Below are 72,089 nucleotides of genomic sequence, written 5' to 3'. Positions count from 1 at the left end.
TCGAGGCTCTCAAGTGAGCCGCGTTTAATCATCTGATTCTGTTCAGCTCTTCATTGCCGCCGTAGCAGTACTGCGCCATCCCGAACGCCGCGCACGCTTTGGTTTGATGGGGCTCTCCGCTGTAGCAGTATAGCACCGCTGTAGCTGTACCGGCGGTAAGGCGCGGTGAGGCTCCGGCCCGGTGGAGCTCCGATCGAGGCCCGGTGGAGCTCCGATCAAGGAGTGGAGAGACTCCGGTGCTGTGGGGCTCCGGCGGTGAGACGCGGTAAGAGCCCTACTCATAAAAGAGACTCAAGTTTGGAGCTGAGCAGTTAGTCGAAAAGAGAGCTCGAGAGATACGTCTGTGTTACAGGGAAAACCTCTTAGGTCGCCTCCTATTTTTTTAAGCTTATTTATAGAGAAAAAAAGCAGAAAAATTACTAACCTACAGTCATATACATGAGTAATATTTTAGATATTTTACCCTTACATTTCATATGGTGACTAAGATATTATAACAGCTATACTAATATAGCATTATATCGTCTAAATATCCCTAAACCGATACGTCCCCCCATCAGCCATCAGCTTCTTCCATCTTAAAGCGCTGTCCCTGAAAATGTGGCTGAACTCGATGGAGGAGGTTTCAACCGCTCTCTGTACGTGCTGCCAAACTTAGCAGTGTACAGACAAAAAACTCGGAAAAACTCATCAGATACAATAGAGTAAGTATTCGAATGATTGGTGTTTAATGCTTCATCTAGAAGGCTCAAAGTAACTTGCAGACCATCAAATTTAATTCGAGGATCTAAAATAAAAGCAAAACAGTAGAGATGTGGAATAGTTTCAAAATATTTCAGAAAGTGGCGTTCCATAGCCTTTGCAGTGTTACAGAAATCAGGGTCCATCCTATGGGCTTCAAATGTTTTCGCGATATCACAGAGCTGATGCAAAGCCAGAGGAGAAGTATGGTAGTAAACACCAGACAACAATTTAGTGGACTCATAGAAAACTTCCAAAAATTCATAGAATCGTTCAGCAAGCGACCAATCTTTCTCCGAAAGAAATTCAAAGTTCATACAAGCATTCACAAAGGAAGTTAGAAGATCTTTGTAGGGTAACACCTCTTTCAACATGATGTACGTGGAATCCCACCTTACCTTGCTGTCGGGGGCGAATTTCCTCGGCTTCTTACCTTAGTCCTGCAGTAGCTACCAAACTCTGCAGGACATACATTCGATATAGAAATGTAAACAATGGCAGAACAAATATTACCCGAAGGTACGTGTTGCCATCTCTGCCATAGCCGCTTGCACGATGATGTTTATGACGTCGCATATGCACCTCTGGTGAAGAACATACCCACCAAAGTGCGACTCAAGCACTGGGTTCAGTATCTCCTTCGCGTTCATGTTCACTAAAATACTGTCAAGAGTAATAGCAGCAATACGGTTTTCCAAATTATAATTCTTAACCACATCAAGTATATGTTGCGCAATCACCTCCCCGGTGTGTGCACCCCTGATCAATTTGAAACCAAGCACTCTCTTGTTCAAGGCGTAGTCATCATCTAAATAATGTGCGGCTACGCAAAGGAAATCGGTATTATGATACGAGGTCGACCAAACATCAGATGTGAGTGCAAAGGAGAAGCTAAGCTTCGAGAAATTCTCTTTGAGCTCAGCTACTTGTTTGAGGTAACAAGCTAGGATATCGTCTCTAGCGGTGTCACTGGACACTTTTTCGTACTGAGGGCAGAAACCCCACTGGACCATGGTTTGAAAAGATCTAGTTTCACCTAACCTGATCGGGAGATCCTCGGAAACTATGAATTTGGTAAGCTCATCTCTTGCTGTCATTGGGTCGTAGCCCCAAGAACTCACCGATCCGATGGAGTCGTAGCTGGATTCGTACGTCCAGCATCTTGACTTGGACTTCCTTGCTTTTTTGCTGCCGGTGTAGGAGCTCGGGCCGGCGGCGGAGACGGCCTCCGGATAGTGGTGCTCCTCCTCCTCTTGCCCGGCGGCGGCGTGAGGATCCATTTGGCTTTTTGGCCTCCAGTGAACAGGAGAAGTCTTTGATAGAGGAACAGAGCAGAACAGAGAGGATGGCAATGGCGTTTGCAAGGCGGCGTGCTGGTGGTGTGAGGTCCCGATCGACGGTGAGGGGGAGGGCCTACATAGCACGACGAGGAGGCAGGGCCGACCGTTGAGCGGCGCGCTGCACGAGGAGAGTGTGTGCCAACCGTTGCTGCGATCCTGCTCCGTGCCGTGCCGTCCGTGCTGTCCCGTGCGGCATCCAGAACTGTGCTGCAGCCGTTGTTTTTCCCTCCGGCGTCCGCGTCTACGTTGTCGCGGCTCTGTTTAGTTGTCCGCCTCCTCTTGTTCCGCGCCGCCGTCGAGCATAGCATCTCCGCCTCTGCTCCGCCCGTCGACTGAGGTTTCGCTGCAGAGGGTGCTGCGTGCGAGGCCGTCCCCATCGCCTTACGCTGCAGTGCAGGCCCCGCAGGGCCGCTCGAGGGCAACGGGCCGTTTGTTGTCCTGGGCCTAGAGGATGGGCCCCTTGCCGCGCTGATCCCGTCACGTGCTGGAGTTTTTTATTTTTATATTTTTTTATTAAATATTTAAATAAATAGACTCCTGGTGGTAAGATTTGTAGAAATAGACGTTTACTGCTCTCTGAAAAGGCTCTCTGGGAGGGCGGGTAGGCTCAGATTTGGTGAAATTTATTTGTTTTTAATTTTACATTTGTATAGTTCAATCTGAAAAATAGTGCATATTCGTTCAGTGAAAAATATTTGAAATTGATATGTTGCAAATTTTGGATCAAAATAGTCAAAAAGTGGTCAATACGGTATCATGGAGTAGTGATATTTTAGAAATTGTGGATCGTTGTAAATTTGTCGATATTTGTTTATGTATTTGATGTAAAATTGTATCAATAATTTTTTAGTGACGTATTATTGGGAGGATACAAAATCTAATTTTGTGAACAAATTATAGATGTGAAGCACTCTTAGCATATTACCCGGCACGGAGGTTACAAACGGCGACAAATATTACATGGGACATACGGTGGTAAACTTACATGAGACCCTAACCACGAAGACAAAAAATGGTGGCATGTATGGTACGCATAAAGACCTACCTAATAGCTTGCCGCTGCTAATCCTAACATGCCTTAAGGAGTGAAAACATGCTGAGTTACATTAGATGCTCTCTACTGAGTGCACCTAGGATATTTGCCCTTTCTCAGGGCATCGGGGCTAGCCGCCTTAGCGCAACGGGCCCTCTCCCGCTTTCTTGCCCTCTCAGCTTCGCGGGCTTGAGCCGCGGTATGGTCCTGCGCTGCCTTCCTCATGCGCTCTTCTTCCTGCCGCTTCAACCGTAGTTCCTCCTATTGTTGCTCGTACTCCTGGCGTGCGTAAGCTTTCCTACTCCACTGCATACTCATGTCGACCCATCGCTTATGGTCTTTATTTTGCTCAATGTCAAGTCATTCAATGAAGTCACAGATAGGTGGAGGAGACTGAACAAATAAAACAAGATGAGAGATTTCAACATTGGTGGTTCGACCCCTTGGGGGATGAAAATCCCCTAATATTTCTTGGGTGGGCTTGGTGGAACTCAGGAAGACATTACAGTTGAGAGAGCTGAGAAATGAGTGGTGTATCCATGGATGAAGGTGGGGTTATTTATGGTATTTATGGTGGCGGAGGGTAGGTGAATGGAGTGAGTATATGGGCTTGGCAGGGAGCTGGAGCATTGGATTCCCTATTCAAGAATGGAAAAGTTGTGGTATTGATGCTGAGCATAGATTCCATGTGTCAAGATACATGTGTTGTCATTTAATTTATGGTTAAAGCTCTCCCGTGTGGTCACTTCTTGTCTACAGCCTGCACCAGGACAGAGGTGTTGTCATTTTATGGTTAAAGTTGAGTCATGCGGTCACTTCGTGTGTAAAGATTACGTCAGGACAGAGGTGTTGTCATTTCATGGTTAAAGCTGAGTTGTGTGGTCACTTCGTGTCTAAAGCTAGACTCCCGACAGAGGTTTCGAGTCGTCACTTCGTGTATAAGTAGCTTTGTAAGAAATGCTTTTCTAGGTCAGTCGTGAACGGTTCATACAAAGCCGTGGACGATAGAAAGTAGCGTGTGGTCATGTTGGATTAAGAAATGCAACTAGTGTGCGGTCACGTTGGAATAAGAAATGCAGTTATGGCATGGTAAGTAGATCATAGAGAGTAGACACGTCCGAATATGTAAGAATTATTCGCTAATCGAAGATACAATATGAAACAGACATGTAAGTTACAAAAGCAAAGGTACAATCCTACTACTGTCTCCCTCGCTATCGTCGGCCGGTCCCACCATCATGGTCCCGGAGCCGCTACCGCTGGTTCGCCCTCACGTGCCCCCTAGAGTAGGTCAAGGCGTCGGGTGATCCAACCTGCCTGGTAGGCTTAGTAGGGATCAAAGGTGTCGAGGTCTCCTCCTGGGTGTGCTGTGTCCGAAGTGGAGCACTGGGCAGCTGGGACTGCGCGACGACATCGTAGTCTGGTATGCCCCCGAAGAAGTCCCTCATGAGGTTGAACGGGGGGTCTGGCCCAGGCTCATCCTCCTGACTCGGGTATGACGATTGCGAAGGTTCCGCCGTCGTCCATGTGTATTGACTGGAGGGGCCTACGAACAGATGAATTTATTAGATACGGAAAATGTGCAAATGAAAGTATTTGTATAAAATACAGTATTGTACCAGTGTGGTATGTAGGTGCAGCAGTAGATGGCCAGGTGTGCATGCTGTAGTAGGGGGCGAACGGTGGAGGTGTGACCGGTCGAGGTGCAGCTGAAGACGGCCCGGCCTCATCACCGTAGTAACCTGCGGTAAATATTAGATATACTATTGAATATATTGAATACGACAATGTAGTGTCGTCCATTACCTGAGAGGCCTGCAAGCGGTGAGGGTGTCGGCACTAGGCTTGGTCTAGGTGACAGTGTCGAGACGTGTGTAGGTGCACCTAATATTTGTTTGAAATTAATGCATTAGTAACAAAAGAATATCTCTAAATATCGTGTGTATGAAATATCCGTACCTATTGTGTCTGGGCATGTAGGGGCGTGGTCCAGGTGGCCGTATGGGTGCCGGTCTCGGTGGACGGTGTTGCACATCAGACCACCTGGATGACTCTGCATGGACCTCACTCGACCTGGCAGGAGCACCGGCGACGTCTGTGGTGGATCGGCAAGAGGTAAGTTTTAGGGTCCGCGCGGTCTTGTCAAAAACTCGCTTGACAAACCCCGCTACATCCGCCGCACTGAGCTGCACCCCTTGCCTAAGGCGGTCCATGGTTCCAGCCACATCGCTATGGATATCATAAATGATATCGGCCTGTGGTAACAAACAAGTTATGAGAATTTCAATTTATAGTCATTCTTATGGGATTTTATGATAAATAGATGAGATGTTAATTACACATACCACTAATGCAGCGTCCTCGTCTCAATGGCCAGGGTAGGCCTCCGTAGTCGACACGACGTGGTCCCAGACAGTATCTGGGGTGTAGGTGACCCATGTACGTGTACGTGGCACGTACCACCGCAGGTACTCCTCGAAGCTCGGCTCGTCGAAAGGACGAGCCTCCTCCACGACATCCTCAATGGCATGGGACCGTGCTAAGATGTACGGCGCCAAGCGATCTGCCCAGAGGTTGCCACCTGGCTGTCTCTTTCATGTATACCTGCAAGTCAACCACATTAAATAGACTATCAATGAGACGAATGGTATGGATTATTTACTTGATTTTAGTTACCTATGGATGTGTCCTGGAACCGTGCGAATGTTGACGAGGGGGAAAGCTTGGAAGCGTCTGAATTGCCTCATGACGTGGTGGGGTGAATACTCCTCGACGTAGATGTCGAAGACGAGTGGCTTCTTTGTAAGCCAGTACTCCTCGTCGCGGCTACACAACGGAGATAGACTGAAAGGCGCACGGGCTTGGATGAACAAGTAGCTGTAGGGGGTCCAGACCACGTCGTCTGGATGAAGACGGTCGAACTGCGACCTAAAAAGCTCGTACTTGCTATGGGCCTTCTCATGCGCCCAGTGCGGCTATGGAGAAACATAGTAAGAATCCAGAACAAAAACATGTGACAAGTAAAGCATCAAAATATTGTGTATGTACCCAGCGTCGACACCACAGCGAGGCCATGGTGGGCCCGTCCTCCTCGGGCTCGTTGTACCATTCCTCAGGGTACGGGGACTGGTCCACAATTGGTCGGCCTATTGCGAACCACTCGTAAGACCACAGCTACAGCAGTAGTGAGCACCCAACAAATGTGGCTAGTGGCTCTTTCTTCGTGCATGCATCGCACAACGCCCGATACGTCGCAACAAGGACAGCAGAGGCCCAGCTCAACTCTGGGACATCATCGGGCTCCGCATCCTCTATCCACCTCGCGTATGGAACAAGGGTCCTCGACACCAGGTGGCCTTAGCCGCTGGTGAACATAACCCAGCTAAACAACCAAAGCAGGTAGGCCTCCAAGTGCCTCAAGACTGAGTACAAGCCGGCCTCCGGGTGCATGTATGCAGGCGACAAGTAATGTAAATGATGATGAGTAAAATATCTGAAAAATTGTAAAGTAATTGGGAAGGTAAATTGGAAGGTATCTGGAACTGTAGGATCCACTTCTTCGTGGGCCGTCACGGATCCAACAGGAACTCGGGTATGTAGGCGGGTGCATCGTAAGTCCGCTGAACATGGGAGAACCGCTGATGCATGACGTTCATCCAGTCTGCATCCATATCGACGACTCCAACGGCAACTCTGGCGCAAGGTAAGCCTAACAGGTAGGCTACATCGTGCAACATCAGAGCCATCTCGCCGCGGGGGATGTTGAAAGTATGGGTCTCAGGCCTCCATCGGTCAACCAGTGCAGCGATCAGCGAGCGGTCGAAATAGAATCGTCTCGCCGCTGCCTCAAGGTTCTCTGTCGCTCGGGCCTCCACCAAATGACACAGCAGTAGGAGTCCAGATGCTACCAACCCACACCATTGGGAATAGAACGTGAATGTGGGGCATGCAATAAATAAATAAATTAGCATATACGTAGCTAATTAGCAACATACCGGTGCTTCCAACGATCATCTATCGTAAGTACCTCCCCAGGGGCACGTGGTCGGAAAACCCCTAATTCCGTCTGTGAATGGCAGACAAGAAGCTGCGGTGCTTCTTGTCCACTGCAGGGTCAAGAAGCCCAGGGGTCGGTGGGTGTGCCATATCTGCATTGAAACCAAATATACATGAATATATTACAACATGTAGACAATAAGAATATATATTGAAACCAAATGTACATTGCAACTACATGTACATGAATAATATATATAGTCTGTTACATGAAAATATACACATAGTTACGTGAACAGCATATAACATACACGTACGAAAGGTTACATGAATATATTGCAACATGTAGGTACACAATCAGGTACAAATGTAAGGTCCAAATGCAACGTAGGTACCAAAGGCTAATACCTTACAAATATAACAGCGAGATACGCTAAATACATTCACACCTATCCGCGGTCATGCTCCCACCTACACAACAGGTACATTTTTCGGACAGTACTTGTATGTGTGACCTGTTTCATTGCACTTGCTGCATTGCTTCACCCTTGGACCCACCTCGGATTCATCCATATCGTTTCAAATCCGGTGAATTTTTGACGTCCCAGGGTGTTCTTCATCCTTTTGAAGTCTAGCACATAGATTCGTGAGGGACCTAGATTACTTGTAAATATATCAACAATGTCGTAGCCATACAACTCATGGTTCCATATGTTTAGTATCTGATCCTTCATAAAATACTTAGAAACATATTGCCTGGAAAGCACATTGTGCTCCGCACATGCAGCTATGACGTGTGTACACGGCCTATGTAGCAATTGTAGCTTCTGGCACGTACAGATGCATGTTCCAATCCTAAGCACGCACTTTTGCACATGCCGCTCACGTCTGCCACCCCTACGACCCTTATCAGGACACAGGACAGTAAACCTGTGCTCCGCAGTTCCCTCCTGATTGGCGCGGTGCATATGTGCCTTCTTTGTGGCCTTCTCCATGTACTCACATAGCATCGATCTATACAGCATGCAATTATCTTCCATTGCCTTCGAAGCAGCTGCGTAGCGATCAATAAAATATCTACAAGTCCCATGCATAATACCTTCTATAATTCCAACAAGTGGGAGGGACCTCATACCCCGCATGACCCAGTTATAGACCTCAGCAAGATTAGTTGTCATTATCCCATACCTTGCCCCACCACTGTCGTACATCAAAGCCCATTTTTCTTTTGGCTCATATTGCATATCCAGCAAAACCTGCAATAACCCCGCATGTCTATCATGAATCAAACAAACATTTGGCCGGTCCAGAACAATAGCATGCTTCACCCGCTCAAGGAACCAATACCAGTTGTCCCCATTCTCACTCTCCATGAAGGCAAACCCCAGTGGCAGGACATGGTTGTTCCCGTCAACCCCAATTGCAGACAATATCTGTCCTGTATACTTCCCAGTGAGGAACGTCCCGTCCAAGCAAATGATAGGTCGACAGTGCCTAAATGCTTTGATGGTTGCCGCAAATGCAAAGAAAGCATGCTGCAATACTCGCTTCCCGCTATACTTCACATCAGTCGAGGGGTAATACTTGATATCATAGTAACTTCCAGGGTTTCTTGCACATATTGTGGCTAATTGACGTGGTAGATTGTGATATGAATCTTCATATGTCCCAAATCTTATCTCAATAGCCTTCTGTTTTGCCCTCCATGCCTTGGAGTAGTTTATTGTATACTGGAACAATTTCTTAATAGCACGGATTATTGATCATGGCTCATACTTTAGGTTGTCCACAATCTCCCCATACATAACATTGGCAACAAAAGCAGATGACAGGTTTCAGTGGGAGAACTCTATTTCCTCAATGTGACAATTATGCTCCTTGACTATTGAGCACTCCCAGTAGTCAACCCATTTCCCCCTGAATGCGTGTGCCCGCTAAGGACCATCAGGCACCAAACACTTGACGTTGTACTCCCTTTTACTCGACTTCACAACCATGAACTGCCTCCAAAGAGACAGCGAACAAAATTTAACTGATCAATAACAGACTCTTACTAGGGTACATAGCAGCCTGGGACACCTCGTTCTCATGATATTCTCACGGTGTCCGAAGAGCCTTACTAACCACTAGCTTCAAAAACTCCTGATTCCTCCACTCTATAGGCACATGAGCATTTCCCTCCTCGTCGGATGAATCCTCATCGGCAATGGCTTCCTCCAGCTCTTGATCCTCTATCTCCATATCTTCAATTATGCTAGGGATGTACTCCCCCTCATCGGTTACACCCCTCGGTTGCATCTCACGCATATCCCCAACATCTTGCTTGTCCTTGACATTTGCTGGGTCTGATTCATTTACCACTGTCTGACTTGTTCCCGCTACTGGTTCCGCAGAGTTTATCTCTGTTGGATCCTTCTGGTACGCCTCAGCTAACAAAACCAGAGGGAGATCACGGTCACATGATATATCTACATACTGCCTCCAAGTAGATGTCGTATTGATCGGGATGAGCTCCCCAAAGTAGCCCTGATTAGCACGGTTTAGCATAGCTCTCAGCTTAAGATCATATTGCTGGGGATCCAGTTAAAAATGGCGCATCAGCTACTTGCACACGCCCACTATGATCCTCCCATTGGCTCTACTAAGTCCCTTAACGACATGCCGAAACCCAAAGAGATCTACACCGCTAGGATCATAACTAATTTAACCTTCACCATAATATATCTGAAAATATAATTTATCTGACATCCCTGGAAACATCCGAAAATATATCCAATGTTAATACCGGAAAACTATATTTCTGATTATCCAAACTCTAACAAAATTACCGACACCGATTATCGCCTAACAATAGGTTTCTTTAATATTGCCCCTAAGCAAACGAACCAAATTAAACTAATTAACCCTCCATCTATTTAATAAAGTTTCTAATTAGCTATAATTATTACTTACATCATTATTCTATAAAATCTAGATATTCGAAACTACCATATTATAAATACTACTATGCATCTGATGGCTATCCTACCATATCGTAATTAATATTTACAATATACTACAAAATACAGCATTTTCTACATTTCTAAACCCTAGGTCGTATCTAATATAACTATTGTTATACCGTTAAACCCTAGATCTAGTGGTACTTTAATTACTAATAAAAACATAAGTATAAAAAAATTACCGAAAAACGCAATCCAAAATCCGCAGATCGAAAACAGTAGGGCTTCGCCGCGCTGCCTCCCTTTCCTGTCCTCTCATCTCATCTCATCTACTCTTCCTTTCTCTTTTTCCATATTAAAATAAGTATTTTTTCTCATTTTTGCGGTTTATATAGAGGAGAGGGGGGCAGGGTGGCCACGGGAAATGCAAGGAACGGGCCTCCACTTCATGTATATCTAGGGATCCTATATGTTCATAAATTTCCATAAAAAATCATGTTCACAAATCCGAGAAAATTCTCGTATCTTTCAAGGTGATTCCTAAAGAGCACTCAGCTAATTATTTTTGTGATTTCAGTCAATTTTTTCGCCCGTTGGATTTGCACAAAGATTTTGTGCTTTTGTATTGTAGCCTGCCCTAGGCAAGTTTACTTCGTGGGCATGTTGGGCTTCTTTGTGTTTTTTATGTTGGCTTGTCTGTTTCTTTCTTTTGTTTTCTTCTCTTGCTGCTTTTGAGTTGGAGTTTCGTGTTGATTTCAACTCAAATGTTGGAAATCAAAACAATTTTTTAGTCATTTGAAATATCAGTTTTTTAACATAACATGTGTTCATTAAGCTGTAACTTAGTGCAACTTTTTCTTTCTTCTTATTTTCATTTTTTCTGCTTTGAGTTGATGGGTTGCAGACGTGTTAAAGAGGCAAACTAGTTTCATATTGCTATCATATGGCAAGTTTGAAACAATTATGACTTTTTTTAGTAATTTGAAATCTCAGTTTGATAAATTACATTTCATATATAGTAAATTTATAATTAAGTTTGCAATGTAATTCTTTGTTCATTAAACTATAATTTTTTGTATTTTTATAGAAGTAAGTTAATGTAATTATTTTTTCCTTTTCTCTTTTTATTTTTTTGTTGCTTTGAGTTGTGGGTGGGAGACCCGTTAAAGGATGCAAACTACTTTTGTGTTGCTTTCAGATGTCAGGTTGGAAACAAATATGTACTTTTTAGTATTTTTAAATATCAATTTCATAAGTTACGTTTCATATATATACTAAATTTATAATTAATTTTACAATGTAGTTCTCTGTTTAACTAAACATCAACTTTTTGATATGTTGATAAAAGTAATTTAGTGCGGGTTTTTCCTTTCTTTTCATTGCTTTCAGTTTGTGGGCTATACAATTTTTTAGAGTTTTTACATAAAATTATGGCTTTTGCAAATACTACGGTATCAAATACTTTTGATTCTTTGGCTACATGGGATTGTTGGTTTGGAAACTGTGGTATCCCTAAAACTGTAGTGTTTTTGGCGGTCATAAAATTTGACTGGATTTTTCTCAAAACTGTTATTTACTTTGCTAGCTCTTGGAAAACTGTGGTTTTTAAATATTATGGTTTGTAAATGCTACAACATCCAAACATGCCCTAAGGGAGATAAAGGAGCTTCGTGTTGCTTTTAGATAGTAGGATCGAAACCAATATGAATTGTTTTACTAATTTCAAATCTCAGTTTTATAAATCACATTTCATCTATAATAAAATGTACAATTATTTTACAAGGTAATTCTTTGTTCATTAACCTGTAACTTTTTTGTGACCAAACAAAAAGAAAGAAAAAATCATACAAAGTTACATTTACCAAAATACCAAAAAGTTAAATGTTAATGAACAAAGAATTACCGTGTAAAATAATTATAAAATTTATCATAGAAGAAATGTAGTTTATGAACAATAACACAGTCAAAATTTTATTTTTTGTTTGATATCTAAAATTGATTGCTATTTGCCAAAACAGTTGATCCAGAAGAAAATAGCTGATTATTAGGTAGACACTCCTATCTTTTAATTGAATGTGTTACAAAAGTGGGCTTGTAAAAACTCACGGCCCATAGCTTGCGTGCGGACTCCGAGTTAAACCTGTTCAAATGTCAGACTGGGCCGGGTTTCGGGCCGGGCTTTGAAAAACCTGACAGGAAAACTGCAAGCCTGAGCCCGACCTAAGCCCGACGCTGGGACGGGTTTCTAAGCCCGAGCCTGGCCCGACATTGGTTTTTTGGGCTAGGCTCGGGTTTTTCCATGTTTTGGACCTGTTTTGGAAGCTCGAGCCCGGCCCGAAAGGAACTACGGGCCTGTTTGTGAAGCCCGAGCCCAGCCCATGCACTAGTCAGGTCGGGCCGAGTTGGGCTTTTTCAGGCCAAGTCGGGTCGGGTATGCTGCGCCGGGCTGCCTATGATCAGGTCTACTCGAATGATTCCCATGTGGGCTTCAAAGGGCGGCCCTCAACACATGTTCATTTTTTGTTTTATTTTGTTCTTTTCATTTTTCCTTTTCCACTAAATTTTTTCCCTGTTATCTTAACATGTATTCAACAATGAAACGGCTAAATTAAGAAATCGGATATACCTAATATTAAATTTTGTATACATATACCCATCATTTTAAGCATCATTTGTTGATATCATGTATATTCCAATATTTTAGATGGTACATTTGAATGATTTAGTTTTTTTACATGTGTTCAACAGTTTAAAAAGAGGCTTCATGCAAGCCAGTTCAACAATTTGCAAAAGAAATATCGAAGTTCTTTTTATGTGATTTGTTGAAATGGTATAATAAAATTGTTGATCGACTTTCTGTTAAGACTTGGAAAATAAAACATATACAACACGTATAGATCTTATTTTGTTGATTGTAAATAACGTGGTTCAAACGGTTTTCAACTTGAAGTTTTGAGGGAAAAATACATCTGAAATTTGAAATTTAAACAGAACAACCCCAGCCGGCACCTGTCCATCCCAATCCTAGGCCGCCACGTGCACGTACAGTGTGCCTTCTATGAGCCCACGAGCACATGGGAGGTAGGATTTTCTTGTACAGACACTCTGAAACCACATATTTAGATATAAAATAATTTACTAAATAAAAACAACCGTACCGTAAATTTAACAAGTATTGACATCAACAATATGTTTATTAAAGATGATCTCAAATCAAGCCTAAGTCCGTCCTGCGACTAGCAGAATTATGACATGTGTGTTTACTTGTTGATCCCTCTGGCAAATAACACGCAAAAGACATCCGCGTCTTTGCTACTATACCTCTATATAATGCACCAGTTCAATCTTTTCTTGTGTCCACACAACCTCCATTCCTCACACAGATGACCTTTTCTCTATCTATCCCAATCTGTGTACATACGAATTTTGCTTCCTCAAAATAAAACGCTCAAATCTCTTCTCGCATGGCTTCCTCAAATCCTATGGCTCAAAGCGCCCGGTTCATCCAACACTCACGGACCCACTATTGTTTCGCCTCCTCTCCGAGTCCCCGATGCACTGCTCCTCTCCCGATTCCCCAACACGACGCCTCCGCTCCACCGGCAAGAGCCCCACAACCACCAGTGCTCCTCCACCGTCACTGAAAGTGCATCTAGCCCCTATGTGTGGTTTTGGTAATTAATGACAATACCTATGGACTAACAAATGTGTCGAGTTTGTTAGTAGGTTGTTACATAGGTGATGCATTGATGAGAGATATGCATGAGCTCTAGATGAATGGGGCGAATAAAAATGCATCAAGATGAATGAGCTCTAGGTGATGCTTAGGTAAGTGATGATAATGCCTATAGATTAACAATCATATTGAGAATTTCTATTAGGCTATTCCATAGGAGATGCATAAATGATGAAGTATGGATTCTTTGAGAAATGCCATGAGTTCAAAGAATTGTATCAAAAGTCATTGATATTTTAATGATGCTCATAAGAAGAAGAAGCTCAATAAGATTAGCAATAAGCTTGAAAGCTAAGTTACTTGTGGAGATCAAGTAACTAAAGGTATGTCTTGTTAATAGAGTTTTATGGACTAACCCGCGTGCTATGTGTTTAAGAATGAGTAGGGTTAGGTTCTATATGAAGATTGACAATATGCATGAAGGCTAATAAGTTATTTGTGGAGATCAAGTAACTTAAGGTATAAATATTATCATTTCAGTTTTATGGACTAACGCATGTGCTTTGTGCTTAAGAGTGAGTTGGGGTTAGGATCTATAAGAAGGCATAAGTTGAATTGAAATCATATATGCCAAGAGTGAAGAACAAGAGTGGACTCCATATTTGATAAAATGAATTCCTTGAAGATGTTTAATACAAAGTAGTTTTTTATGGCAAGACGGTGAAGGGCAAGCAAGACTTGGCTGCGATGGACCATCCGTGGTGAAGGGCAAGCAAATTGCTTGCGTCGAAGGACCAAGGCGGTGGTGAAGAGCGAGTGAAGGTCTTGCACTGATGGACCATCCGAGGCCATGGGAAGCTATGGATGATTCACATCAATCATATGAAGAATCAAGAAGAGATGGAGTGAAGAATATATGGAAGTTGGCAACCCTTAAGGTTTGAAAGAAAGAAGCGGTACTTGAAAGTTTTCAAATGCTCGAAGTGGTTCAAACGAGTTTTATCTTTGAATTTGAGTATAGGTATGCCATACTATTAAGAGGGATGCAATGTGAGCTAATTGTCGTGTCTCAGTGCTCAAGAGTTTCTAACCAAACCCATGTGAGAGTTTCTTTTTAGAAATCCCGGTGCGGAAAGTGTGGAAGTATCCGAATTGGGTTTCGGAGTGTTTCTAATTTTATATCATATGTTTTAGGTCATGATTTTAATTGGGTTGTGTATTCCTTTGTATAAACTTTCCATAGAGACCAAAATCGTCGAAATCGAACTCCGGGATCAAAAGTTATCGTCGTTTTCCAGAGGTCACCTGTGCTGAACCCGGATACTCCGGTGAAGGCCGGATACTCCGGGCTGGCCGGAGACTCCGGGTGAGTTTCGGCCAGAGGCTCTCGGTTTGGGCTGTTCCAGTTGACCCAGATACTCCGGTGTACCCCGGAGACTCCGCGTAAGACCAGAAAAGTTAAGTAACAGCTAGTTTTTTGAAGTGGACTATTTATATCCCTCACCCCCATCCTTTAGGCTTGCTGCAAGGGCACGAAAGAAACACTTTTTAGAGCCAAAAGAACTCCCTCCCACTCCATTCTAGTGTGTGATTTGAGAATAAAAGTGATTTGGGTTGAGAGATTGGAAGATTGAGTGCAAGTGAGCCCAATCTAATCTTGAGCACTCGAGTTCATCAGTAAGAAGTTCAATTGCGTTTGTTACTCTTGGAGGTGAAGCCTCCTAGCCCAAACGTGTGATGAGCTCCACCGAGCTCCCGCGCGTGTGATGAGCTGCGGGAAAGTTTGTGAAAGTCGATCTCGCCTTCGAAAGGGAAGAGATAAAGCTAGTGGATCGAGGAAAACGGTTGAAAGAGACCCGGCTCGTTGGAGCTTCCTCAACGGAGACGTAGGATTCACGGTGGTGAATCCGAACTTCGGAAAACAAATTTTGTGTCTCCTTTTTTTTCCTCTACTTTTGAGTTCTTGCTCAATCTTTATGCATATTGCTCGATCTACTTGTTTGTGAATATTTGAGTGTAGGTTCTCCGTGGATCTACTTGGAATCATCTCTGGGAACACACGACATCACTTGGTTTGAGTTAGAACTCTCTACCCATCCTTTATATTTAGTTTCGGGCTCAGTTCTGTACAGAACCCGGAGAATCCGAACTTTACCGGAGATTCCGGACCTATACAACACGGAGTATCCGGACCTATAAAACCCGGAGTATCCGGACTATCCTGGATACTCCGGATAGTAATTTCAGGCGTGTGAATAGTGTTTTCAACCTTTTTCAATTTAAGTTTTATTGCATATCTCTTGCTAAAATTGAATAATTTTTGTCACCTTAGAATTGTAATTTTCCACACTTATTTAGGGTAATTGTGCACTAGTTGAGTCTAGCATATTTAGGTTTTTCACTTGTGAAAAATTCATTAATTTATATTCCGCTGCAAGTTTAGGCCATCTGTAAAAGGGGACGAATTTTCGTAAAAACGCCTATTCACCCCCTCTAGGCGACATCATTGTCCTTTCAATTGGTATCAGAGCAAGTCTCTCTTTTCGGTCTTTACCGCCTAGAGAGTAAAGATATCGACTAGCGGATTAGTGCACGTAGAGCCACTCCAAATAGATGGTTCTAATTATTTTGAGTGGAGTACTCACATGCTTAATATCTTTAGGGCTATAGGTCCTCAAATAGAGCGAGTTGTAGATGTAAGTATTTCTCCTCCTAATGATAAACTCATATCACCCGAAGAGGAAGAGAAATACATACATCTCAATGCTCAAGCTACTAATGTCTTATTTGATGGTTTAAGCATAGATGTTGTTGAATTAATCTTGCCGCTTGAATACACTCATCTCATTTGGACTACTCTTAAAGAAAAATATGATAAGCCCAAATGTGATGAAGAAGAACTTCCGGAGACATCATTTGTGGAATGCTCTACTTCATCTCACCATGAAGAGCACTAAATGACTTTCTCTTTTGTCCAAGAGGATGTCACTCCGTCATCCACTTTACCAACATTTAACAACGAGCAAGGTAATGATATGGTGAGTGTGATTAGTAAGTGTCCAATTTCTCATTTAGACTTTAACAACACTTACAATGAAATTTTCATATCTAGTAATGTTGTTAAGCCTTTTATATCATCTAGTGCTAAAATGTCTATTCATCATGATGATATGGTTCCTTATTCTCATAACGATGCATCTATTTCCACTAGTATTTGTGAGACTAATATTTTGAAGGAAATTGAAGTCTATGAGAGACAAAGCCTAGGTGGAGAAGCTATAACAAAAATCAACACGAAAGCTTCATCTAGGAGAAGATCAAATACAAGTCAAGCTTGCTATATTTGTCACCAACACAGACATTATAGCATGGATTGTCCTCAACTTGGAAGTGAAGCATCCACTTCTCCAAGGTGCTCATCCCCTCACATCGATTTTCCATTGTGCCTTATGGTAAAAGGTAAAAAGAGAGCGGTAAGTGAGGTTAATAATACCAATGCTAGTTCTAATGCTAGTGATAGTGATGAGCTTGGATTTGATCTTTTGAGCAAAAAGAATATATCTAAAATGATCAAGCTCATAACCACCATGGAAGGCTTACAAGAAAGCCTTGAGAGGCAAGAGGAATTCCTCATTGATAAAATTGAGGAACTTAAAGCTTTAAATGTGAAACATGAAGAACTTTAAGAATGCCATAGTTTTTTATCCACTCTTTATGGGGGTCTTAAAGTTAAGAATATTTCTTTGATTGATAAATTAGATGTTATGCCTCTAGTGGATTTAGAAAAAGCATGTCCTAATTGCAATATTTTATCTAAGGACAAATCCACTATTTCTCCTATTGATAATACTTCTGCTACTAACTCTAATTCTTATGTAGCATCTTTGGAGAAATAAAATATTGAGCTAAAGGCTCAACTTGAAGAGCTCACGAGCAAGCATGTGGCTTTGCAAAAAAATCATGATGAGCTTATGTGCTCTCATGAAAATCTTGTGGACTCACATGCCATGCTACAAATAGCTCATGAGGTTGTGGTAACAACGGTAAAATCCTATAAACCTCATGTGGACATTAGCACACATTCTTTGCATAATGTAGATTTAACATGTGCTAGTTCTAGCAATTCATTTAATGTCAATTCTATATCCAATGATGAATTGTCTAGTAATCTTTGTTGCTCTAAAGCTAATATTTTCCGTGTTGCTTGTAATATTGATAGCAAAGGGAAAAGTGAGAAGCACAAAGATTATGGACTTGATGCAAAATCCAACAAGAAGAACAAGTCCAATAATGTCAAGATCAAGGGGCAAAACCAAAAGAAGATCAAGGCTCTCATCATTTGCTTCAAGTGCAAGAAACAGGGCCACCATATGAGATATTACACTTTGAAGAAAGTAGAAAAGAAGATGAGCCAAGTTAAGAAGATGGCTCATGTCAAGTGCTCAAGTATGGGACACTATGCCTCTATGTGTTCCAACAAGGTTGATGACAAGACCACACTTCCAAAGAAGAAAAAAAGAAGAAGCAAGAGGAAGTGTTATAGATACAATGAGAAGAGACATGAAATTGCATCATGCCCCTACATGAAGAATGAAGGTCTTATGTCATCAAGGAAGAGGCTCACCGGCAAGGAAGCAAGCAAGAAGCAAGATGAGTAGGCATCTTGCAAGGACAAGCACCGCATTTGCTACACTTGCCAGGCCAAGGGACATATTGGTAAGAATTATTCCATTGGTAACATTCTTAAGCCTAACTCATTCAATAATGATAAATATTTGCCTAGAAATGTTAAGAGTGGTACTTGTGTTGCTAAGGTGATTAGTTCACCTCATGATAATGTAAAGGCCATTTGGGTGCCTAAGTCTCTCGTGACTAACCTTAAAGGATCCAACATGGTTTGGGTACCATAAAGTGCTTAATTTACTAAATAGGTACTTGGAAATGCATTGAAGACTTGGCTTACTTGATAAGAACTATATTGAATATCTCATCTCAAGACTCTTTCAAATTGGGCTTTCTCATGATATCTGGAAAGAAGTGCCAAGAGTGTGGATTATTGCTTTATTTCAATCTTTAATGACATCTCGGTAACAATTATTTAACTTGAGCTATCTAGCCACTTAGCTTAGCATAGGTGTAAATGTTCATAATTTTTCATAATTGTGAACACTCGAAATTGGCTAGATAGTTGTTACTTAGATCTTTACATTGTTATAAGATGATGCGTTTAATGGCTCTCTTGTATAGCAAAGTCTTATGAGTGATACAAGAAATAAATGCTTAGTTGTGGTTATCTAGAAAGATCAAGAGCTCATCAAGTGTCCAAGAGACCATTTTATCAATGATGTTCAAAGAGACATTTGAAAGATGGATGGTAATTGTCAAAATCTCTAGTTACAATTTCTTGTGAATTTTACCTTTTTGTGTCTTTGTGAGCTATATAAGGTAAAAGAAACACTAGAGGATTTGGACTTCATGATGGCTATGAAATATGAACTTAATCTACATGATCTCATGGTTGTAAGTTAATTTTTGGCATAAGTATTTTCTTTGTAAATTCCTCTTGTGCCTTAACTCAAAATATAGGGTAAACTCCTATAGATTCTTGAATGAACTAAGTGCATGTTACAAGTAATTTAAGTACTTGGATGCACATATATATGGGGAGCTCATCCTATGTTTTGTGCTTTGAGACTAATATTTCTTCATGTAAAATTTATGTTTAGTCTCTTGGTAAAATGGAAGGTATTGGAGACTTGGCTAATTATTAGAAGATTTATCTAATTGATTAAAGAGTCAAGTTTTGTGGAATTATATTTATTATTACCCAATGTCACTCTATGAAGGTAACTCTCTATCACAATCCCTTAAATTCATATTCTTGTTCATTGTGTTAGATTTATTGTTCTACACTTTTTTTGGAAGTTTCTAGCTCTTTGCATGTGTGACCTTATTGCACTCTTATTATGTCTATTTTATATATCCATACATGTCTTGATTGCTTGCTAAGTGTGCTATGAATTTGTTTCTAAGTGCATCTAGCTTTTTCTTACCAACTATTATGTGTAGATCATATAACTAGTATGTGCAGGATGCATTGCACATTCATGTGTTGATTGTGGTTTTGAGCCTTATTTGATCTTATTCATCTTATTGAATTATATTTGGCTCTCTTTTGGAGATATTAATGGATTATCACATTATGGGGGAGTATTATGCTTTATGCGTCTTAAATACCCATAATTTGTGAATATTTGAGCAATATCATTTAGAATTGATATTATTGTTTATCTAGCATCTATGTGGTATGTCAAGCTCATATAAATCTTATTTTTGCAAGAATCCATTAATTAATCCGCTTTTAGTTTAAATTGAAACTTGAGATTCGTGTTACTTATCTAGTGATCTTTTCAATCTCAAGATTTTAATTTGAATCATTTCTCACTCGAATCAAATCAACAATTTATTTTTAATTGTTCGGAGTCTCCGGTGTTCACCGGATACTCCGGTGGTTGGTGTTTTGGGCCGGAATCTCCGAGAGAGTCTCCAGTAGAGAGTCTCAGTTAGAATTTATTTTTTAAATGTCCGGAGTCTCCGGTGTTCACCGGATACTGCAGTACCAGGAGAGGCCGGAGAGTCCGACAAGTCTCAGAGTCTTTTCTGTGTGGCGACTAAGTGCCACCCAGAATCTTCGGTGTTCACCGGATACTCCGGGTCAGTTCAACAGAACTGTATCAACTATTGTTTTTATTTGTGTTTTCTTGTAATAGTTGACTTTGTAAAGAATATGTTTGAAGCATGTGTTTAATTTCTAAAATCCTTCTTTCATGCTTTTTGAAAGAAAGTTGATCCATGCCTTGTTGCAATTACCTACTTGTGATATCTCCATGTACCATTGTCTTCTTACAATTAGTAATAATACAAGTGGTAATCCTTGTTGATCATCTTTGTTTCAATTTTTGCTTCTAAGTGACTTCCTTCTATGTGAAAGATTTCATTTAACTTCTATGTTAGGAATATTGATTTCTTCAAGAAAACTTTTCTATTAGAGTTCATAAAAGCTTGTTATCTCAATGCTTGAATTATTTTAATAAACTTGCTTGAGATAAAATTTTGAGCATGTTTGGAACTTATCCATGTCTTCCTATTCTCAAATCTTGCTTAGTTCATTTGTTGAACTTTGTAAATGATAATTTATTGATCTTTTTACCTTAGATGTAATTTGAACAACCTTTTGATATTTGTCTTTGATTTGGTATTTTCAAGTCTCATATGCTATTTTTATCCAAATTATATCTTCATCGGATCTTGAAAGTGAAGAGCATGCTTGTTTGATTTAAATGTTAAAATCTATAACATATTTACTTTCTTTGACTAATCCCAACTCCCCACAAGATATCCCCGCCTATATAAGACTGGCCCCCCTCCCCTCGATCTGTTTTGCCCTAAACCGAGCCGCCACCATTGCCGCTCAACGAGCTTCGACGCCGCGCCGAAGCCGCCACCTTTTGCCATTGTCGAGCTGTCCTTGAGCTTCGCATCTCGGCCACCGGAGCACTGCCGCCGACGAGGAACCGAAAGCCACCGCCACCTCTTCCGTATCCAACACGTTCCGCCGCCTTCCCGAAGTCGCCGACGCCCTAGGTGAGTCCGCCGCCCATCCGTGATGCTTTTTCGCCACTTGCCGTCAAAGCCGGCAAGCCTCCGGCCATGCGCCGCCGTGTCCAAGCACTATGCCGCCGATCACCTTCTTCTCCGGCCGGCCCCTCTCTCCCGGCCGTTGGATCTAAAACTCACGGCCGAGATTAGATCTAACTTACCCCTTCGCCACCCAATCACGCAATGACACATTGCTTCATAATCCAGTCAGCCGCCACCCAATCCACATCATCGCCACATCAGTCGCAATGCCGACATGTCACGCCACGTCAGAATAGTTTTTACCCAGTCAATTCCGATTTATTTTAATTCGGGAAAATTGGCAATTTTGCACTTTAACCCCTGAACTTTCCTGTATTTACCAAAAGCCCATGTCTTCTTACATTTAGACCCTAACCTTTTCTTTATTTACAAATAGCTCCCTATGTTTTTACAAAAAAGCCCCTGTAATTTCTGAATTATTTAAAATAGGTTTTTTTTCAGATTTAACCCTAAACTTGTTTTTGGCGTAACTTTCTCGTTTTAGCTTCGATTTAGGCGATTTTCGCGTTCTCGCGTTCATGGCAGCATGTAATATCTTTTAGTGTCTTTTTCATAGATGTTAGCTATTGTTTGATGTACTGTTCTTAGATAGTATTGTTGTTTGATGTTAGCTATTTTCGCCTGCTAATTTTCAAAGTTAAGTTATCTCTGAATTTTCTGTTAGCTTACTTCTTGCAGAGGTGTTGAGATTTGAGAGCCACCTGCAGACATTCTCCTATATAACTTCCATCTTATGCATTTTCATGCATTTCATCGTAGCGGACTTGGACAGGAAATGGGAGCTGGAACTAGAGTTATGTCGCTTCATAACAAACCCAAGAAGGCTCTATCGACTGGAATTGTCCCGCAGGGTACTTATTTCCACTATATTTTGTGTCCTTTTTCATTTGCTACATTAGTCCCTTATGCATCTGATTTTTTGCAGATTATATTTGCACCCAAAATGATCATAACATTATTCTACCCATTAAAAACACACCTTCTTTACCTGGAAAAGAAGTACTTGTGCTCATCGATGATGCTCTTGTAGACTGGAGACATTTGGAATGCCTTTTTCAACCGAGTGCATTCTTGAATGATGAGGTAATAAGTACATCTATTAAAAGCAAATATGTACAAATATTTACTTATGTTATCTAATCGTTGTTGTTAACTTGCAAGTACATGTCATAAATGCATACATTTGCTTATTAAGGGCCCAAGAGCATCTGCAGCGTAGGTCCGGTGGTACGGTCTACCTGGAGACTACTTATATCTCCACCTTCCTGAAGCGGGATGGTGATAATGATATTAAAATGGAGAATCTATATGCTACACATGACACCATTGAAAATAGCACCATCTAACTGTTGGTAATATGCCCTAGAGGCGATCGAGTTTGCAGATTGGATCTGCTAATGGGCTTTAATGTTGATTAAAGGACCATTAGGGTTTAGAGTCATAATGGGCTTTAATGTTGATTAAAGGCCCATTAGCGTGCTCTATATAAGAATAGGCAGGGGCCAAGGCGCATTGAGTTTTTCAGAAACCCTGGCCGCCTCCTATTCCCGAACTCCCTTCGAAACCCTAGCCGGGCGCGCGGTGCTAGCACACCGGCGCACGGCGATTCCATCCTTGTACGTGTGGATACCGTAGAGGCGCTGCTACTATTGCGGTGCTGATCTACTCGGGAGTACTCGGAATGTACCCGCGAGCACTCGGAAGGTGCTCGGGACGTGCTCGGGACGAGGTTGACGATCGACTACTTGACGCGCACGACGTTGGATTGGTCTGCTCCAACTCTTCTTCCGCTGCACTGCTCGTCAAGTGGTAACGATTCATGATCCCCTACTCGCATGGCTTCCTGGTTGAATGCGGTAGAGAAAATTTATTTTGTGCTACCGTAGCCTACCCGCAACCCTTCACTAACGAAGGGTGGAAAGATACTTGGACCATGACATGGTAAAAATTAACTTCTAATTTATGATTTTTCTTGTTAACATATATATGTGCCTAATACGACATATGCAAAAATTATTTAGGTATTTATTCTAATAAACATCGAGGGAATCCACTGATATCTTGCTGTGATTGATGCTAGAAAGTGTGATACAGGTGCTCGATTCGATGGTTCTGTATATGACCGCGAAAGAATGAGGAGGTACCTATTGAAAGGTACATTAGTAATTTTGTTACAAGACTCAATTAGACAGAGGGGTAGTTTAGTAATAGTAGTAGCACATCCATGGACATGGATCTATTCTGTGTCATTCCGTATCGGTCTGTGTATATTCGTAATCAGGGTGCTCAGCACGTCCCACTGCCAGTCGCCGCCACCGCCGTGTAGTCCACCTCCCGCCTCCTTCACCTCCACCACTAGCGGCTACCCATCGTCGCTCCAGTGGCGGAGCTACGTGTGTTCATGGGTGGTCAGTTGAACACCCATCGATTTGGAGCAAAAAAACAAAGTGATTAGGTAGGAGCAATGAACCAGCAAGTTTACTCGCTAAGAAGCCCACCGCCCATGAGCAACTGCTGGATGCTAGGTGCCTCCTGAGTTTTTTTATTTTTTTTATTAAAAATTTAAATAAATAGATTCCCCGCAGGAGAATTTGCAAACTAGGCGCCTGCAGCCCTCTTAGGAGGCTGCAGCCTTTTGAGAGGACAGTTAGGGCACCTAACCGCCCCCTGAGAGGGCGGCAGGCCTAACCACCCCCTCAAAGATGTAATTTTTTGTGTAATTCAAGAAATAAAAAGGAAGAGCTTTAAGGAAATTTAGAATTTAAATTTGGAGTAGGTTATGTAATAGTCGGAGAATAAAAAATCAGTAATTAGCACTCGCAGCATTTTACGTGAGTATGGGGTGCGAACGAGGACAAACATAGTATTAAACATAGGGTGAAAACATTACAATACACTGTAACTGCGACGACACGATGAGAAAACAAAGGTGGCATGTACGGTTCGCACTAAGATCTACTTATTAGTGCGCCGATCCTAATCATAACATGCCTTAGGGAGGGAAAGTATGTCGGGTTACATTAGATACACTCTACTGAGTGCATCTAGGATACTTTCCCTTTCGGAGGGCATCGAGACATGCCGCCTTAGCACGGCGGGCTCTCTCCCGCTTCCTTTCCCTCTCAGCCTCCCGAGCTTGAGCCACGGTATGGTCGTGCGCCGCCTTCCTCATACGCTCTTCTTCCTCCCGCTTGAAGGCGAAGTTCCTCTTGCTGTTGCTCGTACTCCTGACATGCGTACGCTTCCCTTCTCCACCTCATGTTCATGTCGACCTACTGCTTCTGTGTATCATTTTGCTCATAGTCGAGCCATTGAATAAAATCACAGAGCGATGGAGGAGACTGAACAAATGGAACAAGATGAGCGGTTAGTAAAAGAGGGTGCGAAGTCGGAAGAGATGAGGCGGATATCTGTTATCGTACCGGTCGATAACCAGTTGTTGCATGTTAAGGCTTGTCATACTCGTAGTTGGCACACATGAAGAAGCGCAGCCCATAGGTGTATGAGATGTCCTACGACTCGCGGAGCTTACAAAGGTCACCACAGAAGTACATTGGTGGTTCGAGACCTTCAGGTATGGTAGTCCCCCAATGTTTCTTTGGTGGGCTTGATGGAGCTGAGGAAGACATTGCACTTGAGAGATATGAGAAATGAGTGATGCATCAACGTAAGTAGGTTTGGCTATTTATAGTTGGGGGAGGCAGGAGCATTGGATTCGCTCTTGAAGAAAGGAGTGAGGGCACGGGCATAGCTGGTGGCAGGAGCATCGGATTGTATCTTGAAGAATGGGAAAGTTGTGTCATTGATCATGGTCAGAGATTCCACATTTATTGGTACCCGTGTTGTCATTTATTGTTTGGAAAAAGCTGGGTAGTGTTGTCACTTCTTGTTTAAAGCCTGCGCAAGGAGGCATGTGTTGTCAAGTCATGGTTAAAGTTCAGTAGTGTGGTCACTTCTTCATTAAACGTGTCTGAATACGAAATGCAGTTACGACATGCTAAGTCGACCATCCAAAGTAAACGTGTCTGAATACATAGGAGTACATCACGAAGCGAATATGCATATGTAAGTTACATAAAATGTAAAATTCTACTGCTGCCTCACTCGTTGCCGTCGCCCGTGTGCCCCATCGTGGTCCCGATGCCACTGGTTAACCCTCACGTGACCCCTGGAGTAGGTGAGGGGGTCGGGTGGACCAACGTGTCTGGTAGGCCTAGTAGGGAGCACCGGTGTCGAGGTCTCGTCCTGCGTGGGCTGTGCCCGAAGGGGAGCACTGGGTACCTGGGACCGCTGTAGGACGTCATAGTCAGGTGTGCCCCCGAAGAAGTCACGAACGAGGTCGTATGCGGCATCCGGGCTAGCCTCATCCTCCTGACTAGGGTAGGAGGACTGTGAAGGCTCTGCTGGAGTCCATGTGTACTACCTGGAGGGCCTATGAACAAATAATTATGTTAGATACGAACAATGTGGTATTAGAAGTAGTAGTAAAAATTGTATAATTGTACCTGCGTGGTATGACGGTGCAACAGAAGAAGGCCATGCTGTCGTGCCGTAGTATGGCTCGAACGTTGCGGGCGGGGTCGGGCGTGGGGCCGCCGAAGACGGACCGGCCTCGTCAACGAAGTAACCTGAGCACAATATTAACTTAATTTGCTGAAAGTATCAAAAACTAGGATGAAGGGTGCCGCCAGTACCTGAGGGTGGACGCACAGGGCTCGATCTACGAGGCTGCGTCGAGACTTGTGTAGGTGGACCTAATGAAAGTTTAATAATCAATGCAGTAGTAAGTAAAGGATATTGTTCAATATTATTCAAAAAAAGTAAAATTCGTACCAAGTTTCTCTGAGCCTCTATGACGTGGTAAAAGGGGTTGTGTGGGTGCTGACATGGATGAACGACGGTGCACGTCTGACCGCCGAGACGACTCGGCGTGGACACCACTGGACCTGGGAGGCGCCCCTGCTACATCTGTGGTAGATTGGCAGGAGGTTAGCTTTAAGGCGCGCGCTGTCTTGTTGAAAACCCGCTTGATGAAGCTCGCAACATTCGACGCACTGAGGTGTTGCCCTTGCCGGAGGCGGTCCATGGCACCAGCTGCATCCCTATGTACATCATAAATGATATTTGCCTCCAGATATGAACAGAAGTAAACAATTACAGTATACGGTTTTGTTCGTTGAGTATGGACTACTGACTTCAAAAAACAACTTACCGCTAATGCGGTGTCCTCGTCCCAATGCACCGGGTATGCCTCCATTGTCGACGCGATGTGGGGCCGGACACCCTCTGGGGTGTAGGTGACATGTGTGCGTATACATGGAACGTACCACCGTAGGTACTCGTTGAAGTTCCGCTCGGTGTGGGGACGAGCCTCATCCACGACATCCTGTAGCGCTTGGGCCCATGTTGGCACGTAAGGGGCCAAGCGCTCTGCCCAGAGGTTGCTAGCTGGCTGGCCTTTGTGTGTACCTGCATTTGAACCATGGTAAATATAAGTCACAGTAAAATGAAGGTTACAAAAACTGTAATTTTGCATATGTACCTGTGGACTTGCACGTGGACGAGAGGGAATGCCTGGTGATGGCCAAACTGCCGCATGACGCGATGCGGTGAGTACTCTTCGACGTAGATGTCGAAGACAAGCGGTGCCTTCGTGAGCTAGTACTCCTCATCGCGGGTACACAACGGTGACAAACCCAATCCTGCACGCCCTTGCACGGCCAAGATGTTGTATGGCTCCCATACCACGTCGTCCGGACGTAGCCTGTTGACCTGGATACGAAAATGCTCGTAAGCGCTGCGAGGCTGCTCATGCGCCCAGTGTGGCTGCGTGACAAACATCGTTACAAATCGTTAGAGGGAAAAAGAACACGAAGCAAAGTGTTAATGTAAAATACGTACCCGACGACGGCACCACATCGAGGCCATAGTAGGCGCGTCCTCGTCCAGCTCGCCGTACCATTCCTCTGGGTACGGGGAGCGGTCCACCACTGGCCTGCCTGTGGCAAAATGCTCGTATGACCACAGCTGCAGAAGAAGTGGACACCCGGTGAAAGTGGCTAGTGGCTCTTTCTTCGTGCACGCGTCGCAGAGCGCTCGATACGTCGCAGCAAGGACAGCGGATGCCCAATTGAACTACGGTACCTCCTCCCCATCAGCATCTGCTATCAACCGGGCGTACGGCACAAGCGTCCTGGCAACCAGGTGGCCTTGACCACTAGTGAACATAACCCACCCAAACAACCAAAGTAGAAAGGCCTCCAAACGCCTGGAGACCGCATATGCGTTGGCATGAGGTTGTATGTACGCCGGCTACAAATATGACTGGTGTAAAAAATGATCATTACTACATACTATAATAGTATTTGATAGGTTGTATTGTACCGTACCTGAAACTGTAGGATCCACTTCTTCGTTGGCCCTCGTGCATCGGACAAGAACTCAGGCACGTAGGGGGTGCGTTCGCCTTCCGCTCAACCGGGCCAAAGCGCTGATGCATGTCGTTGATCCAGTCAGCCTCCATATCGATGACCCTAACTGCAGCTTCCCGCGCAAGGAAGGCCTAAGAGGTAGGCTACGTCCTGCAAGGTCGGGGTCATCTCGCCGCACGGGAGATGGAATGTATGTGTCTCCGGCCTCCATCGGTCGACCAGTGCTGCTATCAACGACCAATCAAAGTAGAAACGACGGGCCGCTGCCTCAGGGTTCTCCGTCGATCGGGCCTCGACCAACCGGCAAAGTGGTAGGAGTCCCGCCGCTACCAACCTATAAGTGTTGCAGTATATCAATAATATGGAACTACATCAGTGATATGGCAATTTCGTATGAAATTATCGAAGTACCTGTGCTTCCATCGCTCATTTATCGTGAGCAGCTCTCCAGGGCCCCGTGGTCAAAACACTCCTAGCTCCGTCTGGTGCTCGGCGGATAAGAAGCTGTGATGCTTCTTGTCCACGGCAGGGTCTAGAAGCTCGGGGGTCATAGGGTCAGCCATATCTGCATTTGAAAGACATGTACATTAATGCATTGTTAGATAAAGACAGTAACAATACACTTTGAATGCAAATTAACTATATCACTATATGCAACATTAACGAAGATTAAAATGGTACAAAACGAGCACAACGTACCATTAAACTCACCTAGACAAAAAATTACAAAGCCCTTCCTTTTTATTTCTTGAATTACACAAAAAAATACATTTTTAAGGGGAAAAAAGGCCCTAACCGCCCCCTCAGAGGGCGGCAAGGGGTCCTAGGCGGTTAGGCCCAAAGAGGGTGGTTAGCCCCCTTGCCGCCCTCTGAGGGGGCGGTTAGGCCTGCCGCCCTATACCTAACCGCTCTCTCAGAGGGGTGTAGCCCCTGAGAGGGTTGCAGGCGCCTAGTTTTGCAATTTCTCCTACGGGGAATCTATTTATTTAAATTTTTAATCAAAAAAATATAAAAATAAAAAAACTCGGTGCCTCCTTCCAATCGATTTATCAAGCCCAGTAGCCCACGAGTAGGACCTGCAATCTGGCCTACGAGCAGCATCAGTCGACAGAGTTTTTTTTACTTTTATATTTTTTCGATTAAAATTTTAAATAAATAGATTCCTCGTGAAAAAAATTATAAAACTAGGCGCTACAGCCCCCTGAGAGGACGGTTAGGGCTGCTAACCGCCCCCTGGGAGGGCGGGTGGCCTAACCGCCCGCTGAGAGGGCGGGTACGGCTCCTTGCCGCCCTCTCAGGGGGCGGTAAGTGGGCTGCCCGCCCGCACCCGCCGGCCTCCACCCTTGCTCCCTCCTCTATAAAAGGGCCTAAAAATAGGTAAAATTGTAGAAGGCATTTTGCATGGGACTTGTAAGTATTTTATTGATCGGTACGCAACTGCTAAAAATATAATGGATGACAATAGTATGCTGTATGGACGGATGCTATGTGAGTATATGGAGAAGGCCACAGAGAAAACCCACATGCATCGCGCAAATCAAGAGAGGACTGTGGAGCACAGGTTCGGTGTCCTGTGCCGGGATAAGGGTCGGAGGGGTAGAAGACGTGAGCGGCATGTTCAAGTGTTTGTGCTAAGGAGTGGGACATGCATTTGTAGTTGCCAGAAGCCACAATTACTCCACAAATCTTGTACACACGTTATAGCTATGTGTGTGGAGCACAATATGCTTTCCAGGCAATATGTTTCAAAGTACTTCATGAAGAATCAAATACTAAACACCTGGAATCATGAGCTGTATGGTTACGACATTGTTGACACTTTTACAAGTAATCGAGGGCCTTCACGAATCTATATGCCTGATTTGGAAAAGATGAAGAATGCACCTAGCCGCCGACAAACTCGCCGGATTCGCAATGATATGGATGAATCCTAGGCGGGTCCTAGGGTCAAGCGATGCAGTCAGTGCAATGAAACAGGTCACACGTACAAGTATTGTCCTAAAAATGCACCTGTTGTCTAGGTGAGTATTATGACGCGTTGTAGTGTGATTGTATTTAGCGTAGCTTGCTGTCTTAATTGTACCTCAATTTCTAGCATTTGAACATTCATTTGTAAGTACATGTCGCAATATGTTCATGTTGCATATAGTTGTATAGTGAATTTGCATTCAATGTATATTGTTCCTATCTACATCTAGCAATGCATTAATGTACATGTCTTTCAAATGCAGATATGGCGGACCTTGCAACCCCCGAGCTTCTGGACCCTGCAGTGGACAAGAGGCACCACAGCTTCTTGTCCGCCGAGCACCATACGGAGTTAGGAGTGTTCCGACCACGTGGCCCTGGAGAGCTGCTTACGATCGACGATCGGTGGAAGCACAGGTACTTTGATACTTTCATACGAAATTTCCATATCATTGATGTACTTCGATACTTTCAGGTTGGCAGTGGCGGGACTCCTACCGCTTTGCCATTTGGTTGAGGTTCGATCGATGGAGAAACCCGAGGCAGCAACGCGTCATTTCTATTTTGACCGGTCACTGATAGTAGCACTGGTTGACCGATGGAGGCCAGAGACACACCTCCCGTGCGGCGAGATGACCCCGACCTTGCAGGACGTAGCCTACCTCTTAGGCCTACCTTGTGCGGGAGCTGCAGTTGGGGTCATCGATATGGATGTTGACTAGATCAACGTCATGCATCAGCGCTTTGGCCCAGTTGAGCGGAAGGTCGACGTAGCCCCCTATGTGCCGGAGTTCTTGTCCGATGCACGAGGGCCAACGAAGAAGTGGATCCTACAGTTTCAGGTTCGGTACAATACAACCTCTCATTTACTATTCGAATATCTAGTTATGATCATTATTGACACCTGTCATATTTGTAGCCGGCGTACATGCACCCCCAGGACAACACAAACTCGGTCTCCAGGCATTTGGAGGCCTATCTGCTTTGGCTGTTTGGGTGGGTTATGTTCACCAGCGGCCAAGGCCACCTGGTTGCGAGGACGCTTGTGTCGTACGCTAGGTTGATAGCGGATGCTGATGGTGAGAAGGTACCATAGTTCAGTTGGGCATCTGCTGTCCTTGCTGTGATGTATCGGGCGCTCTGCGACGCGTGCACAAAGAAGGAGCCACTAGTCACTTTTGCCGGGTGCCCACTTCTTCTGCAGCTGTGGTCCATACTTGAGGAATAAAAACTGTACATTTAAATTATTTTTTTCTTGTTCGTATCCATATGCCGATATTATTTATGATGTCCATAGGGATGCAGCTGATACCATGGACCGCCTCAGGCAAGGAGTGCACCTCAGTGCGTCGTATGTCGCGGGCTTCGTCAAGCGGGTTTTCGACAAGACTGCACGCGCCTTGAAGCTTACCTCATGCCGGTCCACCACAGATGTAGCTGGAGCGCCTCCCAGGTCTAGTGTGGTCCATGCCGAGTTGTCTCGAAGGTCAGAAGTGCATCACCGTTCATCGGTGTTAGCACCCACACGACCCCTTTTACCACATCCTGCAAGCTTAGAGCAAATAGGTACGGATTTTTAATTCGCACAGCGTTGAAATATATTCGTATCTTACTGGGGCAATGATTATTAAACAAATATTAGGTGCACCTATACAAGTCTCGACGCAACCTTGTAGACCGAGCCCTGTGCGTCCACCCTCAGGTACTGGGCACCCCTTCATCCCCGTATTCAATATATTCAGCAATTCAGCTAATATTGTGCACAAGTTATTTCGGTGATGAGACCGGCCCATCTTCAGCTGCCCCACGCCCTATCCCACTAGCACCATTCGAGCCATACTATGCCACGCCCGCCTGGCCATCTACTACTGCACTGACATACCACGCAGGTACAGTTGTGCATTTTTTACTACTACTTTCATTTCCACCCAACCCCCTCACCTACTCCAGGGGTCACGTGAGGGTCAACCAGTGGCATTGAGACCACGATTGGGGGCACAGCTGACGGCAGCGGGGGAGACAACAGTAGGATTTTACATTTGTTTTTGTAACTTATATATGCATATTCGATTCGCGATGTACTCTTACATATTCTGACGCGTGTAATCTTTATGGTCCACTTAGCATGTCGTAACTGCATTTTTTATTCCAATGTGACGGCATGCTAGTTGCATTTCTTAGCCCGACATGTATGAACCATTCATGATAGACCTAGAAAAGTATATCTTACAAAGCTACTTATACACGAAGTGACTGCCCGCTTACTCTGTCGGGAGTGTAACTTTAATCATGAAGTGACCACACTACTGAACTTTAACCATGACATGACAACACATGTCTCCTTGCGCAGGCTTTAGACAAGAAGTGACAACACCGAACAGCTTTTTACCACACAATAAATGACAACACAGGTACCAATAAATATGGAATCTCTGTCCATCATCAATGACACAACTTTCCCATTCTTGAAGATGGAATCCAATGCTCTTGCCACCCTCTGAGCTCTTCCACTCACTCCTTTCTTCAAGAGCGAATCCAATGCACCTGCCTTCCCCCACCATAAATAGCCAAACCTCCAGACGTTGATGCACCACTCATTTCTCAGATCTCTCAAGTGCAATATTTTCCTCAGCTCCACCGAGCCCACCAAAGAAACATTGGGGGATTTTCATCCCTCAAGGTATTGAATCACATATGTGCTTCTGTGGTGACCGTTGCATGCTCCGTGAGTCGCAGGACATCTCATACACCTATGGGCTGCGCTTCTTCATGTGTGCCAACTATGAATATGACAAGCCTAAACATGGAACATATGAGTATCCACCGGTATAGCAATAAATATCAGCTACATCTTTGCCGATTTTGCACCCTGTTTTACTAACCGCTCATCTTCTTCTATTTCTTCAGTCCCCTCCACCGCTCTGTGATTTTATTCAATGGCTCGACAATGAGCAAAATGAGGAACAGAAGCAGTGGGTCGACATAAACATGAGGTGGAGAAGGGAAGCTTACGCACGTCGGGAATACGAGCAACAACAAGAGGAACTTCGCCTAAAGCGGGAGGAAGAAGAGCGCATGAGGAAGGAGGCGCACGACCATAACGTGGCTCAGGCTCGAGAGGCTGAGAGGGCAAGGAAGCGGGAGAGAGCCCGTCGTGTTAAGGCGGCAGGTCCCGATGCCCTCCGAAAGGGAAAATATTCTAGATGCACTCGGTAGAGAGTATCTAATGTAACCCGACATACTTTCACTCCCTAAGACATGTTATAATTAGGAGTGGCGCACTAATAAGTAGGTCTTAGTGCGAACCGTACATGCCACCTTCTTTTCCTCGTCGTGTCGTCGTGGTTACAGTCTCATGTAATCTTTTCCACCGTATGTTTAATATTATGTTTGTCGTTGTTCACAACCTCATATCCGCGTAGTATGCTGCGAGTGCTTCACATATACAATTTGTTCACAAATACTGATTTTTTATTCTCTGACAATTACGTAACCTACTCCAAATTCTCGCTTCCTCAGTATACCATTTTTACTCCTCTTCAATCTTGTTAATTCCAAATTTTGTAAATTTCCTATTTTAAATTTTGTTGAAAAACACAAAATTTTGCAATTTTTGGAAAAAACAAAATGCCATTACCGCCCCCTCAGAGGGTGGCTAGGCTGCTAACTGCCCTCCCAGGCCCTACCCACCCCTTGAGAGGGTGGTTAGCACCCTTGTCGCCCTCTAAGGGGGCGGTTAGGCCACCCGCCCACCTAGGGGGCGGTTAGCAGGCCTAACCGCCCTCTTAGAGGGCTGCAAGCGCCTAGTTTTGTAACTTTTTTCACGAGAAATCTATTTATTTAAATTTTTAATCAAAAAAAAAATATAAAAAATCAGTACATGACCTGACACCCACGAGTAGCCCACGAACACCTGCAGGATGTCAGGCGCCTCCTTCCAATCGACACTGTAGCACATGAGCTGATGAGCACCTGTGCTGAAGGACGCCAGACGATGCCTCTTTCCAATCGATCCCCATTCCCCAGTTGGCAATCCCTAACCAAATCGATCCCCATTCACCGCTCACCGCTCCGCCACTGCATCACCGCTTGATTGAACAAAGGCTTAATTAGCTAAAGGATCAATTACTAAACTACCCTTCTTTACAACAAATGATGTTCCTAAAGTGCCCTGATATAGATTAACCGTGAAATTATTTTGGAGGGGAAGGAACCTGAGGTTCCCCCAGCACCGTAATATATATATATATACTGTGTTGCTATTTTGTGTCTATGCGCAGCGTATGTGCAGCATGCATACAAGCACAGAGTAATAACTCACGAGTTGCAACTCATTGTATACTGTATTGTAACTTCCCACTGACCCAGCGCGCTCCCCTGCACCTACCCCACGGGCCCACTAGATGACCTAGCACGTTCCCACCTCGTGATCAGCGATTTGCAGCCAGTTACAACTAGGTGTATAAATGAGTTACAACATGTAGTATAGAGTGATTGCAACTACAGATAGAGCGGTTACAACTATTAGTTGCAACCACAGACAGAGCGGTTACAACTATATGCATGTTGTAACTAGATTGTATACCATGTTATAAATGTAGTGTTCACCATATTGTAAGTATTTTTAGTTGCATGATGCAATTAATTTGATTTTATTTTTTCATATTGCAGCTGTACTGCTTGACCATGTTGCAGCTGTAGTGTTCAGAATATTGTAGTTAAAGAGTTCACCATGTTGTAACTAAAGTGCCTACCACCACCAGAGAATACTGCTATTTACCATGTTATAACTGCAATGTTCACCATGTTGTAACTGCGATGTTCACCATGTTGTAACTATATGGACGTAACTCCTTTATAATTCTAAAACTTCATCAAAATATAGTTTTGATGGATCTTATTTTGTTACGCACATTTTTTTTCCAACAATATGCATCAAACGGATCGAGAATCAGATCTATGGTTCTAGAGATATTGCATTTTAACGATTCAAATCAACAAAAAATTCTCCGCATGCAACACTCTGGCGAGTGGATGATGGGTGACATGGTACAAACTAGTTGGCTGGCTCATGTTGTTTGGTGCATGTTGGAGGCCGAGTTGTAACTCAGATGTAACTAGTCTATGTAACAAGTTGTAACTCACAATTCTTTAGATTGTAACTGGCGGTTGCGGGATATGCGCAACGCGAATGGTAGCTACGTATATGCGCAGAATAGCCTCGTCGTATATATATATATATGTATATATATATATATGGACATGACTAATGCACGGCCGTGCATGCTATTAGCATCCTGTCCGCATGCCCAAAAAAGGAATCTTTCTTTTGCCGCGCGCGGACCACGCGTATGGCCCTAGGCCTTTATTCTCTCCGGCGCGGGAGCGCGTTTGCGCGTGAAGCGCGCCTGGCAACTGCTGGGCCCACCAAAAATTGATCGGAGGCGCCTGGAATAGGCTTGCCCAAACCACGCGCCGTCGCCAGCATGCAAAAAAAGCAATCGCGGAGGCAAAAGCTAGGGTTCCGGCGGAAAAAGCAAAAAAGTCTCCATTGGAGCAGCACAAAGCTAAGCAGATTTACCTAAAAAAAATCAGGTATGCTTTAGTAGCTTAACAGATTCTTTGATGGTTGATCAGCTTTACATCGTTTTTGTCTCAACCGACGGGGGATTCTCAGAGTGACACTAAAAAAGTTTGCATGGATTTCCTCTACCTAAAACCTACATGTTTGCTTCCTCGAAACAACATTTAGCCTGTATGACTGAAATTGTATCATAACTTGCCTGCACAAAAGGGAAAAAACAGCATGCAAACTTGCTTTTGTCATCCTGTTGGTACCCTTCTTATTGTACCTGATGCAACTGACTACACAGACCTGCAGAATTGGGGAAAAACTGCATATGAGAATGAGCTATCCCTGTTCCTATTTGATGTAAATTACAAAACAAATTAAACAGAAAAAGAGGAAGAAAGTTTATGCTCAATACAATCTGGCTTATTTTGCTTCTCTAAACTGGTTTAATGTTACTGAAGACATTAGATCTGCCTTTACAGGTCATCAAAATAGCTTGTATCTACTTAAAAAGCTTGTATTTATCTTAAAAAGTTACATCTTCTAAAATTTGTTCAACCCTGTCAGGTTTTTTCTGCATGTTTTGCTTCACTGAATGAACACAATATAGTTTGTGCATATTTGCTTCTCAGATGGTTAATGACCGTAGAAAAAAAAGAACATAAATTGTACTTCAAAAAAGGACATACCCTAGATTTGCTTCCTGATCTGGTTCCAGATGTATGTATATGAATTCTCCAATGATACAATTTATTTGTGCTGCGAAACACAAAACCTGATTAAGCATGCGTGATTGTACTACGTAAAAAAAAAGCAAAACCATGCATGATTTTCTTGCTTATGAAGATATGCACTACTGAAGAAACATTTATGTATTTATGTAGGTTTCAAAGAGATGGATCTAAACCAGCTGCCACCTGACTTTGACTATGATTTCATCTCAAGACATATTGAAGATGCAATTGAGAGCAGTCCAAAAAATTGCACTCAGCCTCCCCCTATCCAGCAAGACTCCCCAAGCATTTCTGATGTTAGACTCTCTTTGGAAGGAACACATTTACAAGATGTTCAGCAAGAAAATACCGATAACACACTGGTTGCTGTAGGGGATAATGTTGTTTAAGATATTACTGGACAAGTTTTGCATGAAGAGGGTGAGGTGTGGTCTACGCCGCAAATCCCCTATACTGGTATGACATTTGGCAGTGTAGTAGAAGCAAGGGGATACTACAATGCATATGCTAAGAGAATTGGTTTCTCAATAAGGACAAATACCTCGCGCAGATCAGGAATTACAAAAGTGCTGAAAAAAATCCAGTTTGTCTGCAACAAAGAAGGGAAAGGGAAGAAAAGCAAAACTGATGAAAATACTGAGGAGCCTACAGATGATTCAGATGAAGATGATTCTGAACAAGATGATGTTGATCTACCGCATGAGCGAGCCATTAAACGGGGTGGGGGGGGACATGGTGGCAAGAAAAGGAAAAGGGAGAAAATGAAGTATACGCAATGCAAAGCAAGGATGACTGTGAAGCTAATTGGTGCTAGGTGGCATGTAATTTATTTCATAGCTGAGCACAATCATCCACTCATTACGAAGCCCTCACTAACAAAATGGCTTAGATCACACAAAAGCATATCTAAGGAAGAAAAGGCTTTCATCACTATGTTGCATGGCTGTAACATGACCACAGGGCGCATTATGCAGCTAATGGCTGAGTTCTATGGCTCCATTGAACTAGTACCGTACGTAGGCAAAGATGTCAGTAACTTCCGGTCCACACTTCGTACCACTGAAAAGTACAAAGACATGCAAGAAACACTAGACTACTTTGAAGAGTTGAAAGTGCAAGATGACCCTGATTTCTTCTACAAGTTCAAGTTGGACAATGATTATAAGATTCAGAACCTATTCTGGGTGGATGGTTCAGCAAGGAAGGCATATGAGGCATATGGTGACTGTGTTTCATTCGGTATGACATACATGACTAATATGTATGACATGCCCTTTGCCCCCTTCATTGGAATAAATAGACATGCTCAATCGTTCCAGCTAGGATGCGCATTCCTAAGGAATGAGAAGACAGATAGCTTTGTTTGGCTTTTCAAAGCATTCCTTGAAGCGATGAAAGGCAAGGCTCCCCTTAATATAATAACAGATCAGGATGGGGCTATGAGGCGGGCAATTGAGCTTGTCTTCCCTAATACAAATCATCGAAACTGCCGGTGGCACATAATGGATAAAGCTTCTGGAACAATTGGTCCATACCTTTCATCTAATCAAGAATTGAAGGATGAGTTTACAGACTGTATTAACTACAGTGTAACACCTGAAGAATTTGAGGTGAAATGGGATGCTATGATTAATAAGCATGGCCTGGGGGACATACAGCATTTTCAGCATTTGTATAGCATCAGAAAGAGTTTTGTTCAAGCGTACTATATGCATTGTTTCTATCCTTTCCTCCAATCAACTCAGAGAAGTGAAGGGTTTAATGCAGTGCTGAAGAGATATGTGAATCCAAACTTATCAATACTGTTATTTGTGAAACAGTATGAGAAAATTCAGCAAAAGTGCCTTGTTGCTCAAGATGGTCAGGACTTTAGGACTGATGATAATGAACGACACACATGGTCAAAGTACCCTATTGAGAAATATGCATCAACTGTGTACACAAAAGGTATTTTCTATAAATTCTCAAAGGAATTTGAAAAGACTGCAGAATATGATGTGCAGGAGCATGAAATGCCCTACCAATACAAGCTAGTACCGAATGACAAATTTGTTGAAGACTATGGGACTAAAATATTGTGACAGCAATTGAAGAAGAAACAAGTTACTATTGTGAGTGCATCAAGTTTGATAGGGATGGGATAATTTGCTGCCACATCATGAAGATTTTGATCAGATTTGGTGTGAAGACCCTGCCTGAAAGATACATATTGAAAAGATGGACACAACAAGCAATTCCTGTTGACACAGATATGTCTACTGATGCAAACATTTCTGTTGATATTACGGCTAGTGGTATGTCTTTGCAGAACAAGAAAACACTGAGATTCAGCAACCTTGCTTCTGCACTTGCAAAATTTGCACGTGAAGGTTCAAACTCAGATGATGCTCATTCTATTGTTACTAAGCACATCGAAATGATGCAATCTGAACTTGCAGATCTAAAGAAGAGGAAGAGGAAGAGGAAGAAGACAACTGTTGTTCCTAGCAATGACTTTTCTGTTGCAAATGTATCTCAGTCTCTTTCTAATGCAGCTACGACAACTTCACCTCCTGGTCATGGCTCTACAGCTGCTATGTCTACTCCTAACCCAAATGTGCCTGCTCCTGCAGATTTTCAAGATGCTTCATATCCTGATAGTTCAAGATTAGTAAGGAATCCGCCAAGATCAGTAACTAAAGGGAGGAAGAAGTCAAAAAGGTTGTCTAACGGGAAGAATGTGCAACCAAAGAGAAAGAACAAATGCAGCATTTGTCACTTTGAGAATCACAATGCTGCAAAATGTCCTGGAAAAATAACTAAAAGAATCCCAAGCAAGGAGATGCAGCTATTCACATGACATTAGTATGCTTCGTTTTAGGTTTGTGGCAGGAGGAATGTATGCAGTGGAGTTTTCTTAAGAGTTTGTGTTAATCTGCTTAGAGTAGTAAACTGCTTTTTGCAGTCTGGTAAAGTGTTTTTTTTTGTTTAAAAGTGCTTTTTACAGACTATTAAAGTGCTTTTTGTTATAGGAATATATTACTTCTTTTTTATTGAACTGTTGTGTTAACACAACAATCCGGGACACTCAATCACTCACATCAATCCACCCCCCAAATGAGTACACGTAGCAAGCTCAATAGTCATCTAGTTCGCTGGATACATAGGTAAATAGCACATAGGTAAAATGTATTTTCAATTTTGCTTTCTTAACAAGTAATATATATTTTCAGAGTCAACTACATTTCAGCAGCGGGTCGGAAAAAAAGAAGATAGATGTTACCTAAATGATGTTGAGCTTTGTCTTCCAGCGCGTCATGTTTTCAGGGTGACTTAGCCATTTGTATGTCAGTAGTTTGCATATGTTTGGCATATCTTTTTCCTTGAATGTGGGTAGCTTACGACCGTCCCAGTGTTCACAATGCATAAGCATATGGAAACCGCAGTCATATCTGTGAAAGAAAAAAAAACTGTACACATTGCCAATGAAAACATCAAACAAAGTTGCAAAAAAGCATTATGATAACTTACATATTGCTCTGCAACGGAACCTCGATGTCTATTAGTCGATAGCTATCTATCTTCTTCTTCGATTGGTATGATATGTGATCCACAGATGCTTGATTGCAGATACCAAAGTACTGCAGCAACTTTTCAGCTTGTTATCATGTAGGGACCTTAAAAAACCTTGTATATATGTATGCACAAAAAAAAGTGAGCATAAAACCATTGTATGAAGAGTGAATGGATCAGGCTATAACTATGATGTGTTTTAGGCAATTTTGTGCACACTTTCCAAGCATTTCTATGCAGTTTAGTTTAGCACCTGGAATCGGAAACCCCACCCCTTACGTTAGACTAATTTGGGGAAAAATTTGCATTCAGAGAATCGAGTACGCACATTCAGAGGATGCGAGGTTATCAACGATTTGCACTAGATCAGACAGGTTCCCCCCAGCAAATGTGACAGAAGAGAAAATGTAGTATGAATTTTGGGGAGAACCTCACCTTGCTGTGCAATCCTCAACCCCCCCCCCCTTGCACAACTGATTTGCAATGGATCTATGCAAAAATCACGAATCAGGAAACCCTAGGTCCTAAGATTGGGGAGAGAAAAAAACACATGCGAGAGAAACAAATATGTGCACACTCAGAGGAATCCACGAGCGGGTACAAAACAATTTGCACTGGATCATACCGTATTCCCGAACAGTTAAAATATGTGTGAGAAGCGGAAAAAAACAACACATTCAGACGGATTTAGAGGAGGGGGGGCTCACCTTCTATGCAATCCTCCTCCCCGCCACGCTACTGATTTGCGCTAGATCAACAAAAAAACGCGAATCAGAAAACCCTAAAATCACGCGAGAGAAGAAAAAACACAGCACATTCAAACGGATTTTGGAGGAAACTCACCTCCTGTGCAACCCTCCTCTCCCGCCGCGCTACCGATTTGTACTGGAACAACAGGAACGCGTGAATCAGAAGACAAGAGCACGCAGCTTGATTTTTTGTGTTGCGAGAGCGACGAACCTGGAGAAGAAGACGAGCGAAACGAAATGAACTAGCGCGGTTCCCGATGTTTGAAAAAGGCTCGCCTCGACGGTTCCGCGGCTAAAAGCTTCGCTGATGCGTGGGTCGGTATACGGGCGCGGGCAGACGGACGTATCTCGGACGCGCGTATCTCAGTCGCCGTATGAGTCGCGCATGCACGGTCAGATGGAGAACGAATGGTGATCCGAGCGTGCATGCCAAGCGACGTGAGCATGCACGCTCGGAATTTAGTCATTGGGTATATATATATACACACACTACTTAAGAAAGACAAGGAACAAATGCTGCAAGAGAGGGAGATTGCATGCGACTGACCTTTGTGGTCTTTTGACCTCACGGCATCCGACGATCTCTCATTTTTTTTTCTTTGAAAAGTACCCAATTTTGATCTTAAACCTGGCAAAACCCTAACAATCGTTCGAACTCCCAAGTCTCTAGGACCAGGAAGAACAATCCTAACGGCTTCCAATGATCCAATGGGACGCTAACTGCGAAGTTCAGTCCAAATCCAAACGGTGGTATTACTAAGACGGAAATGCGCTTGTCCTCCCCAGAGGTCCTCTTCTTATCCAGGCCGTCACGTATTCATTAGGATTAGTACTAACACACGGCTCCTGTGTTTCGTGATAGGAACACGGGTTCTGTTGCTTCGCCGGCATTGAAGTGAGGGGCTTCGCCATTCCATCTTTGGAGCGACCCAGCCCATGTAGATAGGCTGTTGTTTCAACCCGAGGAACGAAAGGTCCACGATAGCTGATTTGGGTCGGCTATATATCCTGGGCTGGTCGAGGTACCTTGCAAGCCGTGTGTAGGCCTGTTCTCTGTTTATCCAGGCCATCACGTATTCATTGGGATTAGTACTAATAACACACCAAAGAAACACGATCAAATGAACCGAGTAAACCTCCATTTCAATCAGCGTTCGAACGAAGTTGATGGAAACATACAAATTGCTCTCGAACACAAATGTAAGCACGAGCATATTTTTGTCTAGGGGTCACACAGAGAAACACGAGAACTCCAATACGGATACTCTAGCTATCTGCACATCAGAGCTTGTGAGCTCCTAGACAGATCTCTGCTAATACTTTTTTATTTATTATATATAAATAGTTGAAGGGATTGCAGAGGCAAATAGACATTGTATCGCTGCTCAAGAAGCTTAAAAATCACAAGTGGCAGAACTTCCAGGTTGCTTCATGGCCAGTTAGACAGATATAATTCGAAAAGATAATGCAGACGGATGGGTACATCTAAAAAATTTTGTTTACCCAAATTTTCCTTCCACTGATTAAATGAATATGTGCATGACATTCTTTTTCGATACTGTAGTTGTTCATGCGGTCTGTCATGCTAAACTATATGGAATACTGGACAGGGGATGTGCTGTCCGACAATGTAACTTAGGTATATCATACAGGGTCATGATAGTTTGCTACATGTTTAATCATAAATTCTGAAAAATTAACGATATTACTATTGTGCAGGATGATATGATACAATTCAGGACAAAATTAGCTGCTATTTTGTTATCACTAGAACTAAACAAGAGGAAAGGACATCTATTAGTCGAAGAAAACGACGAAGAAAGTGGAAGTCCAGATGATATTGTGATGCTAGAAAGTCCTAATCTATGCAAAAGGTCACACCAATCCATTCAGTCTAAAGTCTTGAATGCAAATGAGTCCGCCGATGAAACTAGAGATCAATCTTCATTGTGTGACCTTTCTATGGTGGACATGTCGATGGGCAAAGAGGAATTGATAGACATTGTATGTGACTATATCATGTCAATTAATGATGCTGAGATATTAAAGTAAACTTCTTATGTTTCATTTATTAATAATATAATGTTCTTTATTTCCATGCTCATATACTTAGTCGCAATTGATCGTTTTACAGGACACAATGGGTGCGAAGTTTCAAGCCTTACCAGATTTTCTTAAGTGTTAAGCAACTCCAAGCATCATTAAAGATGGATCAACCCATGTCCAATGCTTGTTTCAACATGGGTGTTCGGATTCTCACATACACAGAACACAAGATGTTGAAAAGTGCCAAGAAAATGGTTTCAAAGCACTATATGGATCTGCAATTTTGTGTGAGTTTTTATATTCTCGTAAGCTCTCTTTGCTAATGTTTCCAAAAAATCTTTGTTTTCTCCCAGACTTTATCTGATTTTGGACGAGACCCAAAGTATAGAAAAAAGCTTGATGTTCGAGAGTTGACCAAATCGTTAGAAAGCTGGTCTTTTATGAACTACGATGTCTCATGTTGTAAATTTGTAAGGCTACATCCCTTTGTCCATTAGTGCTGTTGTTTTCGCTATCCTAATGCCTATCTTTTTGCAGATTCTTATGCCATTTGCACAAACTGGCATGTTCTTGCTTTTTGTGTTCGATTAGGAGAACAAAACTCTGACCGTACTTGACTCCAATCCTATTCCAGATTGGTGTTAATATATGCCATACAAGCAGTACGCATCTAAAATTATTCATATTGCCAAGTACTATATGCTTGCCATGAGAGTAGCACGCCCTAGGTGGAACGACGATATTTATAGATGGCAACATATACTCCCATCTGGTACTCCAACAGATATATACGGGTATTTATAGATGGTAACTTGCTTTGAACATAATAAGTATGTTTATCTAACACAGAGTTTACAATTGATTCTGCTGTAGGTATTTATTATCTGGTTTTTTCGTTTTGCGATTCATGTGCGTATGGAATGGTAAAAAGCTACACACGGCAATCTGCATGGTGAGCATATTACTTTGTCGCACCATCGTATGTACATTTCAAGTTACAATACTATATTTTACACGTGAGATATATTTACATTTACATATATATGATGCATGTGCAGGATGGCCAAGCACTGAGGAGGCACTTTTTGATCAGCCTATTGACGTACGACGAGAATTCATGTCGATATGTAATACCTGCAGGTTTACAAGAATATCTTAGCCACATTGTGGGCAAGACGATTTGAAAGAGATAGTTGTGAAAATAAATATATTTTTATGGACTTATTTATTTGTACTCAAAGTTGAGTCATATTTGCATTTAGAATTCAAGTTGCAAGCATTATCTAAACTGGTTTTGTTATTTATCATGTGGCAATCCGGTGTGCAATGAGATGAGAGCTAAAAGTTCTATCTTATATTTTGTGTGAATCTTAAATCTAACTTATTCTATGCTGGATTACTAAAACATATATCGTCTTTTGGTTATTTTATTTGTATTACCAAATGTTGCCGTAACGTTAGCACGATGCATTGTACTAGTGAGAGTAAAGGAGTTTAGAACAACTCCCGAACTTGTGTTAACCTTAAGAAGTCCATGCATGACAGGTTATACTCGTTCAGCCTGTGACTACATACTTTTCAAGGGTTGGAAAAATGAGCATATCTAGATGATCATCCTATGTTTATTACCCTATCACGAACATTATCTTTCGTGCAGTCTGCAAGCTAATGCTTGGCTGTGTTTGACTTGCATGTCCCTGATGATCAAATCATATCCATGCAATCATCGACCGTACCGTACTGAGATTCCTTTGATTAATTCAAGGGCTGCCGTGATGATTTTTTAAAGCAACTAAGGATGACTTGTGTTCAAGATGAACATTTTGTTTGGCTAGATTTTTCATTTCGTAGCTGTGTAACACTCAGACCATTAGCAGCCTGTTAGTAAGTAGTGTTAATTGGATCATGTGGTCTAGGTGTTGGTGTGGTAGAAGTAGTTCCACCCAAGGGCGGAGCTCCCACCAGGGCAACCGGGGCCATGGCCCGGGTCGCAGCCCCTGTTCTGCCCTTTAATTCTCCTGTAGCTCTTACGGGCCACCAGAATTTGATGGGCATATGCTTGGACATGGCCTGAGTCTTGGGCTAGGGTGTTTAGATGGGTGAGACTCAACATATAAACCGTTGCGCTCTAAACATATCATCTCTGGGTTAACTCTTTTATACAAAGCGAAAACAAAAGTGTAAGCAGAGTGCTATGGGTATGTGTGTGCTCGTCCATGTGGGGGCTGGGTGGTAAATGAATTTTGGATGCATGGTGTTACAGGACGCAACAGAGACGACAAAGAAATGAATTGTCTGAAAACATAAGAATATATGGAGCAGTTTTCATTTCGTACCTATGGCAAGTCGATCAAGCATGCTTTGACCACATGAAGTATGTGTAATGATTGGTGATGCCCTAGAGAGGGGTGAATTCGGATCATTTAAAACTAAGGTTCAATTTCACAAAATAAACATATATCTCAATTTATATCTAAATGTGTGTTAGGTCTATATAGTGTTTCTACTCTACCGCAACAAAGAGTTATACCATATGAACCAATCCTACAAACTACACATCGCAATTCTAGAAAAGATAAATACAGAATAATAAGTACAAGAAGTAAGTGCGGGATTTAAATTGTAGAGAGAATACAAACACTTAGCACGATAATTTTTTCCCATGGTATAGGTGGATTATCGTCCACCCCTAGACCACGTTGGAGCCCCTTGCAAGGGCCAAGCTCTCGGGTCGGATAACTATGTTGATAGACATTAGAGCCCCCCACTCTCAAATAGGTCTCCTACTAGGATTGTCCAGGATGCTCACCGTTGTCTTCACTATGGTATTGCTTTGCCACTCCAACACAAGCCACTCCTCCCGCTCACAATGCTTACGGCCGCTGCACAACATTCTCGAAGGGTCTCACAAGACACAAATGTCGCCAAGCCATCTAGGTGTCGGCAAACACCAAAAGTAACAAGTGTGGATCACTCACTTAATCCAGCTCTAGGCTAATCACCTAGCTAGATGCATATTAAGCCTAAACTAGCACTAATCAAGTTCTTAATCTTATACTAATTGTCTTGATCTTCAGCATCATCATTTTGGTGGAAAGACCTCTCAAATATGTGTAGCAACATTTCGTCTAGCTCTGGCACCCTTCAAATGGCCCGGGTGGTGGAGTATTTATAGCCCCAACTCGAAAAACTAGCCGTTGGAAAAAGTTTCTCAGAAATTGTGAACACATGATGATCCGGTGTAAGCATAGGATGTTCCGATAAATACTCCGGTGAGTGCATTGGATTATCAGGTGATTGTAACTCCAACGGTTCCAAAACTAGCCGTTACTTTTTCTATCTTCTCATCAGATGTTACGTTGATTTTTTTCACCCTTAGCACCGGAACATCCGGTGTGTATAGCATTCAAACTCATGATCAAACAACATCTCTGCATAAATACGCCGATGAAATTCTCCTTTGATTGCCAGAACATCCGGCACACTTCTTTTTGTGAACACTAGAGTATTACATTGGAACATCTGATGTACACATCGGTATAAATTCCAGAAACTTACAATTCATATTTTGGCCATAACTTTTTGTTCTAGACTCCAATTTTTGTGATCTTGTACTTATGAAAAGCTTATGAAGTGCTCTACAACTTTTGTTGATGTGCATATCGGATTATCCGGTAAATGTAATTCTAGAAAATTGTCATCCGTATTTTGGTCATAACGTTTTGCTCCGGATTTCGATTTTGATGATCTTAGACTCTATAAACATCTTGTGAACAGATCTACATGTCTCTATAGAAAACTTGAACCCAAACCATTTGATTAAAATCAAATTCATAGGATAATACAAATTCAATCATCTCTTTGTCCTGGCTTCATCTTATTTTGTTCTGGCTTCAGTTTTTGATGTCTTGGGTCTTCATCTTGATCTATTAGGACTAGATAACACTAGTGTGCATCACTAATAGACTATTAGCTTAAAGACATTAGATCAAGCCAATAAACCTAAATCCCTCTTTGTAGTACAACCAAAGTAAACAAACCTATCTATACAAGTGATGTTCTTAACTCCATGATCACTTGTCTAAGAAATTTGTCCTTATATCTTCGTGAAGCACTACTTTGACCTTGATATTGAATCCTTTGAGGTGTTTGATGCCACCAAGTACATCACATAGCATCCATATAAATAATCTTTTTCACACTAGCAAACTATGTTAGTCTCATTGACTATGTTGATATTAATCACCAAAACATACAAACCCTATGCTAGAGTCATTGATCTTTCAGTATGAGCATTTTGTAAAGGACTCATGTTGCAGATAGACTTTTGTCACTTCCCAGTTGTTTGTGATATTCTCGGTTTCAATTTGTAGCATTGACCAAAAGAACTACTCCCTCTGCATAGAAAGATATGACAATATAGAATCTGAGCAATTAGTTTTTTAAGTTTGAATGCTTAGATTTTTCTCAAATGAAAACTGTAGGGTTAGGTTGATCATCAGAAGTACTTTCAAAACGCATTATGTTTATATGTTTTTGTAACATTGAACTTACAAAGTTAATGCTCAAAGTTAGTTATGGGAGACTATTGTTGGAGCAAGAGTTTGTCTTGCTCCAGCAAGTACGATGAGAGTTTCTTCTAAGGAGGAGACTCGAGCTTGGAGATGAAGTTTGCGAGGAAGGAACACCACAAATGTATTGATTGTAAAGATATAGACTGGGCTAAGGGGGAGCATCACATGAAAAACTCTACGATTATGCTCCTCCGTGTTGTGTTGAGCGTGTGTCCTCTTATTTCCTCCTTTTCCCAGGTGACCACGACCCCTATTTATAAGGCAGTACATAGCTTAGTGTACAAGTTATCATGATGTACAAATATCTAGGACCTGACCGAATTACTAGATAACTACCTTTTACCCTAGATAGAAGATAAATATCTACCGTGGTAACTATGTTGGTGCTTGCCCCCTGAGGGGTGAGCCGGCTGCCAATTACAGTCCGGCGCCGCTCTGTCGGGGGTGTCAGGATGACTTGCATCGTGTTGGGGTGTCAGGATAAGCACCACTTGCACCGGCATTTATCACCCGTCACCTCGCGTCAGGTCGGCGGCAGAGAGGGGGGTGTCCTTTCTTCCCCGATGTTATATTCGGAGGCCGGTCGTGCCTTTAGGCTTTGAAAGGCCGCATGGGCACCGGAGGGGTGGCCCGAAGGAGTTCGCAGCCCCTAGGGATAAGGCCTCCTGTTGAGTTCGAAGGCCGAAGGCTCCGGGGGTACTTGCTGTAGCTCCGAGTTTTTGAAAGGCCACATATGAGCTGGAGAGGTGGTCCGAAGGGACCTGTAGCCTCCGGGGATGGGGCCTCTTACCGATTCTGGAGGGACCTTTGGTAGCGACTGCCAACTATTATCCTCAGGATGGTCTATTTCCCCTCAATAGTACCCCCTCATTCTCTGGCCTTGATGTTTAGAGGGGTGAGATGATGTAGAGGAAAACCCACTCCAGCCTGGGTTTGTAACAAGAATGCCTGAAGGACATTCCCTGACTCTAAGGAGTTTTTCGGCGGGAACTGTGGGTGTTGATGGTGAAACTCAATGCTGACGGTGCATTGGTGATGGCAGCACACCCTGGGGTTATGCTGAGGTTGGAGGTGCAGCCAGCGTCGAAGTCGGAGTGGAAGGCCGAAGACGTCCAGCAGAGGAGGTATGTTCCGGAGCCTATTGGAGTTGGAGTATACGGTATCGGGACTCGGGGCCAGAGAGGCGTCGGTGGCCGATTTAGATTCTTTGGGCTGTTTTGGTGATGGGTCTTCCTGCCATTTGAGTTTGTCAGTGTGGGGGATCACGCGTGTGGGATCAGGGAATCCCCACGTTTGCCCGTTTGAGGACAGTAGGATGGGATGTGTCACTGGTGCGTTCCTGACTGGATAATGCGTGGGGTCATCTAGGGTCATGTGCCCACGCCCCTGGCAAGCGCTGAAAGGGGTCTAGGTCATTAATGTGACAGGACATTCGTGCGAGAAAATGATGCGTTGCCGTGGGATGTTGCCATGTATCGGGGTAGGATGACCGGCATATGGCCACTGGCCTCCAGAGACTAATGAGGGATGCCAAAGAGAGACGCCTAGTTTGTTTCACTTCTCTTCCTGGGCTGACATGGCCGCTTGGCCCGGGTATAAAGCGGGGGTCATCTGGCTGGATCTATCACCACCCCACGAGCGAACACTTAACTTGTCTTTGAATATGGCATCGTCTTCCTCATCCTATTCGGAAACATCGATGATCTCGACTTCTTCTACTGGGGCTAGGCCATTTCGGCCATCGATGGTGGCGCCGGTTGCCGTCCAGCTTTCATCCCTGTGGGACGGACAGCTGCCTATTGCCCTTGCCAAACCCCCGGTTCGGGAGACCATGCCTATCGAGATCATCGATATTTTCAACGACGATGCGGGCATTGACTGGGATCTCCTGCGGAGGGAGAGTGACGAGGAGGAGCGGACTTCGACGGTGAGGGCTGGGAAGAAGCGGGAGGAGGACCCAACGGTGGCTCCTTCGGTTTCTTCCTCATCTTCTGATAGCTCGGGGGTTGCCTACTGCATCAGCTTTCGTGGTGGCACGCTGCAAATGAGGTGTATACGCCGCTCCATTCATGACCCCTGTCAGGATCCGTAGAAGGGCAAAGGTGGCTTTCGGGGGTGCTTCGTGGACAGCCCTATTCTGCCGTCCGACTATGGCCCTGCTGCGGGTCATAGTTGTCTTCTGCCACCTTGCACTCTTTCTTCCCCTGGTTTGCTCTCTTAGGGTTTGCCCCCCCCTGCAGCAGCCTTTGTACTATTTGCTTCTTTGTACGTGTCCTCCGGATGTACGATTTGTTTAATAATATAATTTGGACCCTTGGGGGTGATTGTATCTCTTTTTGGGCCAAAGTGTGAGGGGGTCCTTCGACCAGGGGACCATGTGTCTATGTGCCTTCGTGCCTTCGTGCCGCTTCTCTTCGTAAGCGATGGCTAGTTTTTTGGATGACCGACGTGCCGAGCTTTCGCCTAGATCATCACCAGTTTTGTTCCTTCCGGGGGATAGGTGGCCCTGGGAATCTGGCGGTGGTAGATACGCAGGGTAACTAAGGAGGTCCAGGTGAAGCGGTGGCAACCTCGTTGTTTCTGGTTATCGCGTGCTCCTCGGGCTCGGTGCTGGTAGGGCCTTCTTCCAAATTTGTTCCAAATTTTTGACCCAGCGAAGCCCATCTGGAACCTTGGGGGACAAGGTCCGAAGGTGGTCTTCGACCCTTTTACCCGCTGCCTGGCTCCGGAGGTAATTCTCCTGGGGCTTGGAGACGGTGTGTTGGAGCGAAGCTAAAGGCCAGTCGAGAGGGGTTGTCCTCCACCCCCTTGGCCCTTAGCCACGGTCCGGCTCCGGAGGTTATCCACCCGGAGCCTGGAGACAGCGTGTTGGAGGCGAAGCCGAAGGCCAGTCGGGATAGGTGGTCCTTGACCCCCTCGGCCCTTAGCCGCGGCTCGGCTCCAGATGTAATCTGCCCAGAGCGTAGCGACGGTGTGTTGGAGGCGACGGTGAAGGCCAGTGGAGAGGTGGTCCTCAACCCTTAGCTGGGGCCCAGCTCTGGAGTTAATTCGCCTGGGGCCTGGTGACAGCATCTTGGAGGCAATGCCAAAGGCCACACGGGAGAGATGGTCCTTGACCCCCTTGGCCCTTAGCCGCTGCCTGGCTCTGGAGGTAATCCGACCGGAGCCTGGTGACGGCATGTTGGAGACGAAGCCGAAGGCAAGACGGGAGAGGTGGTCCTCGACCCCCTCGGCCCTTAGCCGCCGCCCAAATCCTGCAACAACCAGCTGGGGATACATACTGTTACCATATGTGTCTGAGTCATGCGGGCCATACCTCTTCGGTCTATTGGCTATGCTTGTTGGGGGCTAGTGGGCTTTGCATCCCTCCGGCATGAAGGCATTTGCCTTCAAGATGCCACGGGGTTTTGTCCGATAGGTTTTTTGGAACCTCTCCGTTTTTGCTGGAGCTTTTGCAAGACTATTTGGCAGAGGTTTTTGTAAGACTCTCCGCCTCGCGGAGGTTTTCGGAAGTCTCTCCATTTTTGCTGGAGCTTTTGCAAGACTGTTTGGCGTAGGTTTTTGTAAGACGCTCCCCCTCGTGGAGGTTTTCGGAAGTCTCTCCATTTTTGCCAGAGCTTTTTCAAGACTATTTGGCGGAGGTTTTTGTAAGATGCTCTGCCTCGCGGAGGTTTTCAGAAGTCTCTCTGTTTTTGTCGGAGCTTTTGTAAAGGGCTCTCCGTTTTTGCTGGAGGATTGGTAGGACTCTCCGTCTTTGCCGGAGGTTTTGTAAAGGGCTCTTCATTTTTGCTAAAGGTTTGGTAGGACTGTTCGTCTTTGCCAGGTTTTGTAGAGGGCTCTCCGTTTTTGTCGGAGGTTTTGTATCCCTTTGTAAGACTCTCCGTTTTTACCGGAGGTTTTGTATCCTTTTGCAAAACTCTCTACTTTTGCCGAAGGTTTTGTATCCTTTTGCAAGACTCTCCGTTTTTTTCGAAGGTTTTGTATCCTCTTCGGCATGTATTAACGTTGAAGGCTCTACACACTATCGGGGCTACGCAATACCTTCCAGAAAACCTAGGCAGCCTTGCCTTCCAGGTTACCTAGGCATGCTACGCCCACGGTGTGCAGGTATGTCGTGCAACGAGAATTCCTTGTGATAGCATTCCTCAGAGTATCGCATCACCGCCCCGGGGACATCCCCCGGGGTGTGTCTTCGACACTGCCGAGGCTATGCAATGCCTTCTAGGACACCCTAGCAAAATCTGCCCTGTGGGTGACCTATGCATGTGGCGCAACTACAGGCGTGGGTTTTGCATGGTTATGTTACTAGCTAATTGTAGTATAAGACATAGCTAAGTCAGATGACTACTCATAACTCATGTCATAGAAAGATGCAACTTAAGTTTTACTGCTTACTGCTAAACAGGGATATAATCTAGATCTACCATCCTACCTAATGGCTATATGTTGTAAAAGCTTCTAGCAGTAAGGTTGGAGGCCTCCAACATATTTTTTATAGTACTGTACGAAATATAGACCAACTGGGTAAACTATCTATAGGTAACAGTGGGTGTACCTTTGCCAGAGTACATCCTTTATTATGAGTCTTGAAAGCCTCGAGGCCTACGACTAGGCCGGGAGAGATGGTCCTCGACCCCCTTAGCCCTTAGCCGTTGCTCGGCTCCGGAGGTAATCCGCTCGGAGCATGGTGACGGCGTGTGGGAAGCGAAGCCGAAGGCCAGTCGGGAGAGGTGGTCCTCGACCCCCTCGGCCCGGAGCCTAGCGACGGTGTGCTTGACTCAGTCCTCGCCGCTGGGGTATTGCGCCATAGGTAGCGGTGTTGGTGGTGACAGAGCGGGGTCGGAGGGCCAGGGATCTGCTCGGGTGTTTCCCCCAGGATTCTGACCCTTGTGCCGTCCTTCGCCGGTTCCTTCTGTAGCCAGGTATCCTGCTTGTTTTTTGAGGTACTTCTCCCGGAAGGTTGTGAGGGTCCGGCAGTCGTTGGTGTTTTGGCCGAACCCTGGTCCGTGTAGGATGCACCCGTATGCCTCCGGGGAATCGGAGCTTGTGGTCTACATTGAGGTCGCTACCGGGGGCCGCGTGCCCTGGAGCCTGTGGTTTCGCCATGGCCTCCTTTTCTTTGGGGAGACCGTCGGGGTTGTCTGGCAAACCGGTTTTCGAAGCCGGAGTGGCTCCGACTGCGCCTCCCCGGACGAGGTGCACTTGGGGTTCCCCACGTGTGGCTGGCGTCTTGAGGGCTGCATCGGAGGCGTAGTCGGGGTCTGCTCACTCCAAGGCATTGCGCCTCTTCGGAACCACCTTCTGGTGGGGGGCTCGAGGAGGACGCTGGGTTTATAGGTTCTCCGAAGGTGTAGGCTTGGCTGGGGCGTCCTAGGTGTTGTCGAAGGAGATACCTTAGGACCAAGTCCAGGCGGGGACATTTCGGGGTTTGACCGCTCAAAACCACTGGAAGGCGGCCTACTTGGCTGCGACCTCGGTCGTGATCTCTTCTGGTGCAGTGAGGTCTTCGCCATGTAGGGGCTCAAAGGGCTCCATGCCGTCTGGAGTTTCCGTACCGACCAAAGGTTTTGGGTTGGTCAAGGCATAGGAGCGCCGTCCCATATGGCAGCAGGGCTGGAGGGTATACGTGATGCGCACGGCTGAGACAGCCACGCCTTTGGTTGCATGGTTGTATTGGTGGATATGGCGGCAATTGCGTAGGTGGTTTTTCTGGTGGATTCCTATCTCTCTTAGCAGTTCTGTGTTCGAGGTCCCCACGGACGGCGCTACTGTTGGAGAAAGAGTTCGTCTTGCTCTAGTAAGTACGGCGAGAGTTTCTTCCAAGGAGAAGACTCAAGCTTGGAGACGAAGTTTGAAAGGAAGGAACACCACGAATGCATTGATTGTAAAGATATAGACTGGGCTAAGGGGGAGTATCACAGGAAAAACTCTGCGATTATGCTCCTTTGTACTGTGTTGAGTGTGTGTCTTCTTTTTTCCTCCTTTTCCTAGGTGACCACGACCCCCTATTTATAAGGCAGTACGTAGCTTAGTGTAGAAGTTATCACGATGTACAAATATCTAGGACCTGGTTGAATTACTGGGTCTTATCCTGGATAATTACCTTTTACTCTACATAGAAGATAAATATCTACCGTGGTAACTATGTTAGTGGTTGCCCCCTGAGGGGTGAGCCAACTGCCAATTACGGCCCAGCGCCGCTCTGTCGGTGTTGTCAGGAAGACTTACATCGTGTTGGGGTGTCAGGATAAGCACCACTTGCACTGGTATTTATCACCCGTCACCTCGCGTCAAGTCGACGGTAGAGAGGGAGGGTGTCCTTTCTTCCCTGATGTTATCTTCGAAGGCCGGTCGCGCCTTTAGGCTTCGGAAGGCTGCATGGGCACCAGAGGGGCGGCCCGAAGGAGTCCGTAGCACCTGTTGATAAGGCATCCTGTTGAGTTCGGAGGCTGAAGGCTCTGGGGGTACTTGCTGTAGTTCTGAGTCTTCGAAAGGCCACATATGAGCTGGAGAGGTGGTCCAAAGGGACCTACAGCCTTCGGGGATGGAGCCTCCTGCCAAGTCTAGAGACCGAAGGCTATGGAGGGACCTTTGATAGCGACCATCAACTATTATCCTCAGATTGATCTATTTTTCACGGACAATCATGTTGAACGATGTTATATATTCTTGAATAGGGGAGTACGAGATACTATTTTCAGGTAGATGACTTGTGCTGGGCTTGATAAGGTCGAAAGTCCAGAGTCAATGTTGAAGTGACGTAAAGAGGACATCTTTTTCCGAGAGAAAAACATTGTTTACAGGTTATACATTGAAATTACTTTGTATCATATACTTCTTGTAGCATTAGTCATCATGAGAACTAGTCTTTTAGACGAGTCTTGACATTGTTGCAGAAACATGAGGCTTAATGAACTTGTTCATGGATCATAGTCAGCGACACCCATGGCAGCATCCTGTCAGCTTAGAATGCAAGACCTCGGATACCTTGTGCCGCATGGGAAGCTAATAAATATTAACAGACAATTAATACAGATTCAGATTGCTTCTCTTGTAGAAGATCTTTAGCTTAATCATGTTTGTTGTCATTTCCATCGTGTTATAGGACAATCAGTGTACATGATGGTACAAACTAATATAAGCTAGGTGTTATGTTCTTGCTCACAGTATTGAGTACACAGCTCTTGTTGGACACAAATTTGTGTCCAATTTGTAGCAGCGCGGCAAATATATTTGTCAGTAATGGAAGAAATTAGCACATAATATATGTTGTGTATCTATATCTATCCTCCTATATAATTCACCAGCTCTAGTAGATTCGGACGATCTCCACCGTTCACCCGCGTTGATCAAATGATCACCATACAAAATTAGACCCTTATTTTCTTCCAAAAATACTATCAATCACCAATTATTACCTTCCATCCGGTAATTCATCCCCTTCCACGTTAATCGACGCAACGTATCACGTCAATCTATTTCCTGACACTCCCCCGACCTCAGCACCTCCCGTTCCATGGCTGTCACCAACCCCGCCACTGCGGCCTCCTTCTCGCGGTTCTTGCTCAGCCGCACCGTCCCCCGTCCCCGCTCCGCCTCCCCTCGTCTCCACCCCGTTCGCCCTGCCACCTCCGCCTCTGCGTCTCCTCCACCATCGTCGCTCTCCACAAGCGCAACCCCAAGTGCCTCAAGTACGCTGCCGAGAGCCTTTCACGGTACTGTCGGCCTTCCCCACACTCTCTTCCTTTCAATTTTTCCAATTTCGCTCGCCTCTCGCGGGGCTTCTGGTGCTAAGAGCAATTTCTCTGGCGATTGGGCTGCCCCCGCGCCTGCGTAGAGAGGGGATACAGGGATGCTGCGGGTGAAGGTGGAGCCCTCCGGTGAGGACTTTTGGAAGTTGGACCCTGTCATCGACCTCATCAAGCACGGCACCGTCGGGGTGATCTCAAATGACACTGTGTACGCGTTCGTCGCTTCGCTTGGCCACTTTTATTTCAGTCGTCGTTGCTGTGGAGTGTGCCATTGCCTAATGCCTAGCGTCTATTAAGGTGCACCGTGCCCACCGGCCGTATTTTGCACTACAGTTGATGGCTTGGTGCGCTTGCCTTCATATGAAATTTGGTCCATGAAGCATATTGAAAGTCTGCTGCCTAATACTTTGGCAGTATCAGCCATTTGAGCATTTGCGGATAAATTCTATGCAAATGTTTGTTGCATGTCTTTTGTGTTGGGCAGCCATGGCTGTTGCGCTAAAAAAACTCTTAGGTGCTTGATAAGTCCATATGTGCATTTGACCTATTTAATTGTTTGGGTTTGGTTGACCATCTTCCTGGACATAGAAATATAGAACTATGTTCTTAATATTTTCATTTTTTTCTATTTTGAATGCTCTGTTGAATACAAATAATATGGAGTCTTTTGACAGCTACTCCATCGTCTGTGATTTGAGTAACAATGAGTCTATGGAGCGCCTTCGCAGGTAAATTCATGCTTTGATCATTTTGGTATGATGGTTGATGAAAATCCAATTCTTGCTATGTCACCTACGAATGAAGTAAGACATTTCAGCTCTAATTGGCAAATATATGTTTGTTCTTGATGCAGACTGAAAGGCATCAGTGATTCAAAGGCAAGATTAGCAGGACTGTAAAATAATGCCGTATGAAGCTGATTCTGCAGATGCGCTATGTGCTTATACTAAGGGTATGTTTAGCAGAGCTCTAGTTTCAATAATTATTGAATTTGGGTATTCCTAGCTTCAGGAATTCATAGAGCTGCAGCTATGGGTATACCGAGGATGTTTAGGTAAGCTATTTTGTTTTTATTTTAGTCTAAAAATAGAGATCTAAACCACTTAATATTAGCCTACAAACGTAAGATCTGATGTGAAGCTAGGCGCTAGGGCTTTGTGCCACTTGTTAGATACTAGGTGGAAAAAGGGCAAGGGTGACGGGTGATAACCGTCATGGATGACGGGTTCCACACCTATTACCCCGAATGCGTTACCGATGACAAGTAATAAGTGACGGGTACCAATGAGATAATAGGTGACGGGTTGTAACCGTGACATGTCACTTATGAGCGATATGGACAATACATTGTAGTTTTACCTTGATCTTTCATATCCGCCAAGGCAGCACTCATGAAAAGCTTCACCCCTCTTAGATACGGGTCTCAAGTTATATCCAACTTCTGTCCACCATCTACAATATAGAAACATTCATTTTTTATTAATAATTACCTTAATTACATGATTAAGCATGAGATTAAAAATTCCAGTCGACGAGCTTGTTGGCCCAGATGTGGTACACACCCGACGACGAAGACGAAGATGTGACGAAGATGTGGTGCACAGTATAGAGGAGTTGCACTGTTAGTGTTCTCAACGGCATGTGGTTTACATTAAGTAAATTGCCATCTGGTTATGTATTTTTTACAATTATAATGATATATAATACACTTACAGGATGGACACAAACTAATAAAGAAGTTTTTTTTAATCTACTGAAATATAATGAGAATAAATCTAAAGACAATATCCTGAAGTTTTACGAGAATTTATTAAACATGTCAAATAGTACATGGTTCAGAATTAGAGATTAGTTGTGCTATTATTTTTACTCATGACTATTGTACCGTTTATTTTCTCCTTTACATATTTTAAAACCATCTAAGCATATGTTAGCTTAAAAAAATGTATAATCATATCGGTTATTTGACTTTAGTTATGTATAATTGTAATAGGTGACCGTAAATTTTTATACCGTAGTTTGCTTAAATAATATATTAGGTGACCGTAAACTTTTATATCGTAGTTTGTTTAAAATTTTGACTCTGATTGTAATATCATTGATTTCATGTGTATGCTCTCATCGTAATATTATTAATTATACTGTGTCACACGTGCACGTTTTCTAGTGTCACTACTACATATATGAATATAAACACCATCGGTAACGACGAGCAAATAAATTGTGGTCGTCAGGAGTATTTTGGCCAAGTTAGGAGTGCCCTAATCTCATCCCGACGACCAAAAAACAGTTGGTCGTTAATACACCTTGGTTAGTGGCCATTGTTGTTTAAAGGTTCATAGTAATTAGCGCTTATCCCTATCTGTTAGCAACAAATCGGAAGGATTGGCAACAATGCTCCTTAATTACCAACAACCCGGGCTCTCTAAAAATGGGAAAAATTACTTGTATGTCACTAATTTAGTTGTGTTTCGAATATTTACTATCTTTGCTCATATGTTATTGACACAGGTGATCTATCTATCAGTGAGAGAGTTAACATTTTCTCGAAACGCATCTAAATTAGTAGCAACTGGGCAAATTCGCTAGCGCCCCTGCCGGTCCTCCCCACCAGCCCCACCATCCGATCTAGCTATCTCCCTGAGCCACTACGTCCCCTTGGATCTAGAGTTGGAGCAATATCTGTTGGTAATATGCCCTAGAGGCAATCGAGTTTGCGGATTGGATCTGCTAATGGGCTTTAATGTTGATTAAAGGACCATTAGGGTTTAGAGTCATAATGGGCTTTAATGTTGATTAAAGGCCCATTAGCGTGCTCTATATAAGAATAGGCAGGGGTCAAGGCGCATTGAGTTTTTCAGAAACCCTGGCCGCCTCCTATTCCCGAACTCCCTTCGAAACCCTAGCCGGGCGCGTGGTGCTAGCACACCAGCGCACGGCGATTCCATCCTTGTACGTGTGGATACCGTAGAGGCGCTGCTACTATTGCGGTGCTGATCTGCTCGGGAGTACTCGGGACGTACCCGCGAGTACTCAGAAGGTGCTCGGGACGTGCTCGGGACGAGGTTGACGATCGACTACTTGACGCGCACGACGTTGGATTGGTCTGCTCCAACTCTTCTTCCGCTGCACTGCTCGTCAAGTGGTAACGATTCATGATCCCCTACTCGCATGGCTTCCTGGTTGAATGCGGTAGAGAAAATTTATTTTATGCTAGCGTAGCCTACCTGCAACCCTTCAGTGGCATCAGAGCCATCCTGCGTAGTTTTTGATCTGGATCAGTCACATATAGAAGATATGTGATAGAAATAGATTAGTTCTATTATTTTTGATCAGTTCATATGATGGATTGATCAATGCACGGTTGGTTTGGTGAATTAGAGATCGGATGAGATGCCAGTCGATGAAACCACATAGCCAAAAAGATTAGCTCGATCTCCCACCTGGTTTTGCGTGCGACTTGCCCCTACCGGCTGGAATCACCATCGGGGCTAACTGCGTGCATCGCGACATGGTCAGGAGAACAGCAGATCGAGGTCGTGTGTGCTGTCATCGTTTCTGGAAAAACCTCACGCGATGATAAATGGGATTGATCTAATGGAAATTGAGGCATTATGAATGACTCGGAATTGGCTCGATACGATCGATCCGATGAGATTTTCATAGCGATTTCATAGATGCGATCTATGTATTTCCGAGAGGTTGTAATAACATGATCCCATCACGACATTAGAATTCGATTCTACGCTTAACTCGTTTTTGCAGAGAATGTTGTGACTGGTATGGCCTTGTGATATGTGATGCATGTGTGTAATTTTTCATGGCCTGCGTGTCATGGTTAATTGCAGCCCAAGGCTGTCATGTTATTGTATAACGGCCTGCGTGTCGACTTGTGATGCTTCTTTTCATGTAATTTATCTAGTGCTATTAGGTGTAATAGACTAGAACAAGATCATGGAGATTTGAAGCATGATGACCCGGAGGACAGGAACCGTGGCGATGAAGATCACCATGTGAAGGGGCCATACTATGTCACAGTTAATATGATTGCCTGTGATGTTTTTATGTTCCTGTCATACTATTCTTTCATGTTTTATATGTGGTGGATATGATTTTCATGATAGAGTAGTTTCCCTTAGAAAAATCAAGAGTAATTGATGCCCTTCCAATAGCTGCACCTACAAAGGTTTTGATCATTGTGTGGTAGGTCTACCAAAGCAGGGTGCCATCATTTATCTTAACCAGTTAGAGTGGATTTCGGACATCCACATGCATAGTATTGGTTTACTTGATAAAGATATCAAAACGGTTTTGGACTTTGGGGCATGGTGTTGGGCGCCGGGGCATTCGATGCCACCCAGCAAACAAGAGTCACATAGGGATGTGATTAGCAAGGCGTTGCTTACCTATGTCACTAAGTTTCTAGCAGTGATGCCAAAGCTCACTAGAACTTAGTTGAATATGGATCTTGATCCTCTATATGTTGTTAGAGGGAAAACACATATAGTGGAGTATCTTTTGTTAAATTGTTTAATAGAAGATTCACATAGGCATAGTGCTGAACCTGCATTTTCTGTTGTAGATTATGGCACCGGCCGCTAGTAACACTTCCAATTTTAATTTGCGATCGATTCTTGAAAAAGAGAAGCTTTCTGGAACAAACTTTATTGATTGGTATAGAAATCTGAGAATTGTTCTCAAACAAGAGAAAAAGGAATATGTTCTAGAGGTCCCCTATCCTGATGAACCAGCTGATAATGCTCCTGCCACGGATCGGAGGGCTTATGAGAAGCACACCAACGATAGGCATAGTGCTGAACCACTGGGCAGCCACTGAACGGCCCGGCGTGCATGCTCGGTCTTGTACACCTGACACAGCAGGACGGCAGGAGGGGTGCCTTGGGCTTCGCGATGCTATCCCGAGGTGTGCCTGATGTCCCACGATGGGACCCATGCATTAAATGTTCCCACGCCTCCCTGACAGGCCGTGGCAGGGACTGACACCGAGCGTGGCAGGAGCAGTCGGAAGTGACAGGTGCCACGCCCTCTTAAATGCGGCATCGGGCCTTTCACTGGTTGACACCTCACCGCTAGACCTCTGTGGGGGCTACCGGCGAAGGATTTCTTAGGCCATCGGGTAACCGAGTGCTCGGGGGTCACCGATCACAGCCCCAAACACTCTCTCCCGGATATGCCCTTTCTTGGTCCTCGGGTAACTGAGTGCTCGGGGGCCACTGTTCACGGCCCCGAGCACTCTCTCTCGGAATTGGCTGTTCAGGTCCTCGGGGAACCGAGTGCTCGGAGGCCACTGTTCACGGCCCCGAGCACTTTCTCCTATAACTAATTTCCTTGGGTCCTGGGGGTACTCGGGTGCTCAGGGACCACTGTTCATGGTTCCGAGCACCCCCCTCCTTGGACTTAGTCTTCTCGCACCTCGCGGAGGCGATCCCGCAGGAGGGCGCCACGTGGCACACTGCTGATCTGGCCTCGGGACTCGGGGACCCCTGGTTCCTGTGTCACCAACAGCAGCCCCCGGGCCCATTGGCAGGCAATGGATCAGAGACTACAGATGGGGCCCTCATCTTCATCGAGGCCGATCCCAGCACCGGCGCCACGTGGCCTGCTTTTAGGCGCTGGTCTCTTTGGCCCAGGCCTCTGGTACGGCCCAGCGGGGAGCTGAACGGGTGCGTGTCCAACCGACTCCCGAGGCGCGTGATAACGAGGCGGGCGGCGCGCGTGGCAACCGTGCAGATCAAGGATAGTGCGCCTGGCAACCGCGCAAATCGAGGGAGATTCGCCTGGCGCCTGCGCCGAACGAGGAAATTCGTCTCGTCGAACTCGCCGCGGCAGGCGTCGTTTGAAATCCCTAGGATATAAAAGGGAGAGAGGAGTGAACCGTTGCCTCTTTATGCCATCTTTGTGATCAAGCCTCTTGCCTTCTTCTTCCTCCTTGCGCTCGAGAGCTCTTACTCTCTCTTCGACCCACAGCGCTCTTCTTCTCCACCAATTCCAGCACACTCCCCACCACCGACAGAATGCTGAAGGCAGGGAGCAGCCGCCGTGACAAGGGGCCCGACAGCGTGCTACCGGAATCACGGATCATCAATGAAGAGGGGGCAGAGAAGGTTCGGAAGTTGATGGTGCCTGAAGGCCAGCGGGAGGCCTCGGTGGTGACGCCGGCGAGCTTCCCGCCCATCATGGATCGGCCGGAGCGCATCGTCGTCTTCGTCTCCTTCATGGTGGCCGGGCTGGTGCCGCCATTCTCGACGTTCTTCCTTCAAATCCTCGACACCTTCGGCATCCAGTTGGTCCACCTGAGTCCAAACTCGGTGGTCCTCCTGGTGATATTTGCGCACTTCTACGAGCTGTTTGTGGGAGTGCCACCGTCGGTGGCGCTGTTCCACCATTTCTTCGTGCTACGGCCAACCGGGAAGAAGAGAGGCTCCTCCACCGTGGACGTCGTCGGTTGCTGCAACTTGCGGCTGCGGGATGGCTTGGTAGAGCTGCACATCCCCCAAGTGCTGCAGAGCAAATGGGACGATTGGCGGCGCGACTGGGTCTACATCGACGTTAGCCCCCACGACCGCCTCACGCTGCCGGAGGAGGTGGTGGAACTCCAGAGGTCAATCTGGGAAGCGGCCTCGGCGGAAGACGCAAGGATGCGGCCCGTGCTGAACCGCATCGACGACCTGCGCCAGGCGGGGTTGACGTCGGTGATGGTGGTGGCGGACTATCTGCGCCGCCGCCTGGCGCCCCTACGGGAGCGGACCCGCCCCAGTTGGATGTACACGGGCCCCCACGACATTATCAGGACCCAGATCGGCGAGGACAGGAACCTGGACGAGGGGGCGCTGGCGGCTCTGCTGCGGGTGGTGACCGGCGTGGAAGACCTCACCCGGGAGGTTCTTCCCCGGGAGCAGTTGGCGCTCTGCAAGGACCTGGGCCGGGTGGTGCTGCAAGCGACGTTGCCTGAGTTTGACGCCCAGGGTTTGGTCGACCGGCCGGGGCGCCGGAACCCCGGGACCATAGAGATTCCCGGGGTAGACGAGGAGACCGGTGGCGCACGGAGGACCGGCGGCGGGGACGCCGCAGGTGGCAGGCTGCAGGCGGGCGATAGGGAGGCCATGGGTGACCGAACGCAGGCCGGCGGTAGGGGCACCGCGGGTGGCAGGCCGCAGGCCGGCCGTGGGGCTGCCGCAAGTAGCAGCCATCTAGCCGGCAGGAGAGGCGCCTCCGGCAGTGGAGCGGCGGCCCCGGGGGTCAAAGGAAAGCACCCCCGGGCGTTCGTACCTCAGCCGTCGTCCTCATCGTCGCCGTCTCCTCCACGGTAGTGGCCGTCGGTGGGCGGCGCGAAGGAGGGAGGCCAGTCATCCGGCGCGGAATCTGTGACGGAGGCAAGGTCCAGGCGCGGTATCCCGAAGACCAAGGCCGGGCCGGCGGCACCACAGCGGGCGCCCGGGCCGACCCGCCGTCGGAGACGGGCTCCACGACGGCCCCTCAACGGCCCGAGGGACAGAGGAGGAAGGCGGACTCCGGGCTGAAGTCACAGGGCTCGGAGTTTAAGATTCCAGAGTCTCGGTGGCAATACCGCGGACCAAAATTAGTGTGAGTCTTCTTCTTTTCCCGAGTGCATTTTGCCCGGATGTAAGTTAGGGGACTAACCTTTCTCTATTTTCAGGCCGCCCAAGGATCCCACCGGAGACCAAAGGTGACCAGAGGTGCCAAGGCCGGCTCCTGCCCCCGAGCCGAGCATGCTCACGCCTGAGCCGAGCTCACCGGCGGAACCGGAGCCATAGGCACCGCCCTGCACTTATCCGAGGGTAGCAGCCGCGCCTGAGCAGCCGGCGCCGGTCGAGCCCGCCCCGAGGACAGAGCAGGCGGCAACGGAAGTGTTCATGGCCACCCTGGCCGCGCCGACGTGGCCGTCATCGGGGGCCCCGAGCGCCTCTACAGAGAGGGCTCGCAGGGGACCCAGCGCCCGGCCGTCGTCCAGCCAGGCCGCAGAACCCCTCCCGGACGTGCTAGGAAGCGCAAGGGAGGTGATTGAGCGGCTGGAGGCGGCCGTGGTGGGGGAGCGAGCACAGCTCAAGAGGGACCGCACCGCCCTCGTCGAGGAGAGGGGGTGCTTAGAGGTGGTCGGCTAGCTCCTGGAGGCCCGCATTGCCTCGGCCCGCACAAATCATGAAAAGGCGATGCACGCGGTGTTCGAGGAGCGGGAGGCACTGGAGGAGGTGCGCGAGGAAGCCGTCGCCGTGTAGGAGGAGGCCAACCTCCTGGGGGAGACGTCGCGGGGGCGCGCCGCGGAGGTCCTTGCGCGAGAGCGGCTGGTCCGTGCTCAGGAGCAGGCCATCGTGCAGTGCGAGAAGACTGTGGAGACCACCCGGGCAAACTTAGCCCGCCGGAATGACAAACTCGAGCGGAGTTGCATCGAAGTCCTCTGTCGGGAGGAGGAGGTTGCGGTTCGTGAGACTGACGTTGAAATCACGGTGACGGCTCAGGACGCCCGGGAGGAGCAGCTTGCTCGTCGCGAAGCGGAGGCTACCTCAGCGTCGGCAGCCCTAACTGCTCGGGAGGAGCAGGCCGCGAAATGGGAGGCCGAGCTGGCCGCCCGGGAGCGGGCCCTTGCTGCCCTCGCCGAGCAAGTGAAGCGGAGACAAGCCAAAGCCCTGGCAACCAGCGGCGTCCCGACCAGCGCAACCGAGGGGTTAAGCCTTGAGGAGAGGTTGCAAATCATGAAGGACGAGGTCGAGATCGTCGTCGCTGAGCGGGCCAACGTGAAGCTGTTGATGCGAGACATCCTTCGGCAAGCACGGAGGTCCGTGAGGGTGGCCGGGCTCGGGCGATTCAACGTGGGCGAGAAGGGGATGGACCAAGAGACCATCGGCCACATCGCCCTTGGCTTCAAGGAGATCAGCTAGCGCCTCAAGGCTCTTCCCCGGGCTGTGCAAGAGTTGGCCTCCTGGGAGGGGCGTGCTCTGGTCCAAGTGGTGGCCGAGCACATCCTGGCCTGCTACCGGAGCCGAGACCCCAACTTCTCGCTGGGGCCAGTCTAGCAAGGGGTGGTTGAGGCCGAGGAAGGGGCCGCCCGGGAGGCTGTCTGTTGTGTCGCCGCCGAGGTGGCAGCGTGCTTCATGCGGGAGCTGCCGCCGGTACCGAGTAGTGACAGCAGCAGTGAAGACTCCTCGCTGCCTTCAGAGCCCGCCGATCCAGGAGGGGTATGCGCTCTGAACTCGGGATGCCCGGGAACTTGTTTCCCTCAGACTGAGCGCCCGAGGAGTGGAGAGCATGAGAGGGAGCCAGGGGCCAGGCGGTCCCGACCACTCGTGCCCGAGCGGTAGGATTGCCCGAGGACCCCATAGGCTCGAGCAGCGCCTTGGGCACGGAGGCCCTTGCAGTCGAGCTGCTTTCATTCTTGGTTGTTGATCTATAAGCTTTAGAAAATAGGAAAAGATCATTTGTTTGGTGCGCTCTGTTAGTGCGGTACTCATTATCGACTTCTCTTGTTTTTGACCCGAGACCTCTTGAATACCTGGACCAGTGAAGTATATAGACAGAGGCATAACCCAGAGGTCCTATGGTTCGGTGGCGCCCGGGAAGGGCTGACCAGACCGAGCACCGATAGCCCGCCCCTAGGGTCAAGGCTCTCAACAACTCTTTGCTCAAGCGGTAGGATTATCCAAGAACCCCAGAGGCTCGGTGATGCTCGGGGTACTGCCATGGCACCGGACACCACAGCCTACCACAACAGACTTAGGTCAGCGGCAACTGCCTGCGCGCATACCGATCGGGATTCTTTATCAACGGGAAAAATGAGAGAGCAAGTTTTTCTCGCATAATCGAGCATCTCACCAGACAGATTAAACATATGGATTCTAGAGAGAAAATTTGAAATGAAATTTGAAATAAGAACTTGTAAATGAGAATATATATTGACAATTTTGTACAAGATTGGGTGACTTACATGGTTGGTGGTAGCCCCCGGCCAACTTGGGCGGGGGGGGGGGGGACCCCCGCCTGGTTGGCCCGAGCACAAACATGTCCACCTAAGGATAGAACTTGCACAGATGCTCGATGTTCCATGTGTTTGGGAACGGCTGCCCATCCTCCGTAGCCAGCCGAAATGAGCCTTGCCACGGGACACCGATCACGGTAAAGGGGAATTCCCACATGGGGGATAGTTTATTCCTTCCTTCGCGCGACTGAACACGTCAGAGAACTAGATCCCCAACCTCGAGTGACCGGGCCCAGATGTGACGCTGATGATAGCGCCGCAGGCCTTGCTGGTATCTAGCTGCTCGGACGGCGGCTCATTGCCGGCGCTCTTCCAAGTAGTCGACGTCGTCGCGTCTTCGCTGGTCCTGTTCGCCTTCAGAGTAGGCATGCACCCGAGGGGATCCAATAGTGAGCTCGGAGGGGAGGACCGCCTCAGCGCCGTACACGAGGAAGAATGGCGTCTCCCCGGTGGCGCGACTTGGTGTGATCCGATTGGCCCATAGCACACTAGGTAGCTCATCGATCCACCCTTTCCTGTGCTTTGCGAGCACGTCTAGGTCCGGGTTTTGAGCCCCTTCAGTATCTCAGCATTGGCACACTTGACCTGCCCGTTGCTCTGAGGATGAGCGACAGAGGTGAAGCAAAGCTTGATGCCGAGGTCCTCGCAGTAGTCCCCAAACAGGGCACTTGTAAACTGAGTGCCATTGTCGGTGATGATCCTGTTCGGGACGCCGAAGCGAATTGTGACACCGCGGATGAACTGAAGCACCATGTTCTTGGTAACCTTGATGACTGGAACCGCCTCCGGCCACTTAGTGAACTTGTCGATGGTGACGTAGAGGTACTCATAGCCCCCGATTGCTCGGGGGAATGGACCCAGGATTTCCAGCCCCCAGACCGCGAAGGGCCATGACAGGGGGATGGTGTGAAGAGCCTGTGTTGGTTGGTGAACCTGCTTTGCGTGGAACTGGCATGCCCTGCAGCATTGAACCAACTCGGAAGCGTCCTGGCGAGCTGTAGGCCAGTAGAAACCTTGCTGGAAGGCCTTCCCGACCAGCGTGCGGAACGATGCATGGCCACCGCACTTGCCCTCATGGATCTCAGTGAGAAGCTCATTGCCTTCTGCTCGGGTGATGCATTTCAGGAGGACACCGTCTGTGCCGCGCTGGTAGAGACCCCCGTCTACTATGGCATAGCATTTGGGCTGCCGTGCAATACTCTCAGCAGAGGCATCATCCCCGGGGAGGATATTTTCTTTCAGGTACCCTCGGATCTCGTCGATCCACGAGGCATCTTGAGAACCGCCGGCAAGTGCAGCGCACTCACCGGGCGGTGGCACCTTGACGGGGCTTCCCACTAAGGGCGCCACCTGGGTTCCCTCAACTAGGCTCGAGGGTTCCCCTTCATCCTAGTCGGCAGGCAGGACAGAAGGCCGTGTGAACCTTTCTTCAAAGGCTCCGGCAGGGACGCATGCACGGGAAGAGGCCAGGCGAGAGAGGTCATCGGCCAGAGCGTTGTCGCGGTGATATATGTACCGCAACTCCAGGCCGTCGAAGTGCCTCTCCAGCCTCCTGACTTCCGCCACGTATGCCGCCATTTGAGGATTCGTGCACTGGTACTCCTTGGACACCTGGTTGACCACCAGCTGGGAGTCTCCCTTGACCAGCAGGCGACGAATCCCAAGGCCCACCACGGCTTGGAGGCCAGCGATGAGGCCCTCATATTCCGCCATGTTATTGGTTGCTCGGAAATGCAGCTGCACGATGTACCGAAGTTCTTCACCCGTTGGAGAGGTGAGAACCACTCCAGCCACCGCACCTTTCAGCGTGAGGGATCCATCGAAGTGCATAACCCAGTACCTGAGCGCATCGTGCCCGTGATATGCGGAAATCTCTTCTTGGTCAATCTCGGGGACGGGCGTCCACTCCGCCACAAAGTCAGAGAGCACCTGGCTTTCGATTGCCTGGTGGCTAACAAAGTGCAGGTCGGACTCCGCCAGCTCCACCACCCACTTGACGATGCGTCCAGTGACTTCTTAGTTCCAAGGATTGGCCCCAGCGGATACGTGGTAACCACCGAGACCTTGTGCGCCTGGAAGTAGTGGCGCAGCTTCCGGGAAGCGACGAGCACGGCATAGAGCAGCTTCTGGGCTTAGGGATATCTTGTCTTGGTGTCTCGGAGGACTTTATTGACGAAGTACACCGGTCGCTGTACACGGCGGGCCCAGACTGTGGCTTCACCTGAGGGCTTGTCACAGCCCCCGAGCTCAGCGGCGTGGTCGGGGCTGGCCGAGTGCTCGGGCTCGACTCCCTAGTCAGGAGTAGCCAGGTGCTCGGGCTCGACTCCGTGCTCAGGAGGAGCCGCAAGAACTGGAGACTACCCGGGGGTGGCCGGGAGCTGGGACCCAGCACCTTGCCCCGAGCACTCATCACGCTCCACCACCAGTACCATGCTCACGACCTGAGGAGTGGCCGAGACATAGAGCAGTAGTGGCTCACCCTCAGAGGGGGCCACCAGTACGAGTGGTGAGGTGAGGTATTTCTTCAAGTTGTGGAAGGCCTGCTCGGCCTCCAGCGTCTAGTCAAAATGATCGGTCTTCTTAAGGAGTTTGAAGAGGGGGAGTCCTCGCTCCCCGAGCTTGGAGATAAAGCGCCTGAGGGCCGCCATGCAGCCGGCGAGGTGCTGAACTTCCTTGAGTCGAGCCGGGGGTTGCATCTGCTCGATGGCCCGGATCTTCTCTGGGTTGGCCTCGATCCCTCGGCTAGAAACCAAGAAACCAAGGAGCTTGCCCGCGGGCACCCCGAAGACACATTTCTCGGGGTTGAGCTTCAAGTGGGTGTGAGGAACCGTCCAAATAGTATTCTAATTAATCATCAGGAGGATCATTATTCGTAATCACAACCTCGACGATTAACCAGAATACCATTCCGGTAGTCCCGGCACGTGTTTTGTGCCCAGGATCAGAACACATGCCTTCCAACTCAAATATCACAACACAGTTTAATAGAGAGCAAATAATTAAACTGGATTACCATTAATAAACATGCAACTGCTTCCACAATTTACAACAAAAGAGGAACAACAACAACTATGCAGCGGAAGAAAAACCTATACAACAAAAGAGTATGGAGCCGTATGCCCTTAGGCTCCATACCAAAAGCGCCGGAGTTCAGAGTAGAAGGTGCTACTGCTGCCCGCCACCCTGATCGGCAGGCACAAAGTAGCCGAACACTGCCTCTTCCTCGCCAACCTGCGAACCTGAAAGCAACTTAAGGGCAGCACCCCTTAGTACGAAGGTACTAGCAAGTCTTACACAGTATGAGTATATATATTCTCGACTCCAAGGATCATGCATTTAAAGCTGTAGCAAGGATTAAGACATGTTTAAGTTCATTAAGCGGTAAGCAACCTAGACTCTAGGTGTAAGCAACTGACTTAACCAACCACCGACTCAAACCCTGCCAACCAACTGATCAGAACAGATATATGAACAACAAGTGTATAAAAGCAAACCATTCCCCCCAAACCACCAACCACATACCGACCAAACCACCCCAATCCAACCATGCCACAACCCACATCGAAACTCTACGACCAAAACATGGTCGCTCGGTGGAGATAAGCGATAGCGATGCTCATGACCGAGAGCGCGGCAGTTTGAACTGGTTATACACCCTGCAGGGGGATACTCCTGGACCCACACGACACAGGGACCATACGGCTTGTGCCACCCGCTAAGATGCACACAAGGGGATACCCGTGACAACCTTTCCCAACCAGGCCCAACCATGTGGATCAACCATAGCTCGGCGAGGCGGTATTAGAACTACTCCCCGAGCAAACTAATACCGCTAAAAGCCCGGACTCAAACCGGACTCACACCGTCTATGACGAGGCCCACATGACCACGTCTGCGAAGGTAATCAGCTCGCCTACCATTATATCAGCATGTGGTGAGTAAGGTATGTGCTAAAGCCGACTACACCGATGATCGGTGCTTAACCGGTGCAAGCGGCCTACGGTGTCCGGGTTCCCTCCCCGAACTGCCTGAGGACTCCTCGTGAGCAGATGACACCCCTAACACCGCCCACACCTCGTCTCAACTCACCACTCACCAAACCGACTCATCATCAACACAACCATAAGTGTGAACAAGTAATAAGTCCTAGGCTCGCGACAACGGTGGACGCCGTCGTCGACTTCTACCGGAAAGCCTAAGTACCACTAAGCATAGCGAACTAAAATTAGACCTCGATGACACCACTAGGCTCCTAGGAACAACACATGACACGTGACCGAAATGGGATAATGCATCGGCATAGGTTCTACCCAACTTAGTACCCGACACATGCAATGTATACATAAGCGTAGATAACATATTAAATTTTCAAGTAGACACGGTGCAATATGAACGATGCTTGACTTGCTGCCCTGGATCAGAAAGGTGGGACGCCTCACGATCGCCCACGGCCTCCGGGATCGACAGATCGGCGTTCACTATAGAGAGCAACGCGTGCAATGTAATGAGCATGTATGAAATGCGACCATATAAGAAAAATATGCTCCACAATACATGACAATACTTTTCCCAAATCACACTATCCAAACCAGAATTTTCCAAGTGGTCTCATAAAGTTTGGAGTTCGTACGAATTAACTACGAATTTTACAAGCTCTCAGCTATCAGGAAAGCCTGATAAACCGTGCTCGGGGTGCCGGGATGAACAGTACCCGCGGGGTACTCGGGATAAACAGTACCCGGAGTGCTCGGGTGAACAGTACCCGGGGTGCTCGGGTCGAACGGTACCCGGGGTGCTCGGGGAGAACAGTACCGGGGGTGCTGGGGGTGTTCGGTGAACAGTACCCAGGGGATGAACAGTACCCGGGTGCCCGGTGAACAGTAACCGGGGTGCTCGGGTGCTCGGGTGAACAGTACCCGAGAGTGCTCGGGGGTGAACCGTGCTCGGGTGCTCGGGGTGAACAGTGCTGGGGTGCTCGGGGTGAAGAGTGCTCGGGTGCTCGGGTGCTCGGGTGGACAGTGCTCGGGTGCTCGGGGTGAACAGTGCTCGGGTGCTCGGGGCGAACAGTGCTGGGGTGCTCGGGGTGAAGAGTGCTCGGGTGCTCGGGTGGACAGTGCTCGGGTGCTCGGGTGGACAGTGCTCGTGTGCTCGGGGTGAACAGTGCTCAGGTGCTCGGGGTGAACAGTACCCCCCGGTGCTTGGGTGAACTGTGGGTGCTCGGTAAACAGTGCTCGGGTGAACAGTCCCGGGGTGCTCGGGTAAACAGTACCCAGGTGCTCGGGTGAAGAGTACTCGGGCGCTACAGTAAAATCAGCCTCGTGCAGCTCCAGAATAGCAGCCATGACGAAGGGAAAAACTAGGCTAAACTAACGTGGGAGTCTCTCTAAATTAAAGGTAAAAATGCCTAGAAGGGTGTACAGGGTCTAGACTTTGCTCAACCGTCTAGCAACATGATTCCTAACTTAAATCCACATTAATCCTCATTTGTTCCCAGACTGAAGAACTTTGCAACCCTAGTTCCAGATTCAAGATCTATCCAACCAAAAATGAGCATACTTGCCATGGGAGCCTAGCAGACTCACCCAAGGTCCTTTGCTGAGATTGGTGACCGCCAGTTGAAGGAGGAAACGACGGAAAATGGCTTGGAGAAGAGAGGAAAAACTGCTGCTTCCTTGCTTCACCCAAAGAACACCAAACAAGTTCAGAACCAGCTCGAATTCCTTCGGGGAAACTGAAAACAAATTGGATGGACGAGTAGTCCTTGAGCTGGTGGTCACGTGAGTACCACATACGTACCTTGATCTTGCTCCCAGAGGTAGGGATCCAAAGGGGAAAAAAAAAAGGAGCCTAAGAGAAAGAGTGAGAGACAGCCAACTCCAACTTGCTTCCTCAAAAAGCCTTATCTGGTGGAGTGGGTGAGTAGTACGTATGGGCAAGCTTTTTAAGGGGAGAGAGAGTGTTGTTGCCTACCTATAGAGAGATATTTTCCACCCAAGTGGGCCCCATTTACCTAGAGGAAAGTCCAGACTTGCTTCTAGCTCTTTTATTTCTCTTGGTTTTTCCTTCTCCCACCTCATTGATTCAAAGTGAGGTGCTCCAGTGACCCAAACTGGAACATGAAGCTGAAATTGCATGTTTTAGGATTAAAACACACAATTACGGATTTCAGGACGTGACAAACCTCCCCCCCTAAAAAGAATCTCGTCCCGAGATTCAGTACGAGTCGGGGAGAGAACGATGAGCACACTCATGTGAGAGATTCCAAATATGCCATATTACGACATCTTTCACAAGCCCTCAAAGAACTCAGGATACTCGGAGCGGAGCTTATCTTCTCGCTCCCATGTCGCTTCGGCTTCTGTATGGTTGCTCCATTGGACTTTCAGGAATTTGATAGAATGGCGCCGTGTCTTGCGCTCGGCTTCATCCAAGATACAAATTGGTCGCTCACAATATGTCAAATCCGGTTGCAACTCTTGGGGTGCAATATCAACGACTTGCGTCGGGACTCGGAGACACTACTTCAATTGTGACACATGGAACACATTGTGTACGGCGGAGAGAGACGGAGGCAAGTCCAACTGGTACGCGACCTCCCCACGCCGAGCAAGAATCTGAAATGGGCCAACATACCGAGGCGCCAATTTGCCTCGGACTTGGAATCGACGAACGCCTTTGAGAGGTGAGACCTTCAGGTACACGTGATCCCCCACCTCAAATGTGAGCTCTCGGCGACGTCGATCCGCATAGCTCTTCTGCCTAGACTGGGCCGTGAGAATACTCCTGCGGATATTCTGGACATGGTCTTCTGCCTCCTTGACCAAATCCGGACCCAGAAAAGCCCGCTCACCGGATTCAGACCAATTCAGCGGCGTACGGCACCTCCGACCATAAAGGGCCTCGAATGGCGCCATCCCAATACTAGCCTGGAAACTGTTGTTATACGAAAATTCCGCGAACGACAGGCATATGTCCCACTTCTTCCCATAAGTGAGCACACAAGCACGGAGCATATCTTCGAGAATCTGATTTACCCTCTCCGTCTGACCATCCGTCTGCGGGTGATACGCCGTGCTGTGGAACAATTCGGTTTCCATAGCCTCCTGGAAACTTCTCCAAAAATGAGAAGTAAACTGTGTACCCCGATCAGAAACGATCTTCTTCGGCACTCCATGGAGACAAACAATTCTAGTGAGGTACAACTCCGCATACTGCTTAGCAGAATAAGTGGTCCTGACAGGAAGGAAATGCGCGGACTTTGTCAACCGGTC

The 72,089-nt window shown here is 46.3% G+C and overlaps 1 protein-coding gene across 1 annotated transcript; it reads left to right on the top strand.

The window, feature by feature from the left end:
* The first annotated feature begins 36,592 nt into the window (after positions 1-36,592).
* LOC133905956 (protein FAR1-RELATED SEQUENCE 5-like) lies at positions 36,593-38,215 on the top strand. The gene has a single exon (XM_062347777.1). It carries the CDS (start codon positions 36,593-36,595, stop codon positions 38,213-38,215), a length of 1,623 nt encoding a protein of 540 aa, XP_062203761.1.
* The last annotated feature ends 33,874 nt before the right edge of the window (positions 38,216-72,089 follow it).

The sequence above is a fragment of the Phragmites australis genome, chromosome 23 (genome assembly GCF_958298935.1).
Source record: "Phragmites australis chromosome 23, lpPhrAust1.1, whole genome shotgun sequence".
Classification (NCBI taxonomy): domain Eukaryota; kingdom Viridiplantae; phylum Streptophyta; class Magnoliopsida; order Poales; family Poaceae; genus Phragmites; species Phragmites australis.
Note: the sequence above shows the minus strand (reverse complement) of the source record. Positions and strands in the feature narration are given on the sequence as shown.

Excerpts from the sequence above, each read along its gene's own strand:
- LOC133905956 (XM_062347777.1), top strand. The coding sequence starts at position 36,593 with ATGACATTTGGCAGTGTAGTAGAAGCAAGGGGATACTACAATGCATAT.